The following is a 72089-nucleotide window of genomic DNA, read 5'->3' as shown; positions in this document are numbered from 1 at the left end:
GCAAGGATTGGGGTGAATCGGATGGTTCAACAACAATAAAGAGAGACTATTTAAAGTGATAGGAGTTGTGCAGACATAATGACTAGAGATAATAAATGCAAAGTCAATTGTAAAGGTTAAAAAAGAAGGAAGGATTAAATGAATATATCTTAACCCTTGATTTAACCAATCAGCGTCAAGATATAAGAGAACATTTGTTACCAGTCGAAATATTTTTAGTTAATTGAATGAATCAAGATAGAAACTTTGCAGAAAAGGGGTTTATTTGTTATTTCAGATAAATGATAATATATGACCGTTATAGAAGAAAATTCAGCCAATTTTTGAAAATTTAGAGGAAGCGCAGAAGATAAGTTCATCAAAGTTTCAATTGAGGCTAAAATCATGGGATTTTGGATTAAATCAATCGTGAACGTGAAGATCCCATGATCTAAGAAGTGGTTCTTGGAAAATTGAAATGTCAGATATGCGTCGCGTGGTTGATTAGCCGAAACACGAATAAACTAGCCAAATTAGTTGAAAATGAAAGAGTCATGTATGAACATTGATAAACACAATTTATATTAAGTTAGTTTAGATTTTATAGTATAATAGTTATTGTAGAAACGTTTGTTGGGACCTTCAACAATAAACAACCAATCAATGCAATTATTTTTCATATTACCATCGCGGATTTTATTGCTTACTTTCAAATTCAGTTTTTTCTTTTAGTTTATTTACATTCTAGTTAAGATTCACCCTAAATCAAGTGTTTTCTTTAGCAACTTGAGAGCCCACCAAAGGTTAAGAGGCCGGTTTTCTCTCTTGACGATCAAATCACTTAATTCAATCACTCAAATTTTGGAATTGTGTTTAAGCAGTTATAACTGAATCTACTTTGGTTAATCATTAAAATTTCGCGTGACAAATAATATTTTTAAATAATCATAACTTTTCACATTTTAATTTATTTTAAAATATTTATCATCTTAAAAATTAGAATAATATTTATTTATTTTCATTTATAAATGATTTTGTTAAATGAAATGAGATAATACAAATGAATTTCTATTATTGTTTTGATGATTTTGTTCTATCCATCTAACGAAAATAATGATATATTACCTTTAAAAGCAATAGATGAATATTATGACCTCTATTGCCTTTAAAAAAATGACCTCTATTTATTTTTTGTTTCTTTGTAAAGTGTTTCTTTCTTTTTCAACAAAAGTATTTTAGAAGATATTTTATTTCTTTACAGCTGAAATTTAAAGTTTAAAATAACTTTTCTTTGAAAACAAATATATTTTATTTTATCATAAAAATTAAAATAAATAACGTAACGTTAAAATAATAATAATAAAATAGTTTCCGAAAAACTTTTTCAATTTCAATTGAGCTTAACAAAGCAAAACATATCAAAGAACATAGGAAACCCGTTTCCATTGCTTTACCATTATTTAAAAAATCGTACTATATTATAAAATTGATTAACATAATAATTTCCTTCTCAAAAATAAGACTTTTTTATTTTTTATTTTAATTTAATTTTTAAAATTAGAGTTAATGTCTATGTAGTGGCATGTAGAATAATTTTATTCTATCATAAATTATTGTTGTTACCTCTGTTATATAAAATTTGACTAAGTTATGAAAATCATGTTTCAATGTACTTGTCTCGAGAGGAGTAGAAGAGTCCATTCAAAAACAATCGGAATACGATCGAGAAGTTGAATGTGTTATCGAAGGGAGTTATTTTGATTGGAATTGACAATTTCGATAATTTCACTAAGGAACATGAGATTGGAACGCACTCAGAAGCAAAATCTTTTTCGACAATTGAAATATCAGTTACAATGGTTGTGGAGAAGTTATATGAACACTACTACAAAAATTTCTTTCAAAGACAGTTCTTTCTGTCTTTCCATGATAGTTTTCAATCGTCTTGGAATCCACCATCGTTAGGCATGGCAACGAGGCCTAAACCCATGGGGCCCACCCCGGATCCGCCCCGATTTTGATGGGGAAAACCCGAGTTGACCGGGGTCGGGGTTGGGTTTTCCCCGATAGCCAAAGTCGGGTTCAGGGTCGGGGATGAGATTATTAATACCCACCCCGAACCCGCCCCGCTAATAATTAATTTATAAAAATATCATTACATATATATAACACATTAAAACATGAAACTACTAGATAGAATTTTATGTTAGTGTTGGATTGAATTTTATGTTGTCATGTACAATCTAAAAATATGTTATGGCTGTTATTTAAAATTATATTTTTCATTTTATGAAAAAATATTTTTTAATAAAATTTTATAAATATGTCGGGGTGAGGCGGGGAAAACCCGACCCCGTCGAGGACAGGGATGGGGGGTAAATATACACCCCCGTTGGGTTTCGGGGGCGGGGGCGGGGAAGGAAATAGGGAGTCAGGGGCGGGGTGGGGTAAGCATAACCCGACCTCGACCCGCCCCGTTGCCATGCCTGGCCATCGTGGAAAGTCAACACTTTTCACGAAAGTTTTTAAACCATCTTAGAATCTCAATTTCTACATCAATTTTCTTCAAAATCGTCTTAGAATGTGTGTTTTTGTTTTAAAAATGTTAAAAAAATTGGCATTTCTAAGATGGTTCTTTCAAAGAACTGTCTTAAAAAGTCTACTTTCTAAGATGATTTTTTGAAAGAAATGTCATAGAAATTATACTTTCTAAGATGGTTTTCTAAAGAACCATCTTAGAAAGTGTTATTTTTTTTCAAAATCAGGATATGTATAGATGGATGGATAGATAGATAGAATCACTTTTACTTTGACCATTCAATCCTATTATAAATAACACGAAAATGTTCAATGTTATACACAAAGGTACATTCTTTGCTGTAATCAGGTAAAAACTAGTAGATTAAAAGGAACAAAGTGATTGGCGTATTACCTCATTAATGGAAGACATAGCTTCAACCGCATCTTTAGTAAAAGTTCTCCCTTGTCTTGATGTTCTAATTAACACCATAGGATAAATTTGCTGAGAAGAAAACAATGAAATGCAAGACATTTGAAACTACTATTCTCTCTGGTGGAAGTGTGAGACAGAGAGACAAAGATCATACCTTGACAACATTTACAACTTCCTTAACAAGTTCATGTTCATGAGCCCATGGCTTCTTAAAATGTTTGAGTGATTCTTTATGGGAACTCACAATCAAACCCTACCAAAGTAAGAACAAAAGATCAATAGAATGGAAAACAAACAATTACTTTCTACATGAAGGAAATAAATTGGATTTCAGTACTACCTTTGAGTCCACCAACCAAATGTTCTTGCACACTTCATCTAGTGGGACATTTGTCCGTAAAGACAGTAGTTAGCTTCCGGATAAATCTAAATCATTATGCAATGCCTCACATCATAAATCTAACCCATTTTGATGTTTTAAGTGCTATGAGTTATGTTATTCATGTGCCAACCTGCAACCACAAACCATACAATTCATCCACAGGACATGGATGGTATAATAGTTAGTTGTAAAGAAATGTAAGCGAACAATTCAAAGTGATTTGAATATCTGATGATTTTCAATACTCTTTTTTTAACACCTTCTTACTAACAATGATGCAATCCTACCCCGCAAAGGCATTGGATAAAAGACTCCAAGTAGATTGTCGTTGACATCTAGGTTTTTTCAGTTGATGTTGACCAACAATTTTTTTTTGCCGATGTTGACTAGATTTTTTCTACTAACATTGGTCATTGCTAACTTTTGAGTAGACACCTGCTAGGGTTTTTCAGTTGACATCAGTTAGGTTTTTCCAACCAACATTAGCCAAAGCTATTTTTTAGCCAATATTGGCTAGGGTTATTTTTCAGTCGATGTTAGCTAGCATGTTTTGGCTGACGTCAACTAGATTTTCTTAGTCGACATCGGTTAGGATTTTTTTACTTACATCAACTAGGGTATTCTAGTTGACATTAGCCAAAGCTATTTCTTAACCACATTAGCTAGGTTTTTTTATTGATGTTGGCTAGGATTTTTTCTGCTAACACCGACTAGGTATTTTTGACCGACATCAGGCATGACTATTTTTAGTCAACATCAACTAGGTTCTTACAGTCAACATCCACTAGAGTTTTTTCAATCGACATCAGTCAGAGCTATTTGTTAGCCAACATCAGCCAAGGCTATTTTGTAGTTGATGTTGGGTAGGATTTTTTGTCCGACATTGGTCAGGGCTATTTTTTAGCCAACTTCGACTAGGGATTTTTCGTCCAACGTTTACCAATGATGTTTTTCGATTGACATCGGGTAGGTTTTATTGGTCAGCATCGAGCAAGCTATTTTTTAGCCGATATTGGGTATATTTTTTTGTCAACGCCTACTAGGATTTTTTAGGCCGACGTTGGCTAAAAATAGCCTTGGTCAATGTTGTTCGAAAATACCCTAGCCGGTGTCAGCCAAACAAATCCTAGTCAACGTTGATAAAAAAAAAAAAAAAACCTAACCAACATCGGCTAAAAAATAGACTCAACCAATGTTAGCAAAAAAATAGTCCTGGCTGACGCCAGCTGACAAATATTCCCAGCATACTTTGACAAAAAAAAAAACCTATTTGATGTCGACCGAAAAAATAATCTTGGTTGATGTCGGTTTAAAAATACCACTGGTTGTGGTCAGGCATAACAACCCTAGTTAAAATTATCAATATTTTGTATTTTTAAATTATAAAAATTGAAAAATATTTTTTAATTAATATTTCAAAATTAGACTATGTTTGTTTTCTATAAAGTTTAGTAAAGAAATTAAAATCAAAGCAATTCAAATTCTAGGTATTTCAAATTCCATTTTAAAATTCCTGATCCAAACACAAGGTAAAGGTTCAGGAACTCATCTTTGTCTCCATATATATCGAATAAAAATAAATTATACTTATGTTCAGATGACCCAAAAAAAAGAAGTAGAAACTATGAACTAGTTTTAAGAAAGGGGAAAATTCTAAATACTATCCAGTTAAAAAGATGGCAATTGGCTTTCCAGGTGAAGGAGGATTTTGATTTAGTAAAGAAGCTAATGGTCCAGCTCTGGCCTAGGAATCGACATTTGCTGCAGATAAAATTTCCACATTTTCTAGACCTATCTGTCTCTTGATCAAGTCCCAGTTTTCCTTAAGAACCTCAATTTCACCAAATGGCAATATCAAATCTACGGCTTTTCTCCCTGCCAAAATTTGTATTTTTTTTTTTTACTAAAAGGTAATTGATTAAGTAACTAGCAATGAGATAACTCAATACTTTTATACTTATTGAAGTAGGAGGGAGTCCATTCATGGGTTTCCAATAGACAGCAACCTTCCCTATTTCAAACTTAGCCCATGATGGAAGCTTGTACCTATAAACAATGATTGTAGATAATGGTATTGTAATAATGTTATCCAAAACTAACTTTTATTCTAGAGAAACAAAAAATTCTTAAAGCACAAACACTACAACTTGAATACTATCCCCATCACCTATTCATTATTTAATTTCCATGCTATTTTTTCCCAATGCAGGTGACACTATCATTGTGAAGGAAAGACAAGTAGATCATGGAAAAGGAATTAAGATAGGAATATGTACTCTGGAATTTCCTCAGTTGTTGTTGTTGCAACAATAGCAGCACTGATGTTTTTACTAAATTTCACATGCTTTTTCTTCCCAAGGTAACTTCTTGGTGACAAAACATTGAGAAAAGGACTAGCTGCATGAGAAATGATAAGTGTTACATTTGAAAAAGCATATACTAATCTAACTCTTTTTATATGCAAGATAGTTCACACTCATTTTCTCTGATCATTATTGGTCCTTTGGTTGATTTCATGTCTCTCAAACTTCCCTACTTTCCTGAATTAGTTAAATTTTTCTATAATAATTTGAAAATTTAGGATGGTGTTCTTTATTCTGAGGTGCATAATATTCCCATTATTGTTGATCAGTCTTTGTTTTATTCATTGACTAAACTACCCAGTCAAGGTGTTCCTTTTGAGGGCACTCTTGTGGATGACTGGAAATTTGATTATTCAAGTCATGATGCTCGCATAATGGTTTGCAATGACCAGGCTGACATGATCGACAGATTACTTGTCGGGTCATTTACTTTCGATTGTCACATCATGCACTATATCATTGTTCGTATTTTGCTTCCTTGGTCTTCAAATCTTGCCCAAGCCTCTGAGGAGGATTTGATTCTGTTGTGGGCCCTTCAAACTGGTCGTCAGATCGACTGGGCCCATCTAGTTCGGTACTGGATGCATAAGGCATTACAGACCCATGCACTTCTCCTGTATCCCCACCTTGTTACTTTTTTTCTTCATCATTTCAATGTTCCTTTGGATGATGAACCGTATGTCAAGGTTAAAAGGTCTTTCTCCATCGGTGCCGATGTTGTTACCTCCTTTGGTTATCGGAAGGATGTTGATGGTCAATGGGTTCGCAAACAAGACTTGTCATTGCTTATTCCTGATGAACGTACCCCTATCTCCTCCACCACAAAGGGATGCTTCTTCTTCTCTGCTGACTGAAGTCCTCACAGAGCTCTGTGATATTCGAGCATTTGTGGGTGCTCGTTTTGATGCGATGGATACTCACTTTGATGGGATGGATACTCGTATCACTAGGCTTGAAGATGATATGAGCTTCATCAAGCGTTGCTTCGATCCCCCGGCCGACTCTTAGTTATCTTTCTTATGTTTTATTTCCTTAAGCTTTATGGATATTTCTTTCGCCTTGTATTTTGGCTTTTATTGCTTAGTACTTTTGTTATGGTTGTCTTGGATGTTTACCATTATGTCTTGGTTTGTGTTTAGTTCTTTTCAACTTTGATTTGGATGATTATGACTTATTTGGTTTATTCCATGGATTGAATCAGTTTATGGATAAACTGTGCTATGATTTTACTGTTGTCTTAGTTCCTTTCTCCAAACGTTTTTGGCTTTTCGATGCTGCCAAAGGGGGAGAGAACTACAATCTTACCCCGTAAGGGCATTGGATAGAAGACTCCAAGTAGATTGGGCCAGAGATGCAAAAGAAGACCCTAGGGTTCTCATGAGCCTTAGGGTAGATTTCCAGCCCATGGGCTAAGTATGAGCCCACTTATCTTTGTACATATTAGATTAAGGTTTCATTATTTTTGGGCCATGTATTTAGGGCTCCATAATGTAGGTAGGGTACCCTAGAAATGTAAGATTTTTCAGCCCTTGTATTTTAGGGCACCTAGACTAGTTTTTGTATTAGGGGTAGTTTTGTAATTTCACATGCATTAAGTGAATATTTGATTTGTGTGTTGAGAAATAAATTTAATTGAATTTGGAGAAGCCCAATCCAATTAAATTTTAGAGGGAGAGTTGAGCATTTGCTTGCTACACCTCATTGCCACATCATATAGTCACACTTTGTGCATGTCCTTCATGCTTTACATGCCTCAAGACACCTAAGCACACTAAGTGGAGAATCTTGGACTTGATCTTGGATTAGTGGGCTGAACCATAGTTAAAATTCACTAATCATAATTAGTGAAATTTTGGCTTCAAAATTTGGCTCCACAAATTCAATTTCAAATTCAAGTGAAATTTGAATAGAAATTCAAATTTCCCTCCAATTTTGTGTGACACTCAGGCTATAAATAGGGGTCATGTGTGTGTATTTTTTTTAACTTTAATCATTTGAGAATTAAACTTCAAATTTCAGACCTCTTTTGAGGCACTAAATTTCGTGCTCTTCTCTTCCTTTCCCTTCATTCATCTTCTTCTACCTTCAAGTTCTTATCCATGGCTTCCTATGGTGGTGAGCTTCTTCTAGATTCATCTTCTACTTGAAGTGGCGTCTCCATTCATCTTTCTCCTTCTCCATTCCGCTGCAATCAGACCTCAAGAAGCAAAGGAATTCATTGATGAAGAAGATCCAAGGCCTACAAGCTCCACATGGAGTTACATCAACTTAAGGGTAGAATTTATCATGAACTTAGGAATAAATTCCAATCTTAAGGGGGAGTAAGGGTTGGGAGCATGCATTATCAATGGTATATCACTTATCTTGATTTCAGATTATTGTCATCATAAAAAAGGGGGAGATAGTAGAAGCTTATATGATATGAAGTTTTGATGATGCCAAAGATGAGCGCAATTCAAGTCAAGAACTCAAAAATGCAAGAAGAACGATGTACTTAGTTAGGATCTTAGAAAGAATTCCTTAATTGATGTTGCACAGGTTTGTCTAAAGGAAATATTTTAAAGAACAATTATCTTTTCAAAAATATGATATTTCCTCTCTGGTAATCGATTACCAGAGGATGTAATCGATTACCAAGTGGCTAAATTGATTTTTGAAACATTTTGAATTTGAATTTAAAAGCCTGTAATCGATTACACAAGGTATGTAATTGATTACCAGAAGTTTAAACTGTTTGTAACAACTTTTAGAAATTTGAATTTAAATTTTAAAAGCTTGTAATTGATTATATCATTTGTGTAATTGATTACCAGACACAAAAAATTCAAATTTCAAGTCTGAAGAGTCATAACTCTTCAGAAACTAATTGTGTAATCGATTACCACATTTATATAATCGATTACCAGTAAGGAATTTTCGAAAATAACTCCCAAAAGTCACAACTGTTCAAGAAGTTTTTGAATGACCATCAAAGGCCTATAAATAGGTGACTTAGGATACAAAATTCCTTAGAGTTTTTTTTGAACAACATTGTCTTATCCTCTCAAAACCAAATTGTCTTATCACTCTCAAAATATTCCTTGGCCAAAATACTTGCAAATTCTATAAGGAATCTTGATCGATCTTCAATTGTAATATACTTCTCTTAAAGAGAGAAAATTCTTTTTCTTCTTATTCAAAGAGATCTGTTTAAGAGACCGAGGATCTCTTAAGTTGTAAGGATATCTGAACACAAGGGAAATGTGTCCCTGTGTGGTTCAGAGTTTGTAAAAAGCTTTTTACAAGATAGTGAAAATCTCAAGCGGGTTGCTTGGGGACTGAACATAGGCACAGGGGGGTGACCGAACCAGTATAAAATCTGAGTTTGCATTCTCTCTTCCCTTAAACTTCTTTTATTTATTGCTATTTATCTTTTACTTAAAAGAAGTTTATTTTTGAATTGTCTTTTGAGTAATTCATATTAAGGGTGCATTGTTAATTCAAAAAGAGAGTTAAATTGTAATTGAGAATAATTTTTGTATCTTAATTCAACCCCTCATTCTTAAGATAATTGAGGCCACTCGTCCAACAAAAACAATGTATGTATGAATATCATTGTACACGTGTCAAAATCATATAATTAGGCTATTAGTATTAAAAGTCTATAAATAAAACTATTGATTGCCAATTTGGGGGGATTGAAACACTATCACTTAATTTCTCAAACACTGAGAGTGCCTACCGTCGGAAATTGGCTACAGGTTTAGCAAGTCATCGTATTCAATTCTCATCTTTTATGAATTCATGTCTATTTACTTTAGTGCGTCTTTCTAAATCTTTTACACTTTTCAATCTCTATTTTTTCTCAAAACTTTACTATTCGAATCCCTACTTATTATTATCGAAATTATTATAAAACTAATCATTAAATCGAAAATACTTTATCAAGTTTCCTTACTAATCATCTTATAAACTACTATATTATTGTAATAAAAATGGATGTATTTATAAAAAATTATAATTGTTATATACATTAAGCATTAAACAGTTTTCTAGAGTTGAAAACTATGAACTTGCTTGTTAATTATGAATGAGTTCTATGTATCATCTTTAAACATTTATTTGTTAATAAAATCATTTAGTGAAAATTTCTATATTGATTAGAAAATATCTTCCTTTCGAGGAATAAATATAATTTTCACAATTAACAATTGTATAAATTACTTTGTAATAATTTTTTTAAAATTTATTATATACGATGGATTAACTTATACTATTAATCATAATGTTTTTTTTTTCCTTAAAATTATTTAGCAATAAATGATGATGATGACTATTGATGAGAAACGAAGAAATCATAAATCAGCAATGAGACAAAAAAATCCCAAAATTGTACGTTGACCGTTAATTATTTATCCTATTTATCTTAGAATTCGATTTTGATCCCCCTATAATTTAATTCACGAATTTAGTCTCTCAATTTTTTCAATCCCTTTATTTCAATTCCCAACCCCAAAATTATAAGTTTAATTGTTTACCTTGTCGCATTTTTATTGGATGTTGACCGCACGTGTCGCGCTTCTATTGGACGTTAATTTCATGCACCTAATTAATGTTAACCTCCAGTAAAAGCGTGACACATGATGGTCAACGTTAAATAAAAATGCAACATGTGATGATCAAGATAAACAATTAAAAGTCAACATCCAAATTCGAAATTGAGAATTGAAATATCAAGATCACAAAAAACGGAGGCACTAAATTTGTAAATTAAACTATAAAAAGACTAAATTTATAATTTTAAGACAAATAGAAAAACTAAATTTATAATTTTTGCTTAATAATTTGTGAATTAAATTATAAAAAAACTAAATTTACAATTTTATGAAAAATAGAAAAACTAAATTTATAATTTTGCCTTAATAATTCGGTCTCCATCCAAATATCACGCTTTCACCTCATCCCTATTCAACTACCCTACACCCCACACCAACAGTATTCTGAATTCTCTCCCACGCCGTCCAATCCAAATTACGAATCATTAAAGCCGCCAAAGTTTTTCGCGGCGCGTATCCTAAAATTTCAAAATTTTCTTTTTGCGTTTTCAGTTAAACATTTTCAATGTTCAAACTCAAACTCAGTCCCCATTCTTCTTTCTTTCTTTGACTACATTTACTTTACCCTCAGAAATTTCAAAAAATTTCTCAACCTTTAGTGATGATCCATCAAAAAACCCCTTCTTCACCATCTTCACCATCTTCACCTTCGCATCAGAAACCTTTCACCAACACTGCTGCTTAAATTGTTGTTAGTTGTTACTATGAGAGAGCAAAACGTTGAGTCGTTCTACGCTAAGCTTCGCGAGTCCGCGCTATCTTCTTCCTCTTCTCCGGTTCTGATTTTTCCCTCAACCTCCGACGTGGACTCTCTCTGTGCCCTAAAAATCATCTTCCACATCCTCGAATCCGATTCCATCCAATACGCGTGCTACCCAGTGTCGTCTTTTCACGAGATCCACAAGTACACGTCATCTTCCTCCTCAAACGACGAGCCTCTCTCCGTCGTTTTGGTTAATTGGGGCAACCACAGAGACCTCAGCAAAACCCTCAACCTCGCCCCCAACGCCCGCGTTTTCGTCGTCGACAGCCACCGCCCCATCCACCTCCGCAACCTCAGCGATCAAAACGACGCCGTTCTGGTGCTCTTCACTAAAGACGACGAGAACCAATCCGATCTCGCATCCGACTTCAACCTCGCCACGCTCGCCAACGCCGCCCCCACCGTCGATTCGGATTCCCAGTCCGACTCCGAATCTGAATCCGATTCCGACTCCGACTCCGGCTCCGAAAGAAATGGATCTAGAAAGAGGAGAAAGAAGAACCCTGAGGATGATGATGAAGATCCAATTAAGCTCTACCGGAAGCTGAAGAAAGGCTATTACCGATTGGGGACGTTTCACGGGAAGCCCTCTGGGTGTTTGATGTATGAACTTGCTGACAAGCTCAGGAAGAACACCAACGAGTTGCTCTGGCTCGCATGCATTTCCCTCACGGATCAATTTTTGCACGATAGATTGAGCGATGAGAGGTACCATGATGGAGTCATGGAGCTTGAGCAGCACATAAACAGTTCTGGTAATTTGGATGTGGTTACTTTTGTTACTCTTAAGGATGGCACCAAGATTCGTGCCCCGAATTTGTCGCGGATTACTTATGAGGACCAGCCGAGGCTCATGCTGTTGCAGGAGTGGAGCCTCTTTGACTCCATGATGTGCTCCTCGTACATTGCCACCAAGTTGAAGACGTGGAGCGAGAATGGGATGAAGAAGCTGAAGCTTCTGTTTGGGACGATGGGGTTCGCTCTTGGTGATTGCCAGCAGAAGTTTCAGCACATGAATGTGGAGGTGAAGCGCAATATGAAGAAGGAGTTTGAGAGGTTTTTGCCTGAGTATGGGCTCACTGATTTTTACTACAGGAGTTTCATTAGGACTCTCAAGTATAGTTCTAAGATTTCTGCTGCGGATGTGGTGTATGGTGTCACTGCATTGCTTGAGTCTTTCGTGAGATCAGATGGTTCTTGTGCTTCTAAGCAGTTTGGTGTGGCCTATGATGCGCTTTCTTTGAACAATATTGACAACTTGAGAACCGGGATGCAGCATGCTATTAAGATTCAGAGAGCAATTTTAAGGCAAGGCAGTGCTGCAATTACTAAGATTGGGTGTATAAGGAGTGGAAGGAGTTTCCGGTGGCTGAAGCTGGAGGATTCCAATGATGCTATGCTGTTGGGGTACCCACAGGCTTTGACTAAGTTCTGTTTATTTATCATGGATGCTTTGCGAGAGAAAGGGGCCAAAATGAAGCCTTTGATTTGTGTTTGTGTGTCTCAGGAGCCCGGGAAGGTGCTGATTGTGGGGGTTTGTGGGAGGCCGCGTTTGGGTGGGGCTCAAGCAAATGCATTTGGGATTGCATTTAGGACTGCGGCAGAGGAGATTGGAACTGAGTTCTTTCATGAGTTATTTGAATCATCGTGGATTGTTCTGGATGCTTCAGCTGTGAATTCTTTCATGGTTAGGTTGACCAAGAAGCTGTGATGCTGCTGAATTTCTGATTAGAATTGGTTCTTCAAGGAAGTGTCTACTCTGACCACAGTGCCATGCCTTAGATGTTGGACCAAAACATGACTCTTTTCCTAGTCAGTTGTATTGTGATTCATAGCATATTCATTTGACTTTTCTTGTTTTCCCAAATATGTTAGCTTGACACTTTCATGTAAACTAATGTTTTAATTCCAATTTGGAAGTAACGTTGAATTGAAAAAAAATGAGATCTTCATGGATAAAGTTCAAATATCAAGTGCCTAATTTTCAATTATTTGTGTTAGACTATGAGGTTAATCTGTCTTTTGAAGTATTGCATTGCCTTCTAAGTTAATCTTCTTTAACAAAAGACATTAGTAAGGATATGTGCAGAGCAGAAAGAATTTAAGTTGTATTTTGAAAAAATGTTGTCTTAGGGTGTCTTTCCAACAATATTCAAGAAAAATTAAGGATCATGTATGGGCATTATGGCCACTTCAGATTAAGCATCTTGAACTACAGTTTCAGGAAATGGGTCAATAACTGATTTCCTGTTTTTTTGTTTTGTTTTTGTTTTTTGTTTTTTGTTTTTTGTTTTTTTGTTTTTTTGTTTTTTTTACTTTTGAAGTATTGCAATGCCTCCTACCCTAAATTGAACTTCTTAATAAAGGAAGTTAATAAGCATGTGTGAGTATCAGACCAAAGTTCCATCTTGTAAAAATTATCTTAGGGTGTTTTCCAAGAATATTCAAGAAAAATTAAAGCTCAGGTATGGGCATTATGATTTCCAATGGATGCACCAATGAAGCATCCTGAACTATGGTTTCTGTAAAGGGGTAGTAATATATCTTAGGTCTCTTGTTCCAAATGAGACTTTTGGTGGGCCGACTATTTTGTTAATTGTTATGTCTCTTTCTACAAACTATTTTCTGCCCCTTGGTAAATTTTAGGTCTTTTGTCCTACAGTGATAACTTCCTTGATGATTTCCAACTGGAAAGATTTGATCACATGGAGCTGCCTGCAAGCTTGTCAAACTTTGACTTTTGTGGTTATAATGAGAGACACAGACCTGCTGGAAGTGGAGTTTAGTTTACTCATTGTCATAATGGTTTTGAATCTCATCATATAATATTTGTTGAAACCATGTATATAAATTCATTATTTCTGCGAGTTTTATGAATATTTACTTTTTTAAGGTAATGTGTGCCCTTGAAGAAAACAGGTGTTCATAAATTGTCCAGAGGTCCTTTGCTTTGGTGTGGTGAAGAAAGTTCCTGTTTCTGTTTGGATCTTTATTTGCAGTCCTTCTTAGTTTATTATGTCTATCGATTTATGATTCTTTTTTACTCTTGATTGTCTCATTGTTGTGAGTGCTACTGTCAGCAAATGCTGCATGAGTTAGAATGATTTCATATTATCCTCTTTTCTGTAACTGCTTCATAGTGGTACCATGCTTTTATTAGGAAAAAAAGATAAATACTGTTACATTCCAATCTCAAACTTAATTTGGTTACCCTGAAAAAGCCACTCATATTGTATTGTTATTATTGTGATTTTCCACATTTTTTCTACAGTTTTTTATTTATTTAACATATAACTATATATGCCCAGCTTGCCCATTAAGATAAGTGGATTAACACTTTTTTATGACTTAGGTCTTTGGAGTACATTTATGCACATCTATGAAATGAATTTTTTGCCTGTTAGAAACTTTTAATATTCCCTTAGTTTCTAGGGAATTAAAGTCTAGCAAAGCTGAATAGTCCTAGTGGCTTATCATTATTCTGGTCTACATTTTCTATTTATTCTATTAAAGGTACCTCAATCTGAATTATTATAAGAGAAGTTGCTAAGTGCTTCATAACTCAAGCACTTTCATCAAAATATTCTGTTATTCAACTGTTCCAAATCTACCTCTATTCTATTCTTATTTTTAGCTGCTCTTTGTAATTGGTGTGATACCTGGAAAGGAGATAAGCTCTGCAGTAGTTCCAGACAAGCACGGTATTGCTCTGAGAAATTGCTTAAATGAGTCCATTAATTTTCTTTTCTTTAATTTGGTTCCTCTAATGTTCTTTCTTACTTTCAATTTATTGGTCGTGAGTTGGCACTTGGCATAAAATTGCTCACCAGCAGATGAAACTCTCCACCTGTTTGTGCACCCAACAAAACTGGAACCACAACTCATTGGAGTCTCATAAAGGTCAGTGGTTTAAGATTTGTATACTTTACAACGTTTTATTTGCTTGTTGATAATGAAAATATTAGTTACTTTTAGATTAAATAAAAAATGATTAAATTAATTATAATATTGCGTATGCATAACAATTTAATCCTTAATTAAAAGGAATGATTATGACAAGATATTTAAATTTATATCGGCTAAGAAACTGCAAGTCTTAACATGCTTGACATTTTTACAAGATAAACACAAACAGGTCATTAGAGGTTACTGTAAAATTTTGCAATATTGACAATTTAGCTTCTTGTTAGTTCACATTTTGATATCATTACCACACAGTTGAAAGCAACAATGTGTGGCCTGAGTTTGAGATCATCATCGAAAGTGATAGTGAATATATTATAGCTAATTCTTTGAGTCAGAAGGATTGATGACACAATATTCACCTGGGTAACTTTCAGGAATTATAGCTCATTTTTTTCATTAAGGTTGTATTATTTAAATATATTATTTGCTAATTATATTGCCTGTGAACACGGTGATGATAATAAAAGCAAATATGGAGTGCTGAACTACGGGGAGTTGCCTTGTGTGCCCTTACGGAGGCAGATAGTTTACTATGCTGAATAGGAGAAAATGTTGGACAAATGGATTTATCTTGCTCCGAGATAAAATAAGCATGTAACCAGTATAAATATTCGTTTCCTGATTGTTTAACCTAGCATGTGAGAGCTACCAACCTTGTTGAACGTGCTGTATTACAGGGTGTTATTGGAAGCTAGTTAAGAGAGAAGTAATTAGTTAAGTGTTAGTTTCCATTCAGTTAGGATTAATTACTTTGTTGGAATTTGTTAATAGGCTCTCTATAAATAGAGCATCACTGTATATGTTCATAGTCAATTTTTCAACATGATTTCATTTGAGTATTCTCAGTCTTCAAGCTCTCAAGCTTCTTTTTTCTTCATTCGTTCTCCATCCCTGATTCCTAATACCTGTTAATGCTGAAGTAGGTGGTACAGAAGTTAGAATTTAGATTATGCATATCTTATGATGAATGGGGAAAGGTGTTTGTTAGGAGATCTCCTAGAAAGAGCTAAGAGCCTTAGTAGCTGTCAGTTAGTTAGGACAGCTAGAATAACTAACTGTTTGTTAGTATAACTAATTGTTAGTATAACTAATTGTTAGTTAGTTAAGAAACTATAAATAGTCAATTGAGGGAAATTAGTAAGGGGTCAGAGAGAATTTGGAAGTGGAGGGTGGTGAGACCTCGAAACTCATCTATATTTTGTCTTGGGTGTTGCAAGTATCATAATAATAATACACACATTATTTTCCTCTGTTCTAGTTCAGTTCTATCAACTGGTATCAGAGCTCCAATCTAGGAGCTTTGGAACAGTTAATGGTGACGAAGGCGAATGCGAGAATGGAGACACGCATGGAAGCCATGGAGAAGGCGAAAGAGGAGAATCGCGATTGAGTTCAATAGAAGGGATGACACAACGATTAGCGGCGGCATGGGAGAAACAATCTCTAGAATCCAGCGTTCACGCGGACGATTCAATAGGAGGGAATAAGGGGAACGCTACGCATGGCGACAATTGGTGGAAAACTCTTGAAATGCCAATATTCAAGGGAGAAGATTCGATGGGCTGGTTAACGAAGATAGAAAGGTATTTTCGGTTGCAAGTTGTAAGAGAAGAGGATAAGCTTGAAGTGCCATGGACGAAGAAGCTCTAGGGTGGTTCCAATCCCAAACCATTCTTGGGAAGGGTTCAAGATCACAATCTCCCAAAGGTTTCAACCGTTTAAACTAGGGAATCCTTTTCGGGCATTACTGGTGCTAAAACAGGAAGAAACAATGCAAGAATTCATGGGCCAATTTGAGAAGCATGTCGAAATGGTGAAGGGGTTGGAGGAATCGTTTCTGGTGGAGGTGTTTCCCAAGGGGCTAAAAAAAGAGATCAACACTGAGGTAAGGCTCCATGAACCAAAAAACTTGATGGAATCTATGGTCAAGGCTCGTAGGGTGGAAGATAAGAATCGAGTCTTAGGGAAGTTACCCATGAGTAATAGTAAGGGGTATAATTTTCAGAAACCCAGCTATTCGGGTCAGAGATATCTAAGGGATTGACAACCAGCAAATAGTAAGGTAGTTGATCCTACTAATGTTGCTAAAACAGGACCCAGTGGATGGTGAGGTAGAAGAACCTTCTATAATTTGTCACCTATGGAAGTAAATGAGAAGATGAGGAAAGTAGAATGTTTCACTTGTGAAGAGAAGTATAATCCTGCTCATGTGCGTAAGAATAAACAATCTAGATTGATGATTATGGAAGAAGAGGAAGGAGACCCTAAGAAAAATCAGTGGGAGGATAGGGAAGAAGAGGTAAAGGGATTTCACCAATTGTCCTTGCATAGTATTGAAGGGTTTACCACCAAGAAACCTTTTAAATTGTGAGGAAAAATTAGAAACAAAAGGGTGATTGTGCTGATTGACTGCGGAACCACTCATAACTTGATATCGGTGAAGTTAGTAAAGGAGCTAGAGTTAGAGGTAACCCCTACAAACCCCTATTTTGTAGAAGTAGGAGATGAACACAAGATTAGATGTCAAGGAATGTATAAATCTTTACCTACTGAGTTGCAAGATTTACAGCTCAGACAAAATTGTTATTTGTTTGAGTTGGGGTTCTGACTTGGTGTTAGGAGTGGAATGGTTGGCTGGTTTGGGTGAGGTTGAAGTGAACTTTGAGAAATTAACCTTAGCCGTGAAGGTGTAGAAGATAAAGGTCATATTGAAGGCTGAACCAAAATTGATAAAGGCTGCCATCAACATGAAGATGATCAGGGGTACCAAGCTGGAATCTGACAAGGGATTTATGGTGGAATTAAAAACGATAGAGGGGGAGAATAGTGAAGAAGCAATTCTTGATCTAGTGGTGCAGGTGTTGAAATAATTTGAACAGGGCATTTTTAACCTTCAATCAAATAATTTTTTTTATCATATTTAAATATTTATTGAAATGAATTTCGAACATTTTCATATTTAAATATTCATAGAATGATTTTTTTTTTAATTTCTCTTGTCATATTTTGTTTACGTAAATAAAATAAATTACTCTTTGAATTGAAATATTAGAAGAAAAAAAACAACTCACTCGTAAAAAAAATTAGTTAATATTTAATTTTGATAGTCTCAATAAAAAAATTACTACCTCATTCTCATATCTTTTAATGATTTAGATGGTGTTTGGTTTGAGTGTTTATTTTCTGTTTTGATTTTCTAAAAAAAAAAAATTCATTTTCAAATTTTCAAGATTTAGAAAGCATGTATCAAGAACAAAGTACTATAAGGTGTTATTACATTTTCACTTCTTTGAAAAAAGGCTAAACATTTATTTGTTCTTTTTAGTTTTAGGCCTATTTTTGAAAATATTTTCTAAATTTTAGGCAAATGTATTTATACTCTTGTTTTTTATTTTCTTTGAAAATGAAAACAAAAAATACTTAAACCAAGCGCTACCTTATATTTCTATTTTCCCCTAAACTTTTGATGTTTTATAATTTTAAAGTCTAATTAATGCATTTTTCTCAAATATACCCTTATTTAATACCCACTACTAGGGGTGCAAGTATAAAAAACTAAGGTATTAAATAAGATCATTTTAGTCCAAATATAATAATTTTTAGTTCCATTAAATATTTTAAAATTTATATGCAATAACTTTAAACATCAAAAGATATGAGAAAGAGCTAATAATTTATTTTCTAAAGTGCACTTACATAAATTGCACATGACGAAAAAGAGAAGATTGTTCGAAATAAAACTATAATGAAATGAAAGGTATTTTAGAGATATTATCATTAAATAGAAGATAATTAGTTGAAGTTTACTTACTGTTATGAATAATTTTTGTGGATGTTCATACCTTCCTTTATCTTTAGTTATGTTTATATTTCGTAACTCTTTAATCTTTTATATTTATAAATAAGCTAATCCTCTTATAATGAATACACATAATTACCATTTTCTTTAAATTTTGTTCTTCTCTACTTTCTCCCTATTATTTTCCTCCGAGTCATATTTATCTAACAAATTATTAGCATGATCATCCTTCTTTCGTTGAGCATATTTTTTATTGGCATCTCAACCCACAAGAAAGTCTTGTAGAAAATTTTATCAAAAAAGAATATTTTTCGAATTCATGTTTCAAGGTAAGATTCTCTTCTCCCTAATGATATTATTCATACTATGAGTTTAATTTGATATTGTTATATTGTTTATATATATATAAAAATGTGTCTGAAGACACTATCAAATAAATAAATTCTAAAAAAAGTATTTTTTGTAAAAGGTTTCAAAGATTTTATCAAAAAAAAATTTTTGAAGAATTTATTTTTCTTACTAGAAGTGGAAAAACACTACAAAAAGTGAAAAAAAAATTTCTTCTATTTTTCTCACCAGTAAAGCAAAAGTAAAAATAAAAAAAATAATATTTCTCATCAGAGTGCATAAGTGAAAACGAAAGAATTTTGTTTGAGTTTCCTGATTATTTGTTCCTCAATGTTGCACCTTCTAAAATTTAGGTGTATTACATGACATTTGGTTAAGATATTTTGAAATATCATCATTTATTATCATTGTTGATATTTGGTGCCTCTTTGGAAATTCGTATTCACAGTGCATTTTTAACCTTCGATCAAATAAAATTACGACTTATATAGTATGGTTGGTTGATTCCTTTTAGGCTTTTGGATGTATATACTGTTATGATCATTATTATAATTTGATTTCACATATATTTGTCCTTGACCTAGAGATTTACGTTGAACTCTTTTGCCACTTAAAAGCAATAAGTAATATTGCCTTTCATATTATTTTAAGAAGCAAATTGATATTTGGATTTGAATATTGTGGTGATTCAATATATATAAAAGTAACGTTGAATGTTCATGAATGCTAGATTAGAATTGTTGAATAGCTGAGTTACTCTGTTAAATATTATATTTGGTGGCAATATTTTTTGTTTGAAATTTCTGGAGTGGTGCTCGCAGTCCCGAGCGCATGAAATAATTATACTGGAGGTGACCTAAACGGATTACTGATTCCTTTGAAATTGGCAAACAGATTTACAATTACAACAGTTTGATAGATATGAAATAATATTATATTGTATGAATAAAAAAGGAAGATATCTGGAATGATATATTATTATTACTGTGTGGATCATTCATTATATTTTTGGGAAGGAATAACATTATAAATTTAATTTTGGAAATATGATGAGAGATTTTGGATAATTAACGCTTCATCAAATAAAATTACGCACACCACAAAGAATCATAAAAATATAACAAAGATTACAAGATTGTAACTCACTTTAAATTATGTATCACTCTACAAATTTGAGTATCTCTCTCAATGGTTACAAGAAATAATAACAGTCTCACACAAAGATATTTTTCTCTCAACAAAATGACTTTGTTTGAAAATCTCTCTTCTCACACATTTTGTCTTCATGTGTATTTTTTCTACTAATTTTCTTCTCTATTTATAGTCAAAATTATCATCAACTATAATAAATAAGTTCTCTTGGAAGTTAACAAAAATAACTTTCAATGCATCAATTCAAATAGGCTTTATCTAGTAAAATGCAATCTTCCACTTTACATTTAAACCACCTAAACTTTAGTGGCAAAAATTCAATTTCCACTATGCATTAAATGCACCTTATCTTTTGGCTTGGAACTCTACAATTCTCTTCCTCAAGCCAAAAGAGAAATATCATTCGATCAATTTGAAAGTGAACAAACTCTCCCTCCAACGGAAGTATCTCCCAACACTTCTACAATGTTAGAAAACTTCACTTTCTTTTTTACTTTGTTATCATGGTTTCTCTTTAAGGTTTGTCCATCCAAATAGCAAAGGTTACCTTTATTTTTTTGTCATCACAACACCAAGTGTTTCTCCTTGTACACCTTGCATCCCCACTTTCAACTAATATACTTGTACCCTTGTGATGTCATCTCCCTCATAGAAAACTTCACTTTCTTTTTCACTTTGCTATCATGGTTCCCCTTTAAGGTTTGTCCATCCAAATAGCAAATGTTATCTTTATTTTTTTGTCATCACAACACCAAGTGTTTCTCCTTGTACACCTTGCATCCCCACTTTGAACCAATATACTTGTACCCTTGTGATGTCATCTCTTTCATAGAAATGATATTGACAACAACAGAAGGTACAAACCTCACATTTGAGAAAGTTCGAATAACACTATCATGGAGCTTAATCCTCACGCTCCCTATGCCTTCAACCTTCATTTTTCCACCATTTCCTAACTTGAAATGGCTAAATTCTCCATCGGTTTTCAAAGTGTCAAACATCTCTTGATCTCTACAAATGTGCTTTGAGGCAGCAAAATCCATCACCCATTTTGTTTTAGCAACCTCATCATTTGTTGTCAAAAACACGTAATCTTCATGCTCAACACTTTTTACTACATTAGCTTGAGAGTTGGCACCATCTTTGTTTATATCTCTTAATTTTCTCAAGTCGTCCCTCATTTTTTTGCACCTCACTTGCAAATGACGATTCTCACTGCAATAGTAACATTGCATGTTACTCATATCTCGTTGCAGATGCGATTGTGATTTTGATCTTCCTCTTGGCATATCATGTCTCCTTGAATGATTCCCCCCTCGCTCGGACTCTACCACAACTAGTGCATGATGTTCATCATCAACATTTTCAGCTCTCATCATTCTCTCATTTTTCTAAGAGTGGTGGTCACCTCATCTATCTTCAAAGTTGATCTTCTCACAAGCAACGATTGAACCCAAACTTTGAAGGACCTTGGTAGTGAGGCCAACAACAACAACGTCTGCTCCTTATCAGAGAGTTTATCATTTACATTCAACAATTGGCTTACTAGCTAATTGAACTTGTTGATGTGATCATGGAGATTTCCTTCCGTCTCCATTTTGAGTTGATACGACTCCTTCAAACAAAGGCGATTGGTTAGCGACTTTGACACATAGATATTCTTGAACTTCTCCAACAAGGCTTTCGGTGTTATCTCTTTCAACATGTTGTGTTTTATCTCGAGAGTAAGGGCTAATCGAATCATGCTCACTTAGTCCACTCAATTTCATTTATAGAAGTCGGCCTTTCATCTTCTAACGTTTGATCAAGACCTTGTTGCACCAAAAGGTCTTAAATAGTGCTCTGCCAAATTATAAAATTTATTTTTCCATCAAATAAGATTATCTTGAACCATTGTGTGCTCCCGGCCATAGCTTTGATACCACTGTTTATTAATCAATGCTCCATCAAACAAAATTACCCACACCCACAAAAGGATCGTGAGAACACAACAAAGATTACAAGATTTTAACCCACCTAAATTGTGTATCACTCTACAAACTTGAGTACCCCACTCAATAGTTACAAGAAATGATAACATTCTCACACAAAGACATTTTTCTCTCAACAAAATGACTTTGTTTGACAATTTCTCTTCTCACACACTTTTTCTTCATGTGTATCTTCTCCGTTAATTCTCTTTTCTAATTATAGTGAAGATTGCCACCAACTATAATAAATAAGTTCTCTTGGAAGTTGAAACAAAAACAACTTTCAATGCATCCATTCAAATAGGCTTTATCTAGTAAAATATAATATTTCACTTTGCATTTAAACCACCAAAACCTTAGTGGTAAAAGTTCAATTCTCACTATGCATTAAATGCACCTTATCTTTTGGCTTGGAACTCTACAAGAGATATTACCATATCTGATGTAAAATCAAATTGCTAAAAGTATCTACATATATATGGAATGACATATTAGATACCTCCATCTCGGATGGGAAAGGTAGTGAAATGTAATTGTATGAATTTGAATTAAAGGTGAGTTTGATATTCATAGTGGATCTGGGATCCATACCAATTTTGGAAACCAAAGAGTCAAGTCAAGTGATTATGAAAAATATCATTAATGACTAAAATCATGAGGCTCATTTGATCAGTTCTGCTCTATTCTCAAGAGTGCAACAATATCTGATTATTATGCTTATGTGCAATCTCGTGGTCATGATCATTGTTGTGGGCATGATCATAAAAGAACATTTAAGAATACTTTTTCCATCCAAAGTGGAAAAGTAATGTGAAACGCGGGTCACCTCATTGGTGATAAGAGTGTCAAGAAATAAATTCTCTCATACTATATGTTCTTGAATTTATGATTAGTAGAATTTTTTGTGTTACTTATGTTTTGATGTTATTGGATCTTATGTGAGTTTATCTAAGGAAATAAATATTTTAATTATAAGATTTATATATTTCAAATATATTTTTCTAAACAATTTTGTCACATTTATTATTTATACTCCATGTTTTTTTAGAAGAATAACAATTCTTTTTTCTTGTTTAGTAATGCGAGAAGTAAAGGTAGTATTGTTTTTGGTACTACATGTATAACTGAAGGCTTCATGAGAGCTACTATATTGTACCTGGAGGGAAAAAGTCGCACATTAAAAATAAAAATGCGTATTGAAAAAATCACGAGCTTTTTCTTATGGTTTGCACTACACACATATTAGTATAATGGAAAAACATATTTTCGTAAACCAGAAGTTTATGAATCAAAATAAATTTATTGTTTGACATGATTGGTTAGGTCATCTCGAGTATATTATGATGCAAAAAATATTTAAAAAATTCATGTGGACACCCATTGAAGAGCCAAAAGATTTTTCAGTCCAATGATTTCTCATATACTATTGTACTATTTTGTTCCCAAGGAAAGTTGATAATTAGGCTATCACTAGAAAAAAAATTGGGAATGAGTTCATTTTATTTTTATAAGGAATACATGGTGATATTTGTGGACCAATACACTTACCATGAGGATCATTTAGATATTTCATGATTTTAAATTATGCGTCAACCAAATGGTCACATGTTTATTGTTGTCAAATCACAACCAGAAGTTTACGAGATTGTTAGCTCAATTAATTTGACTAAGAGAACATTAACCAAATTACACTGCGAGTTTACTTCTTATATTTATAATAAGTATTGATTCACATCACTCTAACAAATTATAATTAGCTCTCCCCTTTGAAATTGATTTTTGGTGAGCTATCTAATATTTCCCATTTGAGAATTTGTAGATATATTGTATACACACAAAGATGAGTTCTAAAAGAATGTTGGAAATGAATATCCATTTATAAAGATTTATACATGACTCATTTTATCAATTGTCATTTTGAATCCGTTGTTCCAACATCAGGGGGGAGAGAATAAGTGGTTGGAAAAAGAGATATTAGTTGAAAAAAATTATAATCTTGATCCTCAAATGAAACAATGTGAACCAGAAGTTCAAAAGATAATTCATTTACAAAGTTTAGCAAAAAAAGAAGGGCTAAAACATATGTACCAACTGCTAAAGATCGAATAAAGTTTGATGTCCCTATTGGACGAGTCTCTAACATGCCTGAAGCATAATAGACTTATTGGTTCCAAAGATAAAATTCCTCAATTAAAAGGAGCTAAAAAGTTAGATGGTCAATTTGTGGGTATGAGAATGCTGAAGATTCCTCTAACACAATTATAAGTTTTAGTTCTTAAAGAACTCAGGTACCTAAAATTAATGAAAACAAAGAGATCTCAAATTATGTCATGAATAGAATATGATGGAACCGAAATAAAATCAATGTTGACAAATTTACATATAATGTAACACTAAATGTAATAAAGATAATGAGGATCTAGAGTAAATATGTAAAGGGTTTTAGACAAAGAAATGATTGATCAGAATACAAAGATGCAATTGAGGCAAAATTAGTCTGCTGCTAAAAGCGAATGATTTTTGGACTTGTAGTCTATATACTTGGAGATGTAAAACAAAGTTAGGTTTTTGGACATATAGTCCATACACATAAAAATGAAAATCTGGTTAGATTTTTGGACATGTAGTCCATACACATGAAAATGAAAATTTGATTAGAGTTTTTGACATGTAGTCCATATACTTGAAGACATAAAACTAGTTAAGTTTTAGGACCTGCAATCCATATACTTGAAGATGTAAAACCAATTAGATATAAATGGGTTTTTAAGCAAAAGCAAAAATGAAAATGGTGAAATTATGAGATACAAAGTATGACTACTTGCTCAAGGATTTCACAAAGACCCAATATTGATTTTAAAGAGAGATATTCACCTATAGGGGATGCAAGCTGTAATGACCCACCTTGTCGCCACGATATCGCTACTCTAAAATGCGAAATTTTTATTTTAAATGAAAACTCCATTAATTTGATTATGAACATGAGAGTAAATTTTTTGCGATATACATTTACCAAACAACGCATAAAATACTTTAATAGGTATATATATATATATATGTGTGTGTGTGTGTGTGTGTGTGTGTGAAAACACAACTCTCTGAAAATAATCCCAACATCATCACGTCGGCTTGGCGACTCTCACAAAAGAATCTCCCTCCACATCATCTACTGTTGTTCATCTGCTCCCACGAACGAAGGTTCACAATCATCATAGGTACCAACCACACGGTACAAAAATTGCAAGGGTGATTTTATTATAAAAGAAATCAATAAACATCAAATGACAATAATTAGCAAGAAAGCAATAACAATAACCATAATCATACACAAATATCCATCAGTTCAACATACACTCAACAACTAGTCACCAACTTTTCCATAATTCAAATCAATCATGCTCATAATGATGCGTGCACCTGACCTCAACTCTCAAATGCAATGTGATATCATTCATCAGGAAATAGCCTAAATGTGTCCAAGCGACACTCTCACTTAGGAAAACTAGGCAACAAGTGTCGAGATCATCCTGTCGTGCACATGAAACTCCCCCCTATGGTGATTAGCCTGAGTCACAAGGGAGTTTCAAATTGAGTGACATGCCCACAAGTGCAAGTATTTTCCCTCATGAAAAACTACAAGTACTTATTGAAAAATTTTATACTATATCCATGCAATATGAAGTATGAAAAATGGGCACCATTAATGCACTGGCGGTGGATAATTAAAATTCTAAGCCACCCTTTCACTCCATAGATGCTTAAAACTCTTTAACCATTTTATTTCCCTTATCAAGAAGATCCATCCTGGTCATTGCACCCTCCATTACATAGCACACATCATCACAATGACATCATCAATATCAATATCATTTTATCTTAATGTCATTATTAACATCAACATCATCTCATCTCAATATCCTCGTCAACATCAACATTATCTCATATCAATATTATCATCAACAACATCATCTCAACTCAATATCATCATCAACATCATCATCTCATATCAATATTATCTTCAACATTAATGTTACCTCATCTAAATATCAACATAATCTCATATCAATATTATAAAAAACATTAACATCATCAATAATCTCATTCCACACATATACATATAATTTCATGCATGGGATTCACATTCCCTAAGTCTTCAGACAACATAAGTCTAATAAAACAACAATATCATTCATCAATTAACGATATATTACATCCCATTAGTCGAAAACATAGTTTTCCTTGAAAACCATTATGCACAGGTGTTAGTTGTTATTCATGAGTTAGTTTGATATTGAATACTTGCAAGGAATTAGCGCTTTACCTCCAATTTATGGTTCTTTTTGTAGGAATTGTACATACTTATCTTTATTAGTGATTATATAGAGTAAGAACTCCATTTTTGTGAATTTATGTTGAATCCAACTCATTTTCAGGCCAAAGAAGAGAAGGTTCAAGTAGCTGATGACTCGCTCAGCGAGGCAGATCCGGTCAGCGAGTGGCATCTGCTTAGCGAGGCATACAACTTGCTTAGCGGATTGGGAAACCCTAGAAGAGGATAAGCCAAAGATGTGCTCGCCCAATGCGTAGCCAGCCCGCCCAGCGAGGACGTTGTCTCTTCTCGCGCTCAGCGCGCCCTATCTCGCTAAGCCAAAAATTCACTTACTCTCTCTTAGCGAGCCAGTCTTGCTAAGCGAGCCTGCGGAAGCTGAAAGGTCCAAGAGCCTTTAAAACACTGAAGTTGGCAGAAATAAGCATAGTGGTTGGAGTGTTTAGATAGTTTGCACAAGGGGAAGCAGAAGAGACACAAGGAGAGCAGCAGAGAGAGCTTAGGCTAGAAAAGAGAGAAATTTAGGGTTTAAAGGTTGTAGGAGACATCCTCAACCTTCTTCTTCCATTTCTTTCACCAAAAATAGTTCCTTTCTTGTATTTTGAGTTTTTTTGCTTGTAATGGAAGGTTAAGCCTTTTTTTTGGGAGCTCTGCTGAAAAACCTTGATGTAACACTCTTACTATCTATTTAATGTTATTTTTATGTGTTCATTGCTTCTATCTATGCTTATTTTACATGTTTGTGGCTTGATCACCCATTTGTATGTATAGTTAGGATGTTTAGCATTGGGAAATGCTTTAAAACCTTAGAACTTGGTAGAGCAAGCTAGGAATCTGTATGTCTAGGAATATAGTGCAGTGATCTAGTCCATATTATGTTGTAGGCTTAATGCAACTTTTTTAGACTAAGTTTGTTGAGGGATCAAGGACAAAGTTTAAAGAGAGTTAGGCTCATTCACTAGAGGGATCTTGTTTTGAGTAGTTTCTCAGCATAAGCACACTAGGATAATGTTAAATAGAGAAAAATACATATTAAACATCAAGGGAAATTCAGTAGAACAACCCAACGCTTTTAACTTGATAGTTTTTCACCTTCATAGCTTTAGATATTTTGTTTATGTTCGAATAGGTTTTCTGGTATAGAACCCCATATTTACATTGCTTTTAATCCATACAAATGTTTACATACTGAATGTACATGGTCTGAGTGAAACAAATTCCCTGAGGATATGATACTCGGTCTTACTGTTTTATACTACTTGTATGAATCGGTATACTTGCAGACAACAACAACAACAAGGACAAACATACATCCCCATAATTGGGTTCCCTGACCCTAACTATGGTATGAAAAGCCGTAAGTTATAATAAACTCCCCTCACCTGTTGATATCCCTCCGTCAGCTCTTCTTTGCTCACTCAGAGGTTTTTCACGTTCACGTCCGTCAATCCAAATACAAAGTTCTACATACCAAATCGAAGACAATTTAGTATAGATTTAAAAAACAAGGTTAATATCAACATTCAAGGTCAAATACCCCCGTCAAATTAAAAAGGACTAATAGGTGTTTCGGGGTCAACATCAAAGAGACGTAATTTTGAAATTTCGATCACACCAATGTGACTGAGGTTCAGTGAAGGTCACTAAAACAATATCAATTTATAAAAGGATAACTTTTACTTTTGACATTGAGCGCGACCTCTCGCATTAAGTGAGTTACCTCATTGGGTTGAGATTGCGCTTAGCGTGCTGGTGTCACTAAGCGAATTTCCCTCTTGGGTTGGGAATTGCACTTAGCGCGCTTGTCTCGCTAAGAGAGTTGTCCAAAAAAGTTATCTAGAAAAGTCCCAACGGTCTAAAAATGCAGACATGAGGCACAAACCTACATTTGAAGTTTGAAGGCAATCCAACAATTAACGAGTCCGAGATTGTGGTTTTACGGAAACAGGTTTTTGGGTCAAACTTGACATCTCACAAATACAACATAAGTTAATCAAACTCCAAATAACCTAACATCCACACCAAGAAATTACACATAGATAGTTCACACAACACCTCAACTCATCTAAATAAATCAAATAACACAAGAAATACATTAAACATCGATTTTTAGTAATCAAAATTTCAGGGTGTTACAACTCTCCCACCCTTTTAGAAATTTTGTCCCCAAAATTTACCTGACTCAAACAAGGCTGGATAGGCTTCTCGCATCTGAATCTATAGTTCCCACATGGCATCCTCTCCTGATGCACCTCCCAAGATCACCTTGACCAATGAAATCTTTTTCCCTCTTAAGTGCTTTGTTCATCTATCCTCAATCCTCAAAGGCAATGTTTCATATGTTAAATTCTCCTTCACTTGTATGTCATCCAATTCGACCACATGAGATGGATCGTGGAAGTATTTACAGAGTTGAGACACATGAAAGACATTGTGGAGGTTAGAAAGAGACGGGGGTAATGCAATTTGGTATGCTATAGGATCGACTTTTTTGAGAATTTGGAAAGGATCGATAAAACGAGGTGTGAGTTTTTGGGATTTCAAAGCTCAACCAACCCTAGTCCATAGAGTGACTCTTAAGAATACATGATCACCAACCTTGAATTCCAGGACTTTCCTCCTCTTGCCCTGATAGCTTTTCTGCCTACTCTGAGCAGTCACCATCCTCTCTTGGATTAACTTAACCTTCTCAGTAGTTTATGGTACCACTTCAGGCACTAAGGTGAGGTTCTCTTTGGGCTCAAGCTAGCGTAGGGGTGTCCTACACCTTATACCATATAGGTCTTTATAGGTGAACTCTATCAACGACAAATAACTCTCCCAACTCCCCTTTTGTTCTAAGACACATGCCCTCAAAAGGTCCTCCGACGATTGAATTGTCTGTTCAGTCTGGCCATCAGTCTAAGGATGGTAGGCTGAACTTAGTCTAAGCTTGGTTCCCAACACTTTGTTCAAACTCTCCCAAAATCTAGAGGTAAATCTAGGATCTCTATCAAACACTATGCTAGATGACATACCATGTAACATGACAATCTCACTAATATACAAGTAGTCAACTTCTCCACGGAAAACATGATATTAATGGGGATAAAGTGAGCAGATTTGGTTAATCTGCCAACAACAACCCAGATAGAACTAAACCTCTATGGGCCAATAGTCCTACGACGAAATCCATGGAGATATCGTTCCACTTCCACTAGGGTATCTCTACGGGTTGTAACTTTCCTGAGGGCCTCTAATGTTCTATCTCAGCCTTCTGATAGACTAAACATGCACACACAAACTCACTAACCTCTCTCTTCATGTTGGGCCACCAAAACATTGTCTTTAGATCCTGATACATCTTGGTAGCAACAAGGTGGATGCTTAGGTTGCTCCTATGTCCTTCCTCTAAGATCATCTTCCTAAGCTCGAGCATATTAGGAACACAAATTCTATCTTGAAGTCTCAGGACTCCATCTGATCCCACAATGAAACTATTATCTCTCCTTGACACTATGGCTCTTAACTAAGTCTTCAAAAAAGGATCCGACTTCTTTCCCTCTCTGATCTCTCCTAATAACTCACTAGTAATTGTTAGTCGGTGAATATGACTAACTTTTGTGTTTAAAACTTGTGTAAATTGTATCAAACTCCTCTAATTTATGGTTATTTTGTAGTATTATAAGTTCTTTTAGTTAAAGATAGGTAATAAATACTTAGTAATTCTATTTTGTGTGTTTAATAATCATTTTCTCTCAATTTCAGGTTAATTAGGCAAGTTTATGAAGTGCTGATTTTCACCTTCTCGCTAAGCCAATCTGCTGGCTTAGCAAGCCATCCGTTGAGCATAACCCTCCTCGGATGAGTGCGAGGAAGAATCTGGAAGAAGGATGAGTTGTGTATGTTCGCTAAGAGAAGGGTCATCCCGCTAAGCGTACCGCTTCAGTCCATTCTTTGAGCAAGAAAAGCACGCGCTAAGCCGATATTCACTAATGTGTGTTGAGCGGATCAGAGTTGCGCTAAGTGCACGAGCATGAACAAAGCCACCTATTTAAGCCTGAAATCAGATTTAGAGGGGGAGTTTGACCATTTTTCTTGAGGATCTCTTGCATGTCTTTAGTTCTAGAGAGAAAGAGGTCTAAATTCTAGAGAGTTTGAGAGATTTTGTTGTGTCAAGATCTGTAGAGACCAGAGCTAGAAAAGGAAGTCGTCCTGAGAGCGTGAGCTGAGTTTGTGAGTGATTGAGAGATCCTAGAGGTGGAGGAGACATCCCCACCACTTGTATTTCTGCAATCTTTTATCTTTCTCTTTTCTTTGTTGTAAAGGAAGCTTCCCAGTTATGGAAAGCTAAATCCTCTGTTGGATCTTCCTTCTAGGTACTTGATGTAAATATCTTTTTATCTATTTAATGATGTTTTGTGTGTTCACTATGCTATCAGAACTTCATTCTACCATGACTTTACCTTGATCATGTAGATGCATGTGTCCTTAGGATCATTCAACAGTGGAAACTAGTCTGATTCTTAGAACTTGATAGGACGGGGCTAGTTTGTTGTATTTTCACGAGGAATCGGGGTACGGTAACCTAGTTGTTGTATATTTGTCTTAATGCGGTCATGGTTGAGTTTAGTCCAACAAGAGGAATCGGCGGATGATGCTTGATTAGGATTAGGCTAGACTATCATGAGGAATCGGGGTTTAGCATTTCAGGAGACACCATAGAACACATAAGCATTGTTAAATAGAGAATATCCATTGAGCATCAGGCACCTACTAGGAAGACCAACGTGTTACCTTCTTATCTTCACACATCATTTCTCACGTGATTTTCCCTTTTTAATAGTTAGTTTACACATCTGTTCATATAAATACATCTCTTTTCACACTAGACACCTGTTTACTGAAATAGCTTTACCAAGTAACACAAGTTTCCCGAGAGTTTGATACTCGGTTTTTACCATTTTATACTACTTGCGCGATCCGGTGCACTTTCCAGAAGTGAACAGTAATCCCCAAAGCTCCCAATCTCACACTGTTAGGGGTAACCTCACACACAAGACTAAAGTCTCTAAACTGTTCTAAGAGATCCAGCTCTCTAACCATCAAGGCAGATATATGTAGGAATTTCCTACTCAAGGCATCAGCCACTACATTGGCTTTGTCGAGATGATAGCTAAGCTCAAAATCATAATCCTTAAGAAACTTTAACCATCTCCTCTGACACATGTTCAACTCTTTCTTGCTAAACAGGTACTTAAGGCTCTTATGATCGCTGAACACTTCCAACTTGGAGCCAAATAGGTAATGTCTCCACATCTTAAGGTTAAAAACTACAGCAGCAAACTCCAGATCATGGGTAGGATAATTCCTCTCATGCGTCTTGAGTTGTCTAGAAGCATAGGCCACTACCTGGTCATTTTGCATCAATACTCCTCTTAAACCCATCTTTGATGCATCACAATATACCTCAAAGGGTTTTCTTGGGTTAGGAAAAACTAACATAGGGGTGGTCGTTAACTTCTCCTTAAGGGTTTGGAAACTATGCTCACACTAGGCATCCCACACAAAAGCTTGACCCTTACGAGTCAGCTTGGTCAAAGGTAAAGCTAACTTGGAGAAATCTATGAATCTTCGATAATATCCCATAAAACCCAGAAAACTCTTAATCTCAAAAACAAACTTAGGACTCTCCTACTCAAGAATAACTTCTATCTTAGAGGGATCTACAGCTATACCCCCTTGAGATATCACATGTCTTGGGAAACCAACTTCCTCCAACCAAAACTCACACTTGGAAAACTTAGCATAAAGTTGTTGGTCCCTAAAGGTTTGCAGCATAATCCTCAAGTGCTCCTCATGTTACTCTCTAGTCTTGGAGTACACCAAAATATCATCTATGAATACTACCACAAAACTATCAAGGTAAGGGTGAAAAACTCTATTCATATAGTCCATAAACACACCAGGAGCATTAATCACACTGAAAGGCATGACTAGATACTTGTAGTGACCGTAACGGGTCCTAATAGCAAGTAGTCTTTGGGATATCCTCTGACTTTACTCAAATCTGATGGTAACCTGACCTAAGATCTATCTTTCTAAACACATAATCTCCTAGCAGTTGGTCCATAAGGTCATCTATTCTAGGTAAAGGATACTTATTCTTGATTGTCACCTTATTCAGCTGGCGGTAATCTACACACAACCTCATGGTCCCATCTTTCTTCTTCACTAACAACACTAGTGCTCCCCATGGAGACACACTGGGCCTCACAAACTGCTTATCCAAAAGTTCTTCTAACTGTTTCTTAAGCTCGACTAACTCTATAGGAGACATCCTATAAGGGGCTATGGATATGGGTCCAGCACCAGGTACCAGGTCTATGGAAAACTCTATCTCTCTCTCTCTCGGGTGGTATATTGGATATATCCTCAGGTAACTCTCTAACAACAAGGAGGTCACCTATGGAAACCTTGGTTTCTACTTCCAAGTTAGGCAAAATTATATACACTTGGGGATCTTCTTTCTAAGATGTCACAACTTGGTTGGCAGAGATAAACATCCTATCCTTACTCACTTTAGAATCATCAAACACCACAATTTTATCAAAACAGTTTAACAAGACATGGTTGGAAGATAACTAGTCCATACCTAGAATAACATCAATTTGGCTCAAAGGTAAACAAATCAGATCAATCAAGAATGTTCTACTAGAAATTTCTACAGGAAAATTCTAACACGCTTCAGAAGTTAACACAAAACAACTAGTTGGGGTCTCTACCACAAGATCATTATTCAAAGAAGACACATAAAGCCTAAGTTTCTCCACACATGAACAAGATATAAATGAATGAGTAACACCGGAATTGAATAGCACAAGTAAAGGAATCCCACTTATGAAAAATTTACCTTGGATTAGATCTTTGGATTTCGAAGCCTCAGCAATGTTAAGAGTAAAAAATCTTCCCATTGCCTTCGGACGTCCGATTTGGTCATTCAGACCGCCACCATTTTGCTCCTTCTTGAGATATGGGCAATCTCTTTGAATATGCCCTTTCTGTCTGTAGTTGAAACATGTCATATCTTTATCAACACAATTTGGGGAGATGTGCCCGGGCTTACCACACTTGAAACAAATGATTTGAGTTGAGAAAATAGTGGGTTTGCTACCACTACCACTAGTAAACCCCGTAGCAACAGTCTTATGATTGTTGGGGCAATTACCATGTTTCTTAAGAGGGGTTGGGTATGGTTTTCCCAATTTTGGGACACATTCTTCTTATTCTTCATTGGGCCTATACATTGATAATATGTCACCTTCTATCGAGAGTTCTCATCCCAAACCCTACATTGTTCACCAATAGTAGGAACTGATGAACACCTTGATAATTCACAACTTGCTTCACCTTAAGTCGCAAGTCATTCAAAAACTTCACACATTTTGAGTTTTCACCATCTCTTCCTTGATAATGAGGAAAGTACCTCACCAGCTCCTCGAACTTGGCTGCATATTCAGCTATAGTCATGTTCCCCTGCTTGAGCTCTAGGAATTTCATCTCCTTCTTGTTCCTAACATCTCCAGGAAAGTATTTCTCCAGAAATAACCTCTTGAAGGTTTCCTAGGTCACAACTTAACCTTCAGCCTCCAAGCATCGGCGAGTGTTCTCCCACCAATACTCAGGTTCTTCTACCAGAGTGTATGTGCCAAAAGCAACCTTTTGCTTCTCTAGACAGACCATCACTTGAAAAATTTTCTCAATCTCTTGTATCGAATTCTGAGCACCATTAAGGTTATAGCTTCCATTGAAGGCAGGTGAATTATTTCATTGGAAGGGATCTAACCCTTGGTACTTAACAACTTTGACAACTTCTCCCCTATTCTGATTTCCCACAGCCTGAGCTAAGGCTTGGAGAGCATCAGCTATCGCACGATCATTCCATCCAGCCATCACTCCCTACGCCTATCAGGAAGTGAGAACATGAAGGAATACACACAAGAAAAAGAATGGAAGAAAATCATACTTATCTCAAGTCCCTACTTAAGTTACTCTTGAGAGTTGATGCCTCAAGAAATCACTCCTCTACAACAGTTTTCTCTTAGGAATTAACACTCATTCTCCATCGTTTGTATTCCTGACCACTTGCCATAGTGTCCCATTGCACTTCATAGATTATACAGGTGACCAGTCTGATAACTCATGACAAGGCATTGAAACCCATGGTATAACATATGTCAGGGATACAAACATGTTATGTCCATAACAAAAAATCTCTATAATCCATGAAAAAAACAATGTGAGTAAGTTCCAAACATAGGCAACCCAAGAACCTATGAAAAAATCAGGTACTCAAATATCAGACATTCAACAAGGTAACCACAAAATGCATAGAGAAACACAATAGACTCATAACTCACTGACCAAAAGGTTTGACCTGCTCTTATACCACTAATTTAACGACTCGCTTTGTCGCTACGATGTCACTACTCTAAAATGCAAAATTTCCATTTTGAACGAAAACTCCATTAACTTAATTATGAAAATGATAGTAAATTTTTTTACGATATACATTCACCAAACAATGCATAAAATACATAAATAAGTACACACACACACACACACATATAATAGCCAACACACATCATCCATATGATAGAAAGTAATTCAATTTTTACATGTATCTAAGTTTGTGATTTACATGTCCAATTCAAAATAAAATCAAGGAATCAGCTACAAAGGACTTGATAACAAAACATAACTTTCTCCTAAAATAATCCCAACGTCATCACGTTGTAGAAGCAAGGCTTCAAGAAGATTTTGATGATGTCAATAGTAAAGCATATCCAAGACAATTCAAGAAGATTTTGATGATTCCAATAGTAAAGTATATCGAAGACAATTCAAGAAGATTTTGATGATTCCAATAGTCAAGCATATCCAAGACAACTCAAGAAGATTTTGATTTCAAGAAAGATTTGTCTTCATGGATAATTCAAGTAATCATCAAGCAATCCAAGATATTCAAGTTAGATTGACTAGATAAATTCTTGAGTTAGATTTATAAGTTAGATTTGAAAGCACAAAGATTTGGCCAAGTTATTCTTCTTTCAAAACAAATGATTTTAAAGTTTTCTATCTAGTAATCGATTACCAGAGACTGTAATCAATTACCAGAAGTGCAAAAGCTTTCTGAAAATCATTTCAAACATTTTTCAAAGGTTTTCAAAATGTGTAATCGATTACCAACATATTGTAATCGATTACCAGAGACTCTGAACGTTGGAAATTCAAATTTTAAATTAAGAGTCACAACTGTTCAAGAAAAATAACTGTGTAATCGATTACACCAAGATTGTAATCGATTACCAATGAGTAGTTTCGAAAAATATTCCTAACAGTCATAGCTTTTCATTTGAATTTTGAATGGCCATCAAAGGCCTATAAATTAGTGACTTGGGAACAAAATTGGTAGAGAGTTTTGCTTGATCAAAATGTTTTATCCTTTCAAAAGATTATGAGAGTTTTGCTTGTCCAAAAATGTCTTATCCTCTCAAAAGATGATGAGAGTTTTCATTGCCCAGAAAGTTATATCCTCTCAAGAGATTAAGAGAGTTTTTGATTGCCCAAAATTTTTTATCCTCTTAAATGATTAAGAGAGTTTTTCACTGAGTTCAAAGTTCTTATCCTCTCAAATAAAAATTATCTTATCTTCACAATTCCTTGGCCAAACACTTGTGACATTCAATAAAGAATTGAGCGCTTCATTGTAACATCTGTCTCTTTCAAGAGAGATCATTTCTTCTTCCTCTCTTTCTGATCAAAGGGCTAAGAGACTGAGAGTCTCTTGTTGTAAGGCATTTGAACACAAAGGAAGGGATGTCCTTATGTGTTTTAGAAGGTGTAAAGGATTACGAGATAGTGGAACTCCCAAGCGGATTTCTTGGGGACTGGACGTAGGCAACGGACTTTGCCGAACCAATATAAAAACTGTGTTTGCACTTTCTCTTCCCTTAAACTCTTTTATTTATTGTTGCTTAATAGTTACATTCAAATTGTTTAATTTGAATCATCATTTAGAAATTCATCTTTAAGGGAACTTGGAACTTGCATTAGAATCAAAGTAGAATTTTTAATTGGGAAAACAATTTGTAATATCTTAATTCAACCCCCCCTTTTTAAGATATCTGAGGCCACATGTCTAACACACATCAACTTGGCGGCTCTCGCAAAAGAATCTCCCTCCACATCATCTAATGTTGTTCATCTACTCCCATGAATGAAGGTTCGTGATCATCACAGGTACCAACCACACGATACAAAAATTGTAAGGGTGAGTTTGTTATAAAAGAAATCAACAAACATCAAATGACAATAATTAGAAGGAAAACAATAACAATAACCATAATCATACACAAATATCCATCAGTTCAACATACACTCAACAACTAGTCACCAACTTTTTCACAATTCAAATCAATCACGCTCATAATGATGCATGCACCTGACCTCAACTTGAAAATGCAATGTGGTACCATTCATAAGGAAATAGCCTAAGCATGTCCAGCGACACTCTCACTTAGGAAAACTAGCAGCAAGTGTAGCGGTCACCTTGTCGTGCATAGGAAACTCCCCCCCCCCCATGGTGGTCAACCTGGGTCACAAGGGAGTTTCAAATTGAGTGACATACCCACAATTGCAAGTATTTTCCCTCATGAAAAACTACAAGTACTTATTGACAAAATTTATACTATTTCCTTGCAATATGAAGTATGAAACATGGACACCATCAATGCAATGATCGTGGATAATTAAAGATTCCAAGTCACCCCTTCACTCCATAGATGCTTAAAACTCTTTAACCACTCTATTTCCCCCACCATTGATATCCATCATGGTCACTGCACCCCCCATGTACATACACAACATACATCATCACAATGACATCATCAACATCGACATCATTTTATCTCAATGTCTTTATTAAGATCAACACAATCTCATCTCAATATCCTTGTCAACATCAACATCATCTCATATCAATATTATCATCAACATTAACATCATTTCAACTCAATATCATCATCAACATCAACATCATTTCATATTAATATTATCATCAACATTAATGTCACCTTATCTCAATATCATCATCAACATCATCTCATATCAATATTATCATAAACATTAACATCATTGGTATTGCATTCCACATATATACATATAATTTCATGCATGGGATTCACAATCCCCTGGTCTTTAGACAACATAAGAAAACGAAAGGTCAGATTAGGGTTTCGTTCTCTATCGAAACCGCAAGCCAAGTTGGAAGATTCTGCTTCAGTTGAAGGGTTCCTCTTGGTGTGGAGTTTCAATGGAGAACAATGATGGTTTGTGGTGGCTAATGGTGGCTGTGGGTGATGGAGAAAGTGCTTGGGACGTTAGAAATGGCTTTGGAAGAAAGAAAGGAAAAGAAATGACGTTTTTCCTAAGCTACACGAAAGCAAAGGCTGAAATTCTTAAATAAGAAATGCTCTTGGTAACGGAAGCTTCGAGAACACTCCAGAAATCTTCTTAAAGATCCCAACGGTCAGATCGTGGACAAGTGTCTTGTGAAGCTGCAGACCAAATTTCGAGAAGATCCAACGGTTAACGAAGGCTGGAAAATTTTGTTATCGAGGCAGCTTCATGTAGCTTCCTCAAGAAGCTTCATTAAGAGACTTCCTCAAGAAGCTTCCCCGTGGCTTCTTTGAGAAGCTAGATCCTTATCTACCCACACCCTTCTATTAACTAAATTAACCTCCTTGAAAATAATTACGGATAAAAAATAACATAACAAATAATCAAACATCAAACATAATTACTAATATATATATATATATATATATATATATATATATATATATATATATATATATATATATATATATCATGGTGTTACATTGGGTGCACGAGTGATTTTAAAAAAGAGGGTTGCACCACTCAAAACATACATCATACCACCTATTTTAGGGATTTGGTGCCTAATAATACCTATTTTGGGCACCAACAAAGCACAAGGATTTAAGCTGTTGCGAACCAAACCCTCATCCAACAACTCCTTTACTTGAGGAATAAACTCAAGCCCAAGAGGTGTGGCAATGCTAACAAGTGTCTTTTTACAAAGGAGAAAATGTGGAGGTTGTCTAAGAGGGTAAATTTCTTAAATATTTGTCTTTATTTCAAAATGTCTTTCCTTCTTAGCTAACCTCTTAAAGGAGACACTTACCTCCTTACACTCCTCCTTAACCATTAAAGGTTGTCCTTCTTCTTGGGGGTAGATTTCTTCACTAGATTCTTCCCCTTTTGCTTCTTCACTTTCACTAGAGGAAGGTGAAGTAGTAGCCTCATCTTGGCTACTATAAATGTCTTGGCCCCTCATAATCATGGTTTTCTTGGTGGGGCATTGAGAAGTAATGTTTCCTCTTCCAAGACATTTAAAGCACTTCATGGAGCTAGTCTTCTCTTGCATACTAGCCTTAAGGGGTTGCTTTTCTATTGTCTTCCCCTTATCATCTTTAGGCTTAGAAGAAGTCACCCCTAAGATGCCTTGACCTTGATCTTTCTTTGGATAACAGTGAAAGCCATACGATTTTGAAGTAGACTTCCTTTTAGGTTGTTGCTCTACCCTTATTTCCCAATCTAAGTTAGCCTCTACATTATCCTTCCCATGGAAGTATGGGAGGTTAATGTTAGCCTCTTGAGGCTTTCTTTCCTTTTCTCTCCTATGGGAGTGAGGTCTAAGATGTGACCTATGCCTTCCTTCATAATAGTCACGAAGTTCTTCACTTAGGCTCTTGCAAGAGTTATGACTACTATATGAGGCATATTTTCTTTTCTTAACTCTTTCAGTATTTTCCTTCTTTCTTCCCCTCTTATTTTCTCTCTTTCATCTCGATTTATTTCTTCCACTCTTTTTTTTCCTTTTTCTTTTCTCTCTTGTTTTTATTTTCATAACTTAAAGGATCTCAACTCATCTAATATCTTATACAAGGGGTCCTTAGGAGTAGAACCCTCACCATCAACACTAGATGAAGAATGAAGACTCATGTTGGTTCCTAAGTTGTGGTTCATTCTTGTTGGGGGTTTGAAAATAAAAGGTAAAAGAAACTATGGTTGAAACTAGCAAAAATAAACACTAAAAGAGGTGTGAAACATAACGTAAAAACTAATTAGTAAAAGGCAAGCTATCTAGGCAGTTTGACAATGGAAAGTAAAGGAAATAAGCTATGAAAGCAAGCAAGAAATGTAAACTAGGCGAATCCTAAGAGTGTTTTGATGACCACATTTAAGGTTCCCAACAAAACACTTACAATCCTAAGGGAAAATTGCCTAAAATTATTACACACAAATGGAAGTATGGTGGCCTATTGGAGGCTCCCAACTTACTTCCAATGAAAGACCTTTTTGTTACAAAATTTGAAAGCAATGAAAGTAAGTAAATTGTCAATTACAAAATTACAAAAAGGTCCTCAATTTTGGTGGTTGTTCTCTCTTTGGTGATTCACTCAATTTGGAGTGCTTCTTAGTCCAATAGCTCTTAAGGTGGTTTTCCCCTTGCTTCTTGACTCAAATTCTTCAAGGGATGGCACCAATCCTCCTTTCCAATTCCCTATATGGCAACTCACAAACAAGGAAACAAAGAGACAAGCAATAACCGAAGACCAAAAAAAAAATGAAATGAAAGCTAAATCAATAGAGTTTTAACAAGACAAATTTTCAAGGATTATTCAACAATCAAAGCGATGAAAAGCATATAAAAGAAAGCTAGGACTCAAAGAGAAACTTAGAATGGCTCTAGAGTAAAGTAAAAAAAACTTAAAAAAAAAAGACTCAAGAAACCTCTAGTTTTGGAACTTGTTTTTACACTAAGATTGGTATAAAATAGTCACCAATTATAGAACAAATTTTGAGCCAAAACAGCAAGCACACTTCCCTTTCACTTTTTTTTCCTGGACACTGATTTTTCTGCCAACTTTTGTGATTTTTATTATTTTTTCCTTTGAGATTCAAATCGCTTTGTTATTTTTTTATAATTTTTTTCCAGATGTCTAGAAAGTTCAATAAAAATTTCAGCTCAAAATTTGAAGTGACCAATTCCCAGTAATTTATACAAATTCGTATGTTCAAACTGCCAGCACCAACGATTTCAACCTAGAAATCAATAGTAGTGTTTATGTTGCTTAAGGCTTGGATAGTTACAACTTTTGTTTGCTTATGCTCAATTATCTTGAATAACACAATTCAAGAGAGCTTAAGACTTATTTTGATTCACAAATTCAGCCACAACTCAGCACCACAACTCAACTTCATCATAGGCATCATGTAGGAAACTTAGAAAACAAAAAAAAGTTCAACAACAAGACTACTTCTAGGAATTGATTTAGAACATATTATGAACTAAATAACATGCATGAATTAGACTCAAAATTCAAAAGATAGGCTAAGAATGACAAGAATACATGAACAAATGTATCTAGAATTCAATCAACAAAATAAAAATTCAACACGAACTTAGAACATATTGTGGCAATTATTATGACTAAACATGACTCTAAGACAACATGGATTAAGTGATTTACACTTAGATTTTTGTGTTTTTTGCTAATCAATATTTTGGAAGAAAATTTAGATCTAAAGGTTCAGCACAAGAAGGTTATGACTGAAAAATGATAGAACCTAAAATCAACACAAAAACATGATTCAAGAGTAGATCTATAAAATTTGAACCATAGAAATGCAAGAACAAGTGTAGATCTAAGATTTAATCGGTTTATTTTTTTGAATCTACTCTAAATAGCACCAAACCACAAGACAATGAAGGATATACATGGAGAATAAGATGAATAACAAGGACTTAAAGTAAATTGACCGAACAAAAACATAGAGGAAGCAAAAGAGCATCACCTAGATGAAGATGCTCTTGATACCACATGATGTAGCTCCATGTGGAGCTTGTAGGCCTTGGATCTTCTTCATCAATGGAGTCCTTTGCTTCTTGAATTTTAATGGCAATGGAATGGAGAAGAAGAAGAGTTGAGAGGAGACGCCACTTCAAGAAGAAAATGAGTCTAGAAGAAGCTCACCACCATAGGAAGCCATGGATAAGAGCTTGAAGGTAGGAGAAGATGAATGGAGGGAGAGTGAGAGAAGGAGCACGAAATTTAGTGCCTCAAAATAGGTCTGAACTTTGAAGTTTAATTCTCAAATGATCAAAGTTGGAAAAATGCACAGACATATCCTTTATTTATAGCCTAAGTGTCACACAAAATTGGAGGGAAATTTCAATTTCTATTCAAATTTCACTTGAATTTGAAATTGAATTTGTGGAGCCAAATTTTGGAGCCAAAATTTCACTAATTATGATTAGTGAATTTCAGATATGGTTCAACCCACTAATCCAAGATCAAGTCCAAGATTCTCCACTGAGTGTGCTTAGGTGTCATGAAGCATGTAAAGCATGAAGGACATGCACAAAGTGTGACTATATGATGTGGCAATGGGGTGTAGCAAGCAAATGCTCACCTCCCCCTCTAAAATTTAATTGGATTGGACTTCTCCCAATTAAATTAAATTTATTTCCCAACACACACATCAAATATTCACTTAATGCATATGAAATTACAAAATTGCCCCTAATACAAAAACTAGTCTAGGTGCCCTAAAATACAAGGGCTGAAAAATCCTATATTTCTAGGGTACCCTACCTACATTATGGAGCCTTAAATACAAGGACAAAAAATAATGAAATCCTAATATGTACAAAGATAAGTGGGCTCATACTTAGCCCATGGGCCCAAAATCTACCCTAAGGCTCATGAGAACCCTAGGACCTTCTCTTGCATCTCTGGCCCAATCTACTTGGAGTCTTCTATCCAATGCCCTTGCGGGATAGGATTGCATCATTTATGTAGAAGATTTAAATATCATTGGAACTCTTGAAGAACTTCTGAAAGCTATAGATTGCTTGAAGAAAGAGTTTGAGATAGAGGACCTAAGAAGGACAAAATTCTGCTTGGGATTACAATTAGAATATTTAAAAGGCGGAATTTTTGTGCATCAAGAAGCTTATATAATGAAGGTGCTTAAAAGGTTCTATATGGACAAATCACATCCATTGTGTACTCCAATTGTTGTAAGGTCTTTAGACGTGAACATCAGTCCTTTCAAAACGAAAGAAAAAGATGAAGAACTACTTGGTCCCAAAGTACCACATCTTAGTGGTATAGAAGTGTTAATGTATCTTGCTAATTATACACAACCTAATATATCATTTGCAGCTAATTTATTAGCAAGATACAATTCTTCGCCTACACGAAGACATTGGAATGGAGTAAAGCACATACTTCATTATCTTATTCGCACTATGGACATGGGGTTGTTTTATTCAAAGGTTTCAAAATCAGCTCTAACTGATTATACAAATGTAGGTTATTTGTCAAATCCTCATAATGGTAGATCACATACATGATATTTGTTTACATGCAATGACACAACCATTTCATGGAGATCCATGAAGCAAACTATAACTGCAACATCATCTAATCATGCATAAATTTTAGCATTACATGAGGCAAGTCACAAATGTGTTTGGTTGAGATTTGTGATTCAACAAGTGCGAGAAACTTGTGATTTATCTTTAGGAAAAATGACATCGACGATTATATGTGAAGACAATGTGGCATGTATCGCTCAATTAATGGAAGGGTACATTAAAAGAGATATAAAAAATCATATTCTACCAAAATTCTTCTCCATTCATGATCTCCCAAGAATGATGATATAAATATTCAACAAGTTCATTCATATGAAAATCTAGTAGATCTCTTTAAAAAGTCATTGCCAAGGAAGACTTTTGAGCAACTGGCTCACAAGACTAGACTTCGTCATCTTAAAGATTATTGTCTGCATGAGGCGGAGAAATAAATATGTTTTACACTCTTTTTCCCTTTTCCATTGTCCCATTGGGTTTTCCTAGCAAGGTTTCTAGTGAGGTAGGTGATAACGTATTAAAGGATAATTTACTCTTTTTTCCATCACTAGGTTTTTATTCCAAAGGATTTATTCTAGTAAGGTTTTAACGAGGCAATCCTTGAATAACGGACATCCATGGGGGAGTGTTATAAATTATCTTTGTGGATGTCAATATCTTCCTTTATCTTTTTTATTTGTATTTATCTTTTGTAACTCCCCATTTGCCTTTTGTATCTATAAATAGACTACTCCCCTTGAAATGAATACACACAATTAGGGGTGCTTGTGATGTTGTTTGGTTCGACTTTTATACAAAAAGTCATCCAAACCAAATATAAAGTATAGATATGGTTTGGTTTAAACATAGCATCAAATCCAAAACCAAACCAAACCAATCTTTTGCAGTTTGGTTCAGTTTGGTTAAGTGATTTTTTTTATATTTTTTTTAATCTATTATCATAATTTAAAACCTATCAACTAAACTTACATAAATATTATGTTATATTATTTAAAAAATAAATTTATTTTTAATAAATTTTATTTAACATATTTTGGTTGAAATTATTATTTTCACTTTTATTTAGCATTAATATAAAATGATGTTATCAACTATTTTGTAACATAATAGTAATTTGTGCATCACGTGATATTTAATACTATTTTATAACAATATTAGTAAACCCTTTTTTAATATATGAAAGTAAAATATGCATCTTAATTATAAAGCAAAGGAAAAGTAAAATATAATATAAGATGCGGTTTATTCGGTTTGGTTTGATTTTTATAATAAGATATGAAAATCAAACCAAACCGCAAAAAATATGCGGCTTTTTAGATTTTTTGTTTTTCGTGGTTTTTGGTTTTTTGGATTGATTTGGAAATTTGCAAATGGTTTGGTTCGATTTTGAACATTCATAAACACAATTATCATTCTCTCTAAACTCTCTTTTTCTCTACTTTCTCTCTATTATTCTCCTCTAAGTCATTATATTTAACACTTATATTTTTTAGACAAATATTTGCTTATATTTTAAACCCTACTCTCCATTGAAAACCCTAGTTCATTTCATTTTCACTGTTATGAGCTCAAACGATTTGAAATTACTCGCATAGGGTTTTCCCTAATTTCTTTGGGAGCCATTTTGTGGTTCTTCTCAAGGCAGCCTCAACGTGTTACCAAAAAGGGAGGACAAGATCAGTGCATTGCCAAAAGAAATCTTGTGTCACATTCTCTCCTTTCTCCCAACTCACAAATCCTCCTCTCCAAGCGTTGGCAGACACTATGGCGCTTCGTCCCCGCCCTTGACCTCGACGAAAAAACATTTCTCCAAAATGATATACCCTCACGCACTTCCTCCTCAACTCCCTCAAAACAACAAGCTACCACTACGAGGTTTGGATAAGCATGGTCAATAAACAACAACCTTGAGCACCTTGAAATCAATGTGCCCTCTGATTTCAAGTTGCCCAACACCATCTTCAAATACAAAACTCTTGTTATTCTCAAGCTCACTCATGTGTGTTACCAAGTCATGTAGCTCCATGTGCAGCTTGTAGGCCTTGGATCTTCTTCATTAATGGAGTCCTTTGCTTCTTGAAGATCATGGCAGCGGAATGGAGAAGGAAGAAAGATGATTGGAGATGCCACTTCAAGGAGAAGATGATTCAAGAAGAAGCTCACCACCATAGGAAGCCATGGATAAGAGCTTGAAGGTAGGAGAAGATGAGTGGAGGGAGAGGGAGAGAATGGGCACAAAATTTTGTGCCTCAAATGAGGTCTGAACTTTGAAGTGTAATTATCAAATGAACAAAGTTGAAAAAATGCACACACATGGCCTTTATTTATAGCCTAAGTGTCACACAAAATTGGAGGGAAATTTGATTTTTTATTCAAATTTCACTTGAATTTGAAATTGAATTTGTGGAGCTAAATTTTGGAGCCAAAATTTCACTAATTATGATTAGTGAATTTTAGTTATGGTTCAGCCCACTAATCCAAGATCAAGTCCAAGATTCTCCACTAAGTGTGCTTAGGTGTCATGAGGCATGTAAAGCATGAAGGACATGCACAAAGTGTGACTATATGATGTGACAATGGGATGTAGCAAGCAAATGCTCACCTCCCCCTCTAAAATTTAATTGGATTAGGCCTCTTTCAATTCAATTAAATTTATTTCCCAACACATACATCAAATATTCACTTAATGCATGTCAAATTACAAAACTACCCCTAATACAAAAACTAGTCCAAGTGCCCTAAAATACAAGGGCTAAAAATCCTGCATTTCTAGGATACCCTACCTTCATTATGGAGCCCTAAATACAAGGCCCAAAAATAATGAAATCCTAGTCTAATATGTACAAAGATAAGTGGACCCAACCTTGGCCCATGGGCTCAGAAATCTACCCTGAGGTTCATGAGAACCCTATGGCCTTCTTCAACACCTCTAGCCTAATCCTCTTGGAGCCTCTTGCTCATGGCTTTGGTGAGTGGTCCCTTCCTAGGGATGATTGCATCACCAAGTCTCCTTTCTAGCTCGTTCACTTGCCTGCACTCAAAATATCACATTACTTTGTCTGAGACTCAGTATCTCGAGGAGTTTCTTTGCGGTTGTCCCATTCTCGAGGATTTCTAGGTGAATCGTGTGACTATTTATCGTAATTGGGAAGATGTGTTAGAGTTTCAGAGCGTGCCCAAGTTGCAGAGGGCCTAGATTCCTCTGGAGGCATTTTGTAATGTGGAGCATGTGCAATTCCATCTAGAGGTATGAATGCAAAAAAAATTAATTTGTTTAATTGTTTTCCAAGAAATTATTGTGTGCCTTGTTCATGTTCGGAGCAATCTAATGACATCATGACACCTAATTATTTTTTTTAATAAGTTAATCAAACTTGACTACATGGTACATCCCTGGTGAAGATTGACTGCTGGAAACATGGACGCATGCAACTCAATCAAGAGTGTTTTCCTATGTTTCACAACTTGATTCATCTAGAGCTCAACTTTAGGAGGTATGTTTCAATAAGGACCAACTTAGGAGCATGGATTTCATGGACCAATTACAAGAGCACGTGCTAAGAAAATGGGGGATGAAGCCCAATATGAAATGGGAAACATGAAGCCCAAACCCAAATTGGTCAACTACTTCAGGAATATGGAAAATGAACTAACTTGAAGAAAAAACCCAAGAATAAATCTGATTTGTCATTTAGGCCCAATATTTTCATTTGGATTCTTTATATCAAAATAATGGATTGAAGTTTATTTTCTTTATTTTTAATTTTTATTGTAATTTTTAGTCAGGAATAATATTAGTGATTGTTGGCTTGCTTACAAATATTTAATAGCTACTAACTTGAAATAATTTTTGTTATTAAGAGTTCAATTACTAGTAGAAACTATTGGCATGTCTTAGGAAGAGTATATGTACCTCAGAAATTGATGAATTAAATAAGAACTTCAAGATTAAAAATATTGGTAATTTTTAATTTGGGAGGATTGTATCTCTAGAGTTCTTCATTGAGCAAACTTTAATCTTCTCAAGAAGCCTTATTCTTGTGGAAAACCAATTTTATGTGGTTTATCAATTCCTTTGGAATTGTGGCACCTTTTCATCTTGTCCGATTGATTCTCATCATTTGGTAATCAGAGCTACATTTAGCATCCAAAATCTCACTTCAATTTTGCATCCAATTTTTATGGTGTCAAGTTGTGACAATTATTGGATTTGTTTTATGCTTACTAGATCGTTTCACGCTGCTACTTGTGGCTATTTCTTGCATCAATTGCTCGGCCAATTCTCCAATAAGTTGCATGTGCCACTTTTGGAAAATCTGGTTGGAAAATCTCATTGCTTATTTTAGTGAAAAATTGAATGGGGTTGTTCTTAATTATTCCACATATGACAAAGAGTTGTATGCATTGGTAAGGGAATTGCAAACTTGGCAGCATTACCTTTTGCCCAAAATGTTTTTCATTCATAGTGATCATGAGTCCTTGAAGCATTTAAAAGGACAAGGCAAGCTAAACAAGAGACATATCAAATGGGTTGAGTTTCTTGAACAATTTCCTTACATGATCAAGCATAAGAAAGATAAATCTAATGTGGTTGCAAATGCACTTTCAAGGAGGTATGTTTTATTCTCTACTCTTGAGACTGAATTCATTGGTTTTGAACACATTAAGGAATTGTATGAACATGATCCTGATTTTGCTTCTAAATGTTCTGGTTGTGTACAAACTGCTTGAAAAGGTTACTTTAGGCATAATCATTATTTGTTCAAAGAGAAAATATTATGTGTGCCTAAGGGATCCATAGGAAAATTTTTGGTGAAAGAGGCACATGAGGAGGGATTAATGGAGCATTTTGGTGTTCAATTGACTTTAGACTTGTTGGATAAGCATTTATTTTGGCCTCACATGAAACATAATGTAAATAAATTTTGTGAGAATTGCATTGTTTGTAAGAAGTCTAAGTCTAAGGTCAAGTGTAATGACCCGCCTCGTCGTCACGATATCATCACTCAAAAACATAAGAAAATTTTAGATTTTTAATGAAAACTTCGTTAATTTGCTTATATAAAAAAATATTATAGTAAATCTGAACTCCACAATATATATACATACATACACACTCTTAGACAACACATTATTACTTAACCAAATGCATACACATAAGTATAGTAGTGCAGTACACATCATTCACAAAATTAAAGGTAAATTTGTTCGTACATATAAATAAATTTGTGATTTACATCCTTATATCAACAAAAGAATTACAGAACCAGCTATGGAAGAGTTGATTAACAAAACACAACTCTCTCCCAAAATAATCTCAACATCATCACGTCGGCTCGGGGGCTCCACAAAAGAATCTCACTCCTCGTCCTCTACTGCTGTCATTCTGCTCCAACGAACAAAGATTCGTGATCATCACAGGTGCCAACCACACAGTACAAAATGCAAGGGTGAGTTCATTATAAACAGAAAACATTAACAAATATCATAAGTGCACACAAACATTTACTGGTCCAACACATACCCAACAACAATCATCATTAGTCCATCGTTCCAAACAATCATGCTCAGTATGATGAATGCACCTGACCTCAACTCTCAGATGCAATGTGGTACCATCCCCAAGGAAGTTGCCTAAGCGTGTCCACACGACACTCCCACTTAGGAAAAAACTAGGTAGTAATTGTCGAGCTCACCCCGCGGTGCACAGGCAACTCCCCCCCATGGTGATCAGCCTGAGTCTCAAGGGAGTTCCAAACTGAGTGACAAACCCCCTAGTACAAGTATTTCTCCTCTCGAGAAACTACAAGTACTTACTAGCCAAGTTACACTATTTTCCTGTCAAATGAGGTACGAAACATGGGTACCATCAAGTGCAATGGTCATGGATAAACTAAAGATCTTAAGCCATCCCCTTCAAGAGATGCTTAGACTCTTTAACCGCTCTATTTCCCCCACTAGGGACTTCTGACAAGGTCAAAGCACCCCCCATGAACGTACACAACATCCAACGTATGAAACATGACATCATCAAGTACACTGGCCATGGATAGATTAAAGATCCTAAGCCATCCCCCTCAAGAGATGCTTAGACTTTCTAACCGCTCTATTTTCCCCACTAAGGACATCCGACAAGGTCAATGCACCCCCCATGTACATACACAACATGCAACGTATGAAACATGGCATCATCAAGTACACTGATCATGGATAGATTAATGATCATAAGCCATCCCTCTCAAGAGATGCTTAGACTCTCTAACCACTCTATTTCCCCCTACTAGGGACATCCGACAAGGTCAATGCACCCCCCATGTACATACACAACTTGCATCATCATAATGTAATTTCAACATCATCAGCATCTTGTCTCGGCATCACTCTCAACATGAACGTTATTTCATTCTCAATGGCATTATCAAGAACAACAACATCTTCTCATATTAACATAATCATCAATAACATCATCAACTCATATTGACACAATTCATCTATAACATCATCACAAACATCAACATCACCTTATATCAATTCATGACATCATATCAACATCAACAATAAGTCACATTCCACTTATACATACATCTATAGTTCATGCTTGAGATTCACACTTCCCAGGTCTTCAGACCACACAAGTCTAACACTAAGGTTATTAAGCAATGATAGATATGTTGCATCCTATCAGTCGAAAACATTATTTTTCTTGAAAACCAGCATGCAACAGGGACAGACATACATCCCCATAGTTAGGTTCCCTGACACCTAACTATGGCATTAAAAACTGTAACTATAATGAACTCCCCTAACCTATTGGAGCTCTCCTTCAGTTCCTCTGTGCATTGCTCAAAAGTCCCCCTCATTCACGCTCGTTAGTCCAGACGTGAGGTTCTATATACCAAATTGAAGGAAATTTAGTAAATAGCAAACGTATTTCAACGACGTTTGTAACGGAAATGACGTTGTATTCGTATTACAAAGACGGTGCTCAACACACCGTCATTGAGTTTAATTATTCAAAGACATGTTTTATAAACACCGTCCTTGAAGGGGATTAAATCTTTTTCCCACAGTCGCACTATACCCTACCTCACTCATTTTATGTCGTTTGTCTCTGGAAGCTTTGTTTCTCATTGTGAAGGCTTTCCAACACTGTCGTGCTTGTCCTTGTGAAGGCTTTCCAATGCTGGTGTTCATTATACAGTCCAGGTTGTCGTGTGGATTTTCTATCACTATCGTGTGTGGGTCCTTTGTCTTTCATTTTCCAGTAAGTAACATTCCATAACCTTTGTAGCTGGTTTCGTCCATATTTAATTTTTTCTGATTCAAAAGGTTTTTCAAAGACGTACATTGTTAAACCTTCGATTCTTGTTGCCCTCGCCAGCTCTGTGCTCGTGTCCACCTACAGGGGATTGTTAAACCTTCCATTCTCTGCAACATTGTTCGTTTCTATAGTCGGTACGCTGTAATTTTGATTTATTTTTATGTAGCTAATGTGCATTGCCGATTGATTATGAGAATTGGATTTATGTGGTACTTGTTTTGTATACATAGTACGTTTGCCTAGGACAATCTGTGTGGTTCAATACATGAAACTAAGCTGAAGCACTATAAACATTCGTATTTGGTATGTGGGGGATGGTAACCAGTTAAATTCCTTGGTTCAAGTCATCATCCCAAAAGGGTTGATAATGACAACTCATCAGTGTCTTGTCTTGTGTGATTGAGTCAAAATTATAATCAATATTTTACTCTGCATTTGTGCATTGCACTAAAAGTAGACCAGTCAATTTTATATTTTACCAATGATTAGTTTTTTAAGGCAAGAAGAACTCAATTATTGGTGTCTTTATTTTTGTGAATCAGTTTAAATAAACCTAAATGATTCTTACCAAGTTTAATCAATTTGAATACAAACAATGTTAGTTGAACTCCACGATCAAATTTTGAGACTTTGCAGAGTTCAACGACAGGGGCAGCATCGTCCCATGTTCTCTTCAGCTGCACCAATTGTGAAACATGACATGTTTGTGTTCAGTAATGAACATATTTTTGTTATTTCAAACAAATAAATGGAATAGAAATTATATATAACTGGTCTGAGTGAAGCAAAATTGTTGTCCAAATTATGTTCAAATTTTCTAACAAACAGATTCAAAGTTCTGTACTGGTCAAAACTACAATTGAACACCTAAACTTTTGCAGCTTATATTTTTCTATCCTTATTTTTGCTTCCAGCTTACATTTTTATCCAAATAAATACCCAAATATTCTCTTCATCACAACCCTTCAGAGAGAGTAGGGAATCAGCTCTCAGATCTTGTAAGCACAGAACCATGAATTTTTGTGAGAGTTTTGGTTGGACTATTTGGTGTGGACCTTACTTTAGGAGAATCCAAAGTCCTTCTAAGAATCTGTCTCATGGCTGATATCAAGTGCAATGCCGGATTTGGAGGAGGCCTTGATGCCTTTAACTTATTGGTTAAGTTCATGTGCTTAGCCATTGCTTCTTCTATGCAAACAAGCTTGTCAAACCTCACAATTTCATCCTTAACAGCCTCAGCTCATAACCCATAAACCCATTTTCGAAAGTACCTCTGTCTGATTCTTTCCATATAGGCTGGGGTGCACTCTTCTGTTAGTCCACAATAGTCACACACACCAAATTCAAGTTCACTTTGTGCAACTAGTATGCTAGCTGCTGCTGATTGAGTTTCTGGTGCCGATATCACCATAGGGTCAATGATCATAGGAGCAGACATTGGCAACCACCCTATCATGAAACCATCAACACCCAACAACAAGAGAAGTTGCCCTCAACATTTTCAGTGTGACATTACTTCATTAGTTGGGTTGAACTGAAAGTCACAATAAAACATGTCCAAACACTACTAAAAAAACCGGATATTTTCTATTTTTATTAAGGTTGTACTGTTGCTTCACCTAGCTGTTTTAGTTTGATGTATATATTCTATTTTTATTACTTGGATTTTGCAGGAGAAGTTTGCTACATCAACACCAACCCTTTTATTTAATCTTCAAATAGACACACTATGGTATATGTTGTACTGTTTTTTTTTTGCTAATCGAGTTTTCATGCATGCCTAATTGGTTGACTATTTGACATACTTATGGTTGACAAAATAATTATTGAATTTACAGTGCTGATTTAGGCCTTCCGGGCTTCCCAACCAAGGATTTGCACTATAGGTTTCTTCCTCAATTCACTCTATTGTTCTACATCCAAATCAGAGACTATTGAAAGGTATGACTTCTTTATTGAATGTTAAGCATGTGTTCATCATTTTATGCAATAATAGACATTGATTCTTTCTTTTTTCTGTCTTAAAGACAGTTGCAATAGCAGCTTGTAATATTGTTCTGAACACTATAGAGCATATTTAGTAGCATATAATCACTGATATAATAATGGGCAAATGGTAACCAGTAATAATATGGTTTGACAGAGAGTTCATTAATTTAGCCATTAACTAAAACATATTTTTTGTTTTTTAATATACAAAATATAAACTAGTTGCTGTCAAAAAATAAAATTAAAAATCTGAAACGAAAATACACTATGGGGATGGAAGAAGGAACATCGACATCAGGTGCAGCTATTTTCTTGGGCCTAAATCTGATCTCCTGGTGGTCCAGAAAACAGCAAGTGGTAGCCCACATTACTATGTGGCTTCAAACCTTACTTGAACAACTTGGTGTTCCTACTTTGAAGCCTCTCATTCTGTGTGATAGTCAAATCGTTGTGGCACAAGCACATAAACCTATTGTTGAAAGGGAAAAATCAACAATTTCTAGATCGATCTCTTCTTTGTAAGGGAAAAGGTTCTAAGTAACAAACTATGTGGGTCACATACCTACTCTGGGTCATTGGGCAGATGTTCTCACAAAGCCCCTCTGTTCTACTAGATTTGACTTCATTAGGAACAAAGTCAAGGTGTGAAACATCCATGAAGCTCACACATGTTTAGTTTGTTAGGGGTATGTGAGTATTATACTGGATTATATGAGATTAGCGTGTGGAAGTTAGTAGTCCAGCTGTTTTTTGAGAGGTGGCAGCTAACTGTTAGAAGCTTGCTCTGCAAGTCTTAGAAACTTACTCTGCAAGTTGTACAAACTTGCTCTGCAACTCTCATAGGCCTCTATAAAAACTACAGTGTAACTGAAACTCTTTCGGAATGAAATTAAATGTCATAGTTCCACAAATTTTTATGCATTTCTCTCTCTTTCTCTTACTCTCTATTTCTCTCTCCTTCTATTTTGTAGTTTCAATTCATTTCTAGTAGATGTCATCCCTCTCTTTTTGTGTACTCAAAGTCAGAATATGTGTATGGCCAATTTGAGTAATTAAAAAAAGTTATTTGGGTTTAGGGCATGACTAAGAAAAAATGTGTTAGGGTGTGTGTGTGTATCAATGCCTATTTTGTTTGAGTAGTAAAGCTTCAACCTTGGACCTGAACCTTATCCCATTTACCCACCTGTGAGAATAAACCCAGATTATTTACTGTCATTTTATCAATAATAACTGTGAAGGTGTATTAGGGAAGCTGCAGATTTTCTAAACAGTAGTGTGCTGTCTATGCCATTTTTATATCTTGGTATACCAATTGGGACAAATCCAAGACATAGTGCCATCTGGGACCCAGTCGTTAGGAAGTGCGAGGGAAAACTAGCTAGATGGAAACAAAAACATGTTTCCTATGGAGGGAGAGTCACCTTGATAAATTCAGTCCTAACAGCACTTCCAATATATTTTCTTTCTTTTTTCAGGATACCGGATAAAGTTGTTGACAAGCTGATCAACATACAGCGTAGATTCTTATGGGGCGGAGGTTTGGAGCAGCAAAAGATTGCCTGGGTCAATTGGAAAACTGTGTGTCTTCCAAAAGACAAAGGTGGTCTTGGCATAAAAGATTTACAGGTACTTAACACAGCGTTGCTAGGAAAGTGGAGTTGGGAGCTATTTCAGAATCATGGGGACATGTGGACCAGAATTCTCACTTCCAAGTATGGAGGGTGGAGATCCCTCGCTGATGCAAGAAGTAGCAGCCACTTATCTCCTTGGTGGAAGGATCTGTTGCAGATTACTCATCAGTAGAATGCAGTAGTAATTAAAAATCAGATAGAACGGAGGGTGGGGCGCGGAGATAAATTCAGATTTTGGGAGGATTCTTGGGTAGGTGCCGGCAGAACATTAATGGCAAAGTATCCCAGACTATACCACATCTCCAATCAGCAACACTAACTTATCAGCAGTGTGGGGAGTCAAAAAGGTGCAGGGTGGGAATGGAACTTTAGTTGGAGGAGATCTCTATTTGAAAATGAAATTGGGATGGCTGCTGAATTTTTAGAGGAGTTAGCTCAAGTAACAATTCATCACAACAGACCAAACTTATGGGTTTGGAAGGCTGACCCGAGCGGGAATTACTCTACAAAATCTGCATACCAGCTATTGGTGGAAGCAACAAGGGGGGTTTCTGAAGATAGGACTTTTGTGGAACTATGGAATCTTAAGATCCCATTTAAAGCGGCAGTGTTCGCATGGAAGCTCATTAAAGACTGCTTGCCAACTAGGACAAACCTAAGGACCAGACAAGTGGAGCTAAATGATTTACGGTGTCCACTGTGCAACAGTCCGGAGGAGGATGCAGCACACCTATTCTTCCATTGCACTAAAACCCTACCTCTATGGTGGGAATCTCAGTCATGGGTGAACTCATCGGGTGTATTTCCACATAATCCCAAAGATCATTTTTGGAAACATGATAACAGGCCTGCTGCTAGAGTTAGAGCCAAAAGATGGAAGTGCTGGTGGGTAGCGCTAACATGGACCATTTGGAAGCATCGAAACGAGGTAGTCTTTGATAACCAATCTTTTGATGGAAGCAAAGTGATTAATGATGCATTATTTCTACTATGGTCTTGGCTTAAGGTTATGGAGAAGGGTTTCACAATGCAATTTAGCTACTGGTCCTCCCACCTCAAAGCAGCTTTCTAAAACTAGGGAGTGATCATATTTGTAACAGTTTCAAATAGCTTTGCAGGGCATGTATATTTCCTCTATGGGTTCAGTCAGATTCTTAGTGTTTCGAATCTGTTGTATACCTATCCTCTATATGTACTTTAGTACCTCTGGTACTCATCTATAATATAATATTGCTTTTGCTGAGCAAAAAAAAAAAACAAATACCACAAACTACAACAATATATGTTTCACTAATAGCCATCATTTGATAACTTTGTAAGCAAAACAAAACTTACGGCTAGGACAAGAAATGGGATAACTTCCATGATGATCAGAATAGATTTTACACCAAGCACACTAAAAAATCCAACTGATCCAATCATAGACAGCATAACAAGAATTACTCCTGAAAGACCAAGCATCACCTGCAATCTGAAACTATCCAATAAATATTTATGTACATCATAAAAATGAGAGGGAAGATAAATTACAAATCAAAAAATAGAAAGGGAGAAAGATGGATTGATACAGTGGATGGGACAACACCTTAGATGAAATATAGAAAGACAAAGGGTGGAGGGTATCCCCTAAAGTAAGAGATATGTAAGCAAACATCACAAGATAGCTAACCTGCAATAAAATAAGGTACAATTGAAGAATTAAACAAATTACACCTACAAACAGAAAATATTAATTTTGGAAATACATGACATAGAACTCGTTCAGATAATACCATAATTCCATAATCATTACATGTCTCAGACAAAAAAAAAATCAAGTACCTTTTGGGACAATCAAGTATCAACAAAAGAAAGGAGGATGTTACCAATATAGTTATAGCATCTGCAGTACTTTCAATTCTTCCTCAATAGAGCTTTCAGATAAAAAAGCCAGTGTCAAATTTCTTGATTGTACCATCGGTAACAGCTCATCCTATTACAAACAGCATAATAGATGTGGGGAATCAGGAAAACAAGGACGAGTAGTTAGGAAATAGAAAAGCCCTGATTCCAGGATACATGACCATGTAACATCACAAACAACAAACAAGCTACTAAAACATTTTATGTATCTTTGTTGTTCTTTCTGCAAAGGAAGACCTAGGACTCAGTTATGGGATGTGTAAATTAAGCTAAGTGTGAGTACTAATACCCACAGGGAGTCAAACCCGGATAAAGTATTTCCTAGGGATGAATCAAATTGCAGCAACCTTGACCAGTTATTTTTCTGCTGAAGCAAATTGGCATTATAGCTTAAAATATACAAACACAGTTGACTAACTATGCAAGACTAGTGTCTGACTGAAGATACAAGTTATTCGTCAGTGAAAGGAACAAAAGTATATATACAAGATACTAACCTTCACCAACTGAATAAAGGTCTTCTCCCAAGCAACTGCCTTTCTGGTTCCATTACCTTCTTCATTAATAGCATTATTTAATGGATATGTTACGATGAACGCAGATGCCTGTCTTAAATAAATCACATTATAGTTATCATATGTTCAACAAAATTATATCCATTCACAGCATTAGAAATGAGTGTAAACTGATTTAGAAACTAGTTTGTGAGCTTAACAACCTATTTTCCTTAAAAGATCGTGGAGATGTTGATTATTTTTTGGGAATTGAAGCAGCTAATCAAGCTGATGGCTGACATATACTTACTCCATCTAAGTATATGTGTATTAGGGATCTTCAAGCAAAGACAAAAATGGATGAAGCAAATCCTATTGGTTCTCCTATGGTTGTAGCCTGTAAACTCTCTAAATGAAGCTCAGAAAGATTCTCTGACCCTACCCTTTACAGATTAGTTGTTGGGGCAGTTGACTATGCCACCATAACAAGATCAGTAAAACTGTAAAATGCAGAGAAGTGAAATTAAAGAGAGAGAGAGAGAAAGAGTGAAAACTGATCATTTTGGGTAGAGACCCTAATTTCATCAAAGACTAAATGTTTTAATTGAGTGATGAAAATCAGTTGTACCAGAAATAAATTTCTCCATGATTTGTTTAGGTAAACTCAACACAGTAGCATTGTTTGACAGGGTATATCAGTTTCCCCTTATATAGAAAAGTATTTCCCCTCATATTTTAAAATGAATTTTGTTATCAACTAAATGTAGGATGTCATCAGTTTGTCCATGTATGTCAAGCATTTTTTTGCACAACAACTTCAATGCCGATGTTCAAATCCAAACAGAGGCATGAAAATTTGTCCTCTGAGTTGTTAATATTTTGTTTCCTCTCTGCATCTACAAGTGGAGAAGTAGTTGTTGCACGAGAAAGATGGGTTCATAGTACTGAACTTAACCATTCACTAATGAAAATGACAATTGCATCCTTCATAGGCACAGACAGATTCACTACCAGCAAGGATTATAGGTCCATTTTCAATTCATTGCTTAACACCCTGTTTAGAAAAGTCATCAACTTGCTCCAAATATTCCATAAAGAACAACCTATGAGGATTCTCATTCACTGCTTCCCCAAATCTCTGAAGATAACTGCCCCCAAACTCATCTCCTAGCCTTTTATATTTGGACTCCTCATGAGCTAAAGAGAAACAACTTTAACCAATGGAGACAAAGTTACTGTAACACCCAAAAATTACTTTAGCTAGCTCTTTTGACACATGTTGTTTTGCTTCAGAATCCACACCTACAAAGAAAACCCAAGTTTGTTTCCTTACATCTGTCTTCACTAAGTCATTCCCTACTTAAGCAATCATGACCTACAAAGAAGCACAATGCTTGCAATCTCCTTGGCTGTTTTTTTCGGTTGTGGAGGCTTTTGCCCCAATGCATCACATAGAATCTTTAGATTCTCATCATTATGGTCGTTGAATATCACTCAAAACCAAAACGAAAATGATTGATCATGAAAACCACTAAAACAAACAAACAAAACCACTGTAAAGGGGTGAAGATCCCAAATAATTTCAAGGGAGGGGTGACATGTCTTGCCCTTAATTTATGTCCTGATCATGAAAATCATTGAAACAAACAAAACCAAAACGAAAATCAATGACTCAAAAATGCATTACAATAATAACATTGAAAGCAGAAAATATTACATAGAACAATAAATTAATTATGTACCTATCAAACTTTAAAGCAAGGCTGAAGCTACCAATTGCAACTGTAAAGGGGTGAAGATCCCAAATAATTTCAAGGGAGGGGCGACATGCCTTGTCGTTAATTTATGTTCTAAAACTTCTAATCCCCCATCAGCCACTTGCGCATGACAGTGGCAATGTGAAGCCAACAGTAACAGCTGCTTTAACTAGGGTTGAAGCCTCGAGTGTCAAAGGCTGTAGCTGTATGCTACTAACTCCTCCTCTCATCTTTCCAACTTGTTGCAGCTTCCACATCCTCAAAGTATAATAATACCTCGCAGAGAATTTGGAGTTTTGATTAAACCAACTTTTGGAGTTTTGTTCTAGGTTTAGAAAAAAATAACTTAAATGGATATTTGTTTGAATGACGTTGAGCAATTTGGGTGGAAATAAATAATAAAATTCTATTTGTAGGATTTTGGTAGTATGAGGAAGATGCCGGTATATATGTGTGTGCAAATTTTGGAGTCAGACCTTTGTGCATCAACTCGTCCAAAATTAAATATGCTTCATCAATCCTTCCCACCTTCCCAAACCCATCAATAACACTACTATACACCACAACATTCAAATCAACACATTTTGACTTTGCTTCTTCAAATAACGTCTATGGTTCATCCAGCCTGTCAATTATAGCAAGTCCATCAATGATAGAACCATACGTTACAAAAGTATGCACATTTTGATTTTGATTTTGCTTCTTCAAATAATGTCTATGGTTCTCCAAGTGTAGATTCAACCTTGTTCTTAACATATGCTGATGTCAACGAAATAACAACAGGAGAAAAATGGTTGAACATAGTCATACTTCAGTTGTGGACCATGTAAGTAAAATTCATTTGTGACTATTAAATCCATATTGCTTTGTCATATACCTCATGTTGAGTAATTTGATCTAATCTCCAAATTAGGTATATGGATGAGTGGAGTAGTAGCTTGGGTCATGTATCGCTATATGGATCCTTGAACCTCAATCAATACATAACGCAAAGGATAGACGTGGGCAATGTGAAGAATATATTGGAAAATGGCTTAAGGAATCTCAGCAACAAGTGTACTTAGGAGCTTATCTGAATCAGTAAGTAAAATATATTTAGGCTATCATGCAACAAATTTTGCGTTCATTAAGTGTATCTGTTGTGTCAATTGCAGGGCCCATTGGCAACTTCTTGTTTTGTGTCCTACAAACAATCAGGTGGTCTAGTTTTGTTCGATACGGAAAAGGCCTGATGTTCATATCAAAACTGCAATTAACAAGTTAAGTAATATATTTGAAGTCATTCAACGTTTTTTTTACATCGAAACATACATTGTGACCTTATATATGTGATGATATTAATCTTCCAACGCAGTGCATTTAAGGCATTAAAGACGACTGATGATGGCAAAGTTCCTCAAACTACACCCCAGTGGATTGAAGTTAAGGTTAGTCTCAGTTCAAACCATGTTTGCAAATGAAAATGTTCTTAAACTTGTTAATACAAACATTCAATTATTTTTCTCATTTCATGTAGAGTCACGTTCAACAAGGAGGCTATGAGTGTAGGTATTATGTGATGCATTGGATTTGGAACATAATTATCGGGGAGTTGAAGACTGATTGGAGTCTGGTAAATTGTCTATTCCCAAAACATTGACGAAAAATGCTCATATTTTCTTTCTTTTTAAGTGGAAATGATAATTTCTTTGTTTGTCACAATGTGTAGTGGTTCGATGATGCCACGCCACTAGACATGGAGACAATCACAGGATTATGTCAAAAATGGGCAGAATATTTTTTTAAACTTAGAAGCATCAATTGTACAAATCAGTAATTAGATGACTTGCAGACATCCAGTTTGTGTTTTTCATGTATTTGTTTTAAGTTTTATAAACACTTTTGCTGTTGTAATGATTAATATTTGGCAATCAAAATATAAATACTCTTGAAAGTCCTGGGAATCATTTGTACACTTTTCTATTAATAGAAACCTTTTTTTTTCTTTCTATAATTCTGATTATGATCCATAGTGTTATATTGGTCTATCCCCATGTTTTTCCATTTTTGTTTTTGCCATGCACAATGTAGAAGAAATAGAAGTTAGAAACAGGTTTGTTGACCTTGGCATTTCTCATCATGGTTTAGTTTTTTTCACCTCAACAGTCTTTTTTGCAAGATACACTTGATGTACTCTTTCTTTGTAGTAGGTACCTGTTGATGGTTTTGAAGGAATTATTGATGAAGGTGTTGCCAAAGTTGTTGCTGGTTTGGCTCTCAAAGTGTATGATAGAAATAAGTCGATTGAAAAGGTGAATAATTTGTGTTGGACCTTGTGGCTTCAATAACTTAAGAGGGATAGTCTTAGAATGCAGAAGAAGCAGCAATCAATTTAATAATATTCTTTAAACATGCAAGACACAATTGATTGCAATAACACAAATGAGATAAGGGAAGAGAGAATGCAAACACAGGTTTATACTGGTTCGGCAAATTCCAAGCCTATGTCCAGTACTCAAGCAACCCACTTGAGATTTCTACTATCTTTGTAAAATCCTTTACAACTTCTGAACCACACAGGGACAACCCATCCCTTGTGTTCAGGAATCCTTACAACTCAAGAGACCCTCGGTCCCTTAATCAATCTCATTGAGTAAGAAGAATGGAAGAAGAATTCTCTCTTCAAGAGAAGAATATTACAATAAAGATCCATGGTTGAACTCTTAATGGATTTGCAAGTGTTTGCCCAAGAGTTCTTGAGAGAGCATTTGGCAATGAAGTTCTCTAGGAATCTCTCTCATTTCCTTTTGAGAGGATAAAACATTTTCAACAAGCAAAACTCTCTCATGAAATTCGTGCCCAAGTCACCTATTTATAGGCATTTGATGGCCATTCACAAATCCAATGAAAAGATGTGACTGTTGGCATATTTTCTGAAAACTCTCCACTGATAATCGATTATAATGTTTGTGTAATCGATTACACAGTTATAATTTGAAGGGTCATGACTTTTGAATTTGAATTTCAGGAGTTTCGTTGCTGGTAATCGATTACAGACATATGGTAATCGATTACATGTTGAAAATTCAAATTCAAAACCCTTTTCAACAACTATTTCTCAACCTTGTCTTCTGGTAATCGATTACATGTTGAAAATTCAAATTCAAAACCCTTTTCAACAACTATTTCTCAACCTTGTCTTCTGGTAATCGATTACCAGAGCCTTGAATGTCTTGAAAGCACTTTGTTTTAAGGCAAGCCTTGATCTTGAGTTAATCTTGAAGCAAGGCTTTGTTTGTTGAAGCAATCTTGTATTAATCTTGAAGCTGTTGGATCAAGTGGCCTCGGAATAATTAAGAAGGGGGGGTTGAATTAATTATTAACGAACCTTTACTAATTAAAAATCTATCCTTCTTAATATTACTAAAAGTAAAAGCAATAATTAAAGTGCACAGCGGAAATTAAAAGAGTATGGAAGAAGAAGACAAACACAGGAGATTTATACTGGTTCGGCAACAACCCGTGCCTACATCCAATCCCCAAGCGACCTACGGTCCTTGAGATTTCTTTTCAACCTTGTAAAAATCCTTTTACAAGCAAAGATCCACAAGGGATGTACCCTCCCTTGTTCTCTTTGAACAACCTAGTGGATGTACCCTCCACTAGAACTGATCCACAAGAGATGTACCCTCTCTTGTTCTCAGTCACAACAACCCAAGTAGATGTACCCTCCAATGTGTTAAGACAAAGTTCTCAGGCGGTTAGTCCTTTGAAACTTTGTGAAGGGGGAAACAAAAGAATTCTCAAGCGGTTAGTCCTTTGAAATCTTTTGTTTATGGGAAAGGGAAGAATCAAAAGAATTCTCAGACTGTGTCATTTTGAATTCTTTGACAAGGGAGAAGGGAGACACAAAATAATTCAGGCGGTTAGTCCTTCGTTCTTTTAGAAAAGGGAGAAGAGAGACACAAAAAGAATTCAGGTGGTTAATCCTTGACGAATTCTTTTTGGCAAAGGGAGAAGGAAATGAAAAAGATGAATAGCACAAGTTTTTGAATAAAGAACTTTTCTTGGAAGAGAAAGTTTTGAACAAAAACTTTTAGAAAGATGAAGAGAAGATGAAACCAGAAAGTTCTGAAAGAAATGAAAGAAGATGTTGAAAGATAGATTGAAAGATATAATGATTGAAAGAGATGATTGATATAAAAAATATATGTTTCATGTCAAGGTCACATATTTATAGTTTCTTGATGACTCAAGTCAAAACTTATAACTCTTGCTAATTCCTTTAAAACTAATCACTTAAAAAGTTATGACTTTTGAAAGAATCTTCAGAAACAAGTCACTTGAAGAAATGTGACTTTTGGAAATGAATTTTTCGAAAACAGTCACTGGTAATCGATTACCATAAAGGTGTAATCGATTACACATCAACAGATGTGACTCTTCATTTTGAATTTTGAAAATCTTAATGTTTTAAAACATTGGTAATCGATTACTACAATCTGGTAATCGATTACCATAGAGTAAAACTCTTTGGTAATGATTTTGTGAAAACTTTTTGTGCTACTCAATGTTTTGAAAAACTTTTTAATACTTATCTTGATTAAGTCTTCTCTTGATTCTTGAATCTTTGAGTCTTGAATCTTGATCTTGATTATTCTTGAATCTTGAATCTTGAATCTTGAATCTTCTTGATGAAACTTTCTCTTGATTCTTGAATTGTTCTTGACTCAATCTTGAAATCATTCTCTTGGGCTTTTTGTCATCATCTTTGTTATCATCAAAATACCTTGAATCAATCTTGATTCATCACTATGAAGCAATGAAGTTTGCTTCTACAGAAGCCATTCTTATCTTTTGAAGCAACTTTGTTTGATTCTTCTTTTGACATCATCAAAATCATGTATACATACATTCACATTCTCCCCCTTTATGATGATGACAAACATGTGATTTCTTCTCGACACCATCAAAGCTTACATGATTTACATTCTCCCCCTTTCTCAAGCAAATTCTTCTTGACATCATCAAAATCTTCATAATTTACAATTTGTATAAACTTTTTGTTGATTGTGGCTGCAGTCTTTTGGAAGTAAGCATTTGCAAGTTTTACCCATGTGCACTTTATTTCTCTTATTGTCATAAAACTGTATCTTACAAGATTTACATTGCAGCATATGGAGATTCTAAATCCATTGACATCTATAACAATTATTGCTTAAATAAGATACATTTAGAGATGTATCTGAAACCTGAATTGTAATTGGAACTGTAATTATCACAGCTAGTTGAAGCTTGCTTAACCATAGAAAAGATTTTATTTTGGGGTCTAGTTGATTCTTTGCATTGAGTGTTATTGTCCTTAGCGTAGCTAACCATTAAGTGACACTGACTAGTTGTTCATGTTGGTGAAAATTGCTGTGTCTGGGGAGATGACTATGGACATATTCATAAACTCTTTTGACTGCATATTCGTGTTCCCCTTTAAATAAGTTTATGTCCTTGTATGTACAGCATGCATTGCCTACAAAGGAGATGAATCCTACTGAGAAATATTGCAAACAGGCAGATCTAGTGTTATGCCTGGGTACAAGGTAATAACATCACTTTTTTCTTATCACGACAATAATTTTATTTTATTTTTATTTTCCTCTATTTTTTTTCAGTACTATGCTATCGGTATGTCTATTTCTCTATCCTTACTTGTTTGTCCAGACTTGTAGGTGCTTAATTGCATATTATTAAATGTGTCAAAAATAGAACAAGTCTATTTCTAAACAGACCTGATAATCATTGGCTTAAGTTTTGTGGCAAAAGTTTTACTGCTCTAGTAATTCCTAAGTGTGCTGATATACTGACTTCTTGCACTGGTAAGTCAAAGGGATCTTCAGGTTTTGCTTAATCTCTTCCAAAATGAACAGCCTCGGAGCTTGAACCCTCTTTAACATAGTTATATGTAGAATCACAACAATTGTGGCATGTGTGGTTAAGCCCAATGGACAATAGGTATCTTATACTTTGGCAGAATAGAGTATGAGAATGGCACTGCTTCAGAAGAAATTAATATAGAAACAAAAAAAATGAAGAAATATTTTTTTTAAGAGGCTTGGGTTGAACCTGAAGGCTACTGAGGTGAGGCTTGGGTTGCCAGGGTGTGAGTCACCAGAGAGAGAGGGTGTGTTTAAGAGTGTGGTGGTGTCTGGGGCCAAGAGGGGTTTCTCTGATGCCATTGATGGAAATTGCAATGGTGGTGGATCTGAAAAAGATGTCGCTGCCTTGTTTTCTCCAACTTCAAGGGGTGCTGTTAGTGTTAGTGTTAGTGTTGCCAAGTCTCTCACTCTCACTACACAAGACTACACCAACCACCCAATTGCTTTGGGTGCTTCTGTTCTTTGTGAAACTGTTCCACACTCTCCAAAACCATTACATGAGAATAAGCCCCAGATTTGTGCTCCAGCTGCAAAGTAAATTCTTTACTTCACTTTCTCCTTGGTATGTAGTATTAGATGACTGTGTCTGTGTGTGTTTCATATTTAGTTTTTCTTGTCTACTTTTGTTTGGCTTATTAGGTTGTTGATGTTGGTTCTGCCTTCATGAAAGTATTTTATTTAATTGTCTTGTGTCTATTTAGTGTTTATAGTTTCTCTGTGTGTTTTTAGCTAGTTGGGAGCAACATATTTCTTTTCGTGTTAAGTGATTCGGTAGACATGCAAATGATTCAGAGGAAGAGGAAAGTTCCTTTTTTTTCCTCTTTTTGTTTAGTCTTTAATCGAGCCTAATATGTAACTGACCTTAGGTAGTGGATAAAGTTGCTTTGTTGTTGTTGTTTATATTTTTATCAGTTGGAATTTAAACTTAATGAATCAACTCAGCCTGTTGCTGATTACTCTCATGTTAGCCTCTAGCGTTAAACTATGTGTTATTACATGTGTTCTTTGTAATTTAGAGGATATTCCTTCTATGTTATTAATCATCGTATAGTTACTTTGTTTCTTCCATTATTTTGAATTGCATGGTTGCAGTTTTGAATTGTCGGGTACTCTCTAGACAATCATTAGAATGTTTTGTTTTGTGGAGTCAAGTATTCCCGGACAAATTTGTGGAGTTCTATGCGCCCACGTGCCATGGACAGCTTTATTTAAGATTTAGGCTATGTTGATTTATTTTTTTTTATTTGAAAGTTACTTTGAAGTTAAAGTTTAATTGTGTTTTTAGTCTCTCTAATTTATTAAATAGGTGATTTTAATTTTAGTTTTAATTGATTAAATCAATGTCCATATTTTTAAAATTAAAGAAAATTTAAGTATGATATTCAAGGGGAGATATAAGGTTGGTTTGGTAATAAAGGGAAAAAAGAGTAAAGGTTCCACTGAAAAAAAAATTAGCAATTTAATATTTATTGATAAAAAATGTCTAATAATCAATTGTCACCTTTTCTTCCTTTGTGAGCTTTAATGCATCTTTGAGGATATGTTACTTGTTTTCTTATGAGCTTGACATGTACCGTGGCTTGCACATTTCTCCTTTTGAATTAAATGCTTTGCCTCTTTATAATATAAGACTTTGATATATATTCTTAAGCAAGGATATAAAGAACAATATATATTAAGAGGTTCAACGTCCCAAGGAAGTTTTTGAAGAGGAGTCTAAGGATGTTCATAAAAAAGTAAAAGCTCGAGACATGATATTTGTTTCGTACGAGGATAAAAGTTCGCATGATAACTTATGCATGTCAACAAAAACATGGTTATCATGTTTTAGGAAACATCAAAACTTTGGGGGTTTAGACATTTTATAAGTCTTTAGTTCCACTATTGCCTTGGGGTGTATAATAAATACTTTTGTCCAATCCACTTATATAGTTACACTTTTTCCATTTGACAAAGCCATTTTTGCCACATGAGACATCTTTGTAATTCTTGAAATTTGAAACATCTTGATGATGAACTTATTTTTAATAAATTCAAGAAATTGACTCATGTATAGGTTGAAAAGACTACTAATGAGAACCATTTAAGAAAATAATGATATTAATAAGCCTTGATGGCTTGGTGGTGAAGAAACAAGGGAGGTGAGAGAGGTTATGAGTATAAATCCTTCCACTAACAAAAAAAAAAAAAAACTAACTAGTATTTGTTGATAAAAAAATAAAAAAAAAGTCTTGATGGCCACTTTCCAGTACTTTCACTTGTGGCCTCCCTTCCACTCGCTGCAAAAGTACCTTTATTTCCAGAAATGAAGTTTATAAAAAAAAATGTTTAACCATTGGAAATGAAGGAAATCCTGCAGCACTTACGCTTTAACCAAAATTATTCGTTGAATAAATTAACATACGGTCTAGCAATAACAAAGGTGCAAAGAAGGATTGACAGGGGAGCATAACGGCCAACAAGAATTGACAACTTCAAACAGCATGAACTCATTTAAGAACCTACACATAGACCAAGGAAAGTTCTATTTCCGGAAACAGTTTGTTATTGAATAGGATCAATTTGAGTTAAGCTACAGGAGATCAACACAATAGGACTAGAATCACAACCAAAAGAATTGTATAATAAATCTTGTATTTCCCAGCTAAATACAGATAAATTAAGTTATATAAAGTGTGGCAGTTACATAGCAAATTAATAAAAAGATAAAAAGAACAAATCACAATCTTGCACACAAAGTGTCTCTATTGACCAAAACAAAGAAAGACACAGAAAGGGAGAAAAAGGCACAAATTTAAGACAAATGTTTTTCAATGATGCTTTCCTGGGAAGAGAGAGCCTTGAATATTTACAAGTGCTACACACACCTCATGACCATTCACAACCCTATTTTTATCTCTTCTGTTCAGAATATAATTCATGCTTCACATAAATCATTTTTTGCCCCAGCAAAAGCAGCAACTCTGGACAAAACAAAGATAAAAACAAAGAGAAGCAATGAAACACCAGTATGATGATGAAAACTCAAGTTACAGATGTACTGTCCAAACATTAAACAGGTGTTGCAGGCATACCTGAGCTTTGTCGTCGGCAGGTTGGTTCCGAGCAGCATATTGTCTCCCATTAGGCGTGCCTGGCACGTGTCCAGCCCCCACCTGTTTCTCCTCCCGCACTTTGTTGAAAATGTGAGTGTAGCCATCAGCCGATGCAGGGTTGCTCTCATCCCACTCACCAAACTTTGGAACAGCAGCACCTTTATCAGGCTGCCAAATCAGAAATTATTTGTGAAGGAAAGTCTCATAAAGACTCCAAAATCAAATCCTTACAGATTTCCAAACTGATCAATCACTGATGCAATATTCATGATTCTTACATTTCATGCCACACATAAAACGGGACAATAGAAAACTTACAGTTTCATCCCCTCGGTTAGGTGGTCTTAATCGGGACCTTCCTGGGGTACCATGGCTACTGTCATATGAATTTTTTCCTTCCCAAGAAGGACTATCTCTTCCAGGGGTCTTTGCCTGGCGATGAAGGGGTGAACGGTCAATGCTGTGCTCAGACCCAGTACTTTGTCTTGAAGGTCTTTTACGGTTGTCAGCAGAACCTACTCCGTGACCTCGATAGGCAGAATCACTGCCACCATGGCGAGCTGGAGAGTCAGTAAATTGTTTAGGATCACCATCCTCCCTACTCATTTGTAACTCATGTATTGATCTCACTGATCCCTTTCCAGATGGATCCTCTGAATGAACTCTGGGTTTTGAATGGGGTAGGCCAGCAGAAGAAACTACATCTGAATTTTCCTTGGTGTCATTTGGATTAATCATCTTTGAACCTGGCTGACCTTTCTGGGCTTTGTCAGAATGAGCTGTATCTGAAACATTCTCTTCACTCTTGCCTAACATTGGAACATTAGAACGTTGCTGTCAAAAAGAAACATTCAAAAGATCCTGTTAATTAGCTGATACAAGTCTTAAATGCTAATGGATGTCATTCCAGTATCAGAACCACTTTAGAGTTATCAACATTCAACAGAGAAACAACAGAGAAAGGAAATAAAAGATAGACTCCTTTTGCTTTTCTTTGCAATAAGGATCATCTTTTGGTACTTCAGGAGATTCAATGTATTACAAGGTTATTTCATTGCGAAATGGTGTTGTTGTGAAAATGGCTGAACTCAACAGTACATACCATATAGTACACTGGGATCTGTTTCACTTTGAATCTAAAATGATAGAACAGCTAACATAGGGTGATTCCATCAAACCCAATTTAAGTCTCTCAGAGATTTCTGAACAGAATGTATGTATAGATGAAGAAAGAAGCAAACCAAAAGCACCTAGGTGAAGCATAGAGTACTAAACTTTCCCAAAGCAAATGCAATTTTAAACATTAAACTACAAAATTCAAGCATCTCTATAAGCACGGTAAATTACTGCAAACAATGCACACCCAGAAACAAAGTTTCTCCATTTACTTGTTTCTCATCCATTATCAACTATCAAAACAAATCCCCCAAGGAACTCTCCAATGGTGGAAGGATTATGCAGAGAAAAACTCCAAATAACCTTTTCCAAATTGTCCATGCAACTGAACAATGCAAAATATATTAGAATGGATAATCAAAACCAGAAATTGATAATTCCATATTTTAGGATATGAAGTTTTACTTGCCCCCCAGTCTTGTAAGTGGAAAAATATTATTCATAACATAGGTAAAAACAATAAAGCAGATACCATGAAAGTACCATAAGAAAAGTCTTTTTTTTGTGTATGTATGTGACTAGGGAAGGAGGCATGGGATAATGGAATTCACAGGGATCAAACCCCCCAACCAAAGAATAACTTCATCTCTAAGGTTTGCACATATTCAAGAACATTGCCAACAAACAGGTGCCAAAGAAGCAAGGCTATTATTATTCTATAATTACATTAATATTATATAACCACCCAGTATCTTTCAGAAGGCATGATAGAAACTCAAAATACAAGTTTTAGTGCTGTTGTTATATAAAGTCATAAATAATTTCCTAGGTCTAATCTTTAGAAAAGTCTCTTCATCCTACAAGGCTGATTCATGACAATTTTCTTGTTGAAATTCAAGTTTTAGTGCTGTTGTTATTAAAAGTCATAAATGGCTTTCTAGGTCAGATCTTTTAGACAGCCTCTTAACTTCATCCTACAAGGCCGATTCACGAAAATCTGCTTGTTGAAGTTAGTTCATTTACATCTTCATAAAGTTCAATTTAGATTTCTTGATTCCAGTTTCATAAACTGCTGGTTTTTAAACCAGCATATCATAGATTTAATTTACAGTAGTTTACAAACCTAACAATTTAACTTCAACAGACACATATTTGCAAAATCAATACAACTTAAATCACACTAGCATCATTCATTTTCACTCTCATGAGTCTCATCTCTTCCATCAGACCATCCATTATATATTAAAAATTTGTTGAATATACTGATACCACTGAAAGTCAAAGTCATAATATAAAGCAGTAAATTCCCCATCAAAATTATTATGCTGTCAATTGATATTACATAAGAGTCATCACTATTTGGAAAAGCGGAAAAGATATTATAGTGTATTTGGTTAATACCAAGAATCAATTCTAGTTCTCAAAAATCATGGTGGTACCATGAAAAAGTAGAAACAACTGTTTGATGCTTTACCATCATGAAAAATCAATTTATTTCTCATCATTAATCTAATCCAAATGCACTATTAGTAATCTTCTTGGGAAAGAAAAGTTCAAAGGTTCCTCTTACTTTGTTTAAAAGGCCAAATACATTTGAGATACAGCTGAAAATTGAATTAATCCAGATCTGCAAGTGTGGGTATTAAATTAAAAAGGCAACTTGGTGCTACAAAGCTCCAGACATGGTGGGGTCTAGGGAATGGTTTGACCCATTAAGGGAACAAAAAAAAAGATGGTTATGTTGGATGGAGTAACTTTGGAGCTAGGATCTGATGATTAGTGTGAGTATTAAATTTCTATCAGAAAACCCATTCTTAGAGGGTTCAATTTCCCCAATCACCTGAGTGTTCTTACCATGTTCATGCATTATGTTAGACCACCACAAAAGTGGAGATCTTTAACTTCTATTTTCTTTTCCCTTTTCTGGCTTTTCATCTTTAAAAAGCATGTTATGTTATATTAACTATAGCATGATTTTTTAAGATTGTGAGCCAACTATGAGAAAGAAATTAGCAAATGATATAAAGTTCCTATTATCTTTGTTATGCCACTGGATCATCAGATCCTAGCTCCAAAGTAATTTCATCCAACATAGCCATTTTTTCCCATCTTAATAGTTGGTAATTTCGGTTGCCTTTTTTTTCTTACCTGAACAAAGTTGTAGACAGAGCTTTTCAAAGTTGCTCATACATTTCTAGCAAATATATAAGGCCTACTATAGTTATTAATTTTTGCAGGAAATAAAAATCATAGGCTTCTCAAGCTTCTGAATTAACAAAGATTTGTTCATTGCCTCAATTTTGGACTTGATATATAAGGATAGGGATAAAAAATATAGGTGAATTAAAATGTGTAAATTATATCAAACAATACTTTATAAAAGCAAACTTTGATGGAAAGTGGGAAAAGCAACCATTAATTAAGGGGCACATGCTTCCCCACTTTATATATAGAGTATTAAAATACCTCTAAAACAAATTAAAAAAAAATGTCTTTGTTAGTTTGTTATTGCTGTTATTTTTTTAATCTGGATTCCTAAAATATGCATAAATTAAAATCCAACAAGATATAATCCACTCAATAACATAGCACAATTTTACAATAGCGGCTTTATCTTTATATTAGTTACATGTTGTGAAGTTTAAATCCTTCCACTAATCAAATTGTGAAGGGTGAAGCTTTTAGTTTTCAATATTGTTAACTTTTAGACACGGGATTGCATTCGCATCACCAACCGGTACAAAATTAGAAACAAAATTACAAATAGCAGACCTAGTTGTTTTTTTATGTTAATTCAACCAAAATTTATATTTAAGAGTAAGAATTCTTGTTTTTCCGATGATGCTAATAGTAGTGCACACACAACTCAGAACTGGGTACTTGATGCAGCCTAACAAATTTAGAAGTAAAAAATCCATGAAAACAAAACAAATGAATTGTAACACAGAAAAACCATACATGTTTAAATGAATTGCCTCATGATCACAATCAGCAGAGAAATAATGGGATGGGGCAAAACAGAAAAAGAATCAAAATTGGCGAAACTGTATCAAAGCTTCAGAACATGAAGGTATAAACAGTAAACAGAAAAAGAAACAAACCAAAAATAAAAAGGAGCCACACTTAACAAAAGATTACAACATAATGCAAGAGATTGAAACTCTGGCTCCCTACCCTTTTCCTCAAATTTTGTCAGCAGCGAGATATACATAAAACAATAAAAAGTGAAAGAGGAGAGAGAAAAGTAAAAGAACTCACAGCCATTCCTGCTAAAAAAAGCCACTACCCAGAAATTGTGGAGATGAATTGTTGAAGAAAGTTGAGATTTTTCTTTGGATCCGAGCCTGGAAAGGTGAAAGCTGAGAGAACCCAACAAGCTCTTCCACAGAATGCAAAGACCCAGTGTGTGTGTGTGTGAGTGTGTGTGTGTGTGAGAGAGAGAGAGAGAGAAAAGGAAGCTTAGAGAAAGGTTTATGAACCACTGACCGGGGCCACCGGTAATGTTTGACCATTTTCTTTTTCTCAGTAAATTCTATGTTTCTTCTGCTTCAAAGTCCTTCTCCTTCTACAGTCACACCCTTCACATTGTTATTTTTTATTTTTGCCTAAACCGCTATTTTACCCTCCCTTTGATGGACGTGGCTACGGTGGAGTAGCAAAGTGGACCACCTGTGGAAACGTTGAAAATAACTGGTAATAGGAGGTTTCAAACCGGAAGAAAATATTAAAAAATATATTTTTAAAACAATAAACAGTTATTGAAAGTTT

The 72089-nt window shown here is 35.2% G+C and overlaps 2 protein-coding genes, 1 long non-coding RNA gene and 1 pseudogene across 5 annotated transcripts; 1 reads left to right on the top strand and 3 right to left on the bottom strand.

Annotated features, from left to right (window-relative positions):
• The first annotated feature begins 10657 nt into the window (after window positions 1-10657).
• On the top strand, window positions 10658-13026 carry LOC114395283 (cell division control protein 45 homolog). Its single transcript, XM_028357019.1, has one exon. The coding sequence runs from the start codon at window positions 10977-10979 to the stop codon at window positions 12744-12746; it is 1770 nt and encodes a 589-aa protein (XP_028212820.1). The 5' UTR covers window positions 10658-10976; the 3' UTR covers window positions 12747-13026.
• Window positions 13027-48239: 35213 nt separating this feature from the next.
• LOC114395367 lies at window positions 48240-59002 on the bottom strand. Of its 3 annotated transcripts, none has more exons than XR_003663010.1 (6): window positions 58187-59002; window positions 56448-58065; window positions 55914-56020; window positions 55634-55717; window positions 55384-55519; window positions 48240-48493 (listed from the first exon to the last, which is right to left on the bottom strand). It is a non-coding gene; the product is annotated as an uncharacterized LOC114395367 (long non-coding RNA). The 3 variants fall into 3 exon arrangements; XR_003663009.1 differs by having other exon boundaries at window positions 55384-55512; XR_003663011.1 differs by having other exon boundaries at window positions 55384-55512; window positions 56448-56555; window positions 58187-58878.
• On the bottom strand, window positions 48513-53312 carry LOC114395366 (annotated as a pseudogene).
• Window positions 59003-66707: 7705 nt separating the features above from the next.
• On the bottom strand, window positions 66708-71775 carry LOC114397670 (RPM1-interacting protein 4-like). The gene is made up of 4 exons (XM_028359831.1): window positions 71580-71775; window positions 67524-68039; window positions 67185-67373; window positions 66708-67073 (listed from the first exon to the last, which is right to left on the bottom strand). Exons 1-4 carry the CDS (start codon window positions 71583-71585, stop codon window positions 67044-67046), a joined length of 741 nt encoding a protein of 246 aa, XP_028215632.1. The 5' UTR covers window positions 71586-71775; the 3' UTR covers window positions 66708-67043.
• Window positions 71776-72089: the final 314 nt, after the last annotated feature.

This window comes from Glycine soja, chromosome 18, assembly GCF_004193775.1.
Source record: "Glycine soja cultivar W05 chromosome 18, ASM419377v2, whole genome shotgun sequence".
NCBI classification, from domain to species: Eukaryota; Viridiplantae; Streptophyta; class Magnoliopsida; order Fabales; family Fabaceae; genus Glycine; species Glycine soja.
The sequence above is the reverse complement of the archived record's forward strand: the minus strand, read 5'-3'. Positions and strand labels throughout refer to the sequence as shown.

Excerpts from the sequence above, each read along its gene's own strand:
- LOC114395283 (XM_028357019.1), top strand. The coding sequence starts at position 10,977 with ATGAGAGAGCAAAACGTTGAGTCGTTCTACGCTAAGCTTCGCGAGTCC.
- LOC114397670 (XM_028359831.1), bottom strand. Across the intron at positions 67,374-67,523 it reads CTAACCGAGGGGATGAAACT|CCTGATAAAGGTGCTGCTGT; the intron begins GTAAGTTTTCTA and ends CTGATTTGGCAG. Across the intron at positions 67,074-67,184 it reads CTGCCGACGACAAAGCTCAG|AGTTGCTGCTTTTGCTGGGG; the intron begins GTATGCCTGCAA and ends TGTTTTGTCCAG.